Source organism: Macaca nemestrina, chromosome 20, assembly GCF_043159975.1.
Source record: "Macaca nemestrina isolate mMacNem1 chromosome 20, mMacNem.hap1, whole genome shotgun sequence".
Lineage (NCBI taxonomy): Eukaryota > Metazoa > Chordata > Mammalia > Primates > Cercopithecidae > Macaca > Macaca nemestrina.
The window spans coordinates 14,344,418-14,413,577 of NC_092144.1; the positions used below are offsets into that span (position 1 = coordinate 14,344,418).

General features: G+C 46.1%; 1 protein-coding gene and 1 long non-coding RNA gene across 2 annotated transcripts; one reads left to right on the forward strand and one right to left on the reverse strand.

The window, feature by feature from the left end:
* The first annotated feature begins 23,417 nt into the window (after nucleotides 1-23,417).
* Nucleotides 23,418-27,832, forward strand: LOC105496217 (caspase 14). Its single transcript, XM_011766440.3, has 6 exons — nucleotides 23,418-23,444; nucleotides 24,931-25,080; nucleotides 25,182-25,407; nucleotides 26,590-26,706; nucleotides 26,862-26,965; nucleotides 27,728-27,832. Exons 1-6 carry the CDS (start codon nucleotides 23,418-23,420, stop codon nucleotides 27,830-27,832), a joined length of 729 nt encoding a protein of 242 aa, XP_011764742.1.
* Nucleotides 27,833-47,263: 19,431 nt separating this feature from the next.
* Nucleotides 47,264-55,851, reverse strand: LOC105496112 (uncharacterized). Its single transcript, XR_011617457.1, has 3 exons — nucleotides 55,751-55,851; nucleotides 49,754-49,842; nucleotides 47,264-47,435 (listed from the first exon to the last, which is right to left on the reverse strand). It is a non-coding gene; the product is annotated as an uncharacterized lncRNA (long non-coding RNA).
* Between the last annotated feature and the right edge of the window lie 13,309 nt (nucleotides 55,852-69,160).

Here is a 69,160-nt window from a genome sequence, read left to right on the forward strand (position 1 = left end):
CCAGAGGCTCACAGAAATCCAACCCTGTGTTTCCCCATGAGCCATGGTTCAGCATTCCCTGATTGAGGGTGCGTGGTGGCTTTATAGACCATTACTGTAAATGACAGGAATTAGCTGTGTTTGCAAAGGTGCGAGCTGCGAGTAGGGAAACCTCAAAGGATAGCTAGCATGATAGCCACATGGCGGTGATTGCGGGGAGCCTTTCCCACCTGTGGGTCTCAAGGGAAAGGGCTGTTAGCAGATGGGAATATCTAACTGTGATGCTGCAGTGTAGACGCTGGGAAATGCCCCTACCCACCTCTCTGTCCATTGGCCAGTGTCCCCTATGGGCCGAACCATCCTGCTGGCTTTTGACCCTCATGCAGGTCCTTCCTGGGGCCGGGAATTATCCCTTTACCCTCACCTTTATCCATCCTGATGCCCAGAAATCTTGCATAGGATGCAAATACTCCCCTCGCAAGCAATGTCTTGCCCTGGGGTTTACAGCCTGCCACCCTCATCCTTGCTGACACCGCCCCAGTTTGTGACCTCAGCTCACACAATGTCCCCAAACAGCATTTGCACAATTCCCCCCATTGCCTCAGAGCTGAGATTTCAGCAGCTGCCCCAGATGTGAGTCCTGAGTACCCAGCAAGCTTCTCCGTGACACCATGAGGTTTGTGTCATCATCCCAACCTTAGAGATGAAGAAATAGGCTCAAAGCAGCACAAAATGCGTAAATGCCACCACCCAGCAAGTAAGGGGCTAAGTGTGGGCTGTAAAAGCTGTAGGCAGGGCAGGCGTGGTAGCTCACGCCTGTAATCCCAGCACTTTAGGAGGTTGAGACAGGCAGATCATTTGAGGTCAGGAGTTCAAGACCAGCCTAGCCAGCATGGCGAAACCCTGTCTTTACTTTAAAAAATGCAAAAATTAGCCACACATGGTGGCATACCTGTAGTCCCAACTACTCAGGAAGTTGAGGCAGAAGGAGAATCACTTGAACCCAGGAGGCAGAGGTTGCAGTGAGCCGAGATCACACCACTGCACTCCAGCATGGCCAACAGAGCAAGACTCCGTCTCAAAAAATAAATAACATAAAATAAAATAAAAAATAAAATAAAATAAATAAAATAAAATATAATATAATATAATATAAAATAAAATAAATAAAATAAAATAAAATAAAACTGTAGGAACTGTAGGGAGTCCCCTTACCCCCAAAAGTCCTCCTGGCTGGACACAGTGGCTCACACCTGTAACCTCAGCACTTTGGGAGGCTGAGGTGGAAGGATTGCTTGAGCCGGGAAAGTTGAGACAAGCCTGGAAAGCACAGCGAAGCCCTCATCTCTACAAAAAAAAGTTTACAAAATTAGCTGAGCATGGTGGCCCATGCCTATAGTCCCAGCTACTTGGGAGGCTGAGGCAACAGGATTGCTTGAGCCCAGGAGTCTGAAGCTGCAGTGAGCTGTGGTCACACCACTGCACTCCAGCCTGGGTGGCAGAGCAAGACCCTATCTAAAAAAAAAAAAAAAAAAGTCCTCCCATGCCCCTCAAACAATGATCAGGTATCACCTGCATGAGAACACCTACATGCACCGGGTTCCAGGGTCACACTCCTGACTTACGGAATCGGAATCTCAGAAGGCAAAGTACAACAATCCGCATTGCTCATGAGCTTTCTAGGAAAGTCCAATGCACGCCAATGTTTGAAACCGGCATTGCTGTTGCCAGTTTCCCAGGGCTGACTTCCGCATTGGGCCTGGTAAACACTAATGAGAGAGCCCACAAAAAATATTTTTATTGTAATTTCTATTTTTTTTTTTTTTCCTGAGATGGAGTCTCGCTCTGTTGCCCAGGATGGAGTGCAGTGGTGCAATCTCGGCTCATTGCAACCTCCGCCTCCCAGGTTCAAGAGATTCTCCTGCCTCAGCCTCCCGAGTAACTGGGCTTACAGGCACCTGCCACTATGCCCAGTTAATTTTTTGTATTTTTAGTCGAGACGGGATTTCACCATGTTGATCAGGCTGGTCTCAAACCCCTGACCTCAGGTGATCTGCCCACCTCGGCTTCTCCAAGTGCTGGGATTACAGATGTGAGCCAATGTGCCCGACCTGTAATTTTGTTTTAAATCAGAAGAAAAATATGAATGTAATAATAAATACATATTGCATTGTATGTTATTTATGTGATACACAATTTATATTCATCTCTATACCAATGTAGGGGTGTTTTTCACGTTTTGGGAGTTTTGGGGGGTTTTTGAGACAGGATCTCACTCTGACGCCCAGACTGGAATGCAGTGGCATAATCATAGCTTACTGCAGCTTCAAACTCCTGAGCTCTAGTGAGCCTCCTGTCTCGGCCTCCTGAGTAGCTGGGACTACAGGTGCATGCCCCCACACCTGGCTAATTTTTGTGTTTGTTTGTTTGTTTGTTTTGTTTGTTCGTTTGTTTGTTTTTTTTTGTAGAGATGGGGTCTTTCTCTGTTGCCCAGGCTGGTCTCAAACTCCTGGCTTCAAGTGATCCTCTCACCTTGGCCTCCCAGAATGCTGAGATTAGAAGCGTGAGCCACTGCACTTTGCCTTTTCAATTTTTTTTTTCATTGTGGTAAACTACACATAACAAAATTTACCCTCTTCACCATTTTTAAGTGTTCAGTTCAGCAGCATTATGTACATTCACAGTATTGTGCAACCTTGACCACCATCCATCTCCTGAACCCTTTAAATCTTGCAAAACAGAAAGTCTACACCCTTTAAGCAATTACTGCTCCTTCCCTCCTCCTCATCCCCCAACCCCTGGCAACCACTGATACCACAGATACCACCTTCTGTATATGCCTTTGACTATTCCAGGTACCTCATATAAGCTACATCAATAAAGTTTTATCTATTTATTTATTTTTGATGGAAGAAGGAACTCACAAAGGTAAATGTGCCTCAGGCCCATAAAACCCAAAATTTGATCCTACAACTTCCCCTTAAAATATTGGGCACATTCCTCTCATTCTTGTATTTATTTTACTTATTTAATTCTTTTATTTTTTCTTTTTTGAGACATATTTTCAGTCTTGTTGCCCAGGCTGGAGTGCAATGGCGTGATCTCCGCTCACTGAAACCACTGCCTCCTGGGTTCAAGCGATTCTCCTGCCTCAGCCTCCAGAACAGCTGGGATTACAGGCACGCACCACCACACCGAGCTAATTTTTACGTTTTTGTTAGAGACGGGGTTTCGCCATGTTAGTCAAGCTGGTCTCGAACTCCTGACATCAGGTGATCCGCCCGCCTAGGCCTCCCAAAGTGCTGGAATTACAGGTGTGAGCCACTGCTCCCGGCTGACATTAGGTAAATATTTAAGTGAATATATGAACAAATAAACAGATAAAGTTTGCAGAGTGTTACTGTGTGCATTGCCTTATTTAATTTTCCACTTTAGACCTGGAAAGTTCCCTTTGTAATCATCCAGTTCACCATGCTTTGCTGTCTTCCTTATTATCTTTCTAATTTTCCTGGAAGGTGAGAAACTGACATAGGAAGCAAGCAGTACAGTATCCACTGTGGGAGAGATGCAGACCTAGGCTTGACCCTTTAGAGCTGTGTTACCTTGGGCAACTTGCTCAACCTCTCTGACCCTCTGTTTTCGTGACCCATAAAACTGTGAATGGGCTGGGTGTGGTGGCTCAGTGAGCCTGTAATCCCAGCTCTTTGGGAGGCCGAGGCAGGTGGATCACCTGAGGTCAGGAGTTTGAGACCAGCCTGACTAATATAGTGAAACCCCATCTCTAATAAAAATACAAAAGTAGCTGGGTGTGGTGGCGGGCACCTGTAATCTCAGCTACCCGGGAGGCTGAGGTAGGACGATCATTTGAACCTGGTAGGCGGAGGTTACAGTGAGTGGAGACTGCACCACTGCACTCGAGCCTGGGTGACAGAGCGAGACTCCATCTCAAAAAATAAATAAATACATAAAACAAAATAAACTAAAAAATAAAATAAAACTGGATGATAAAAGTACCTCCCTCATCAAGTTGCTGGGAGGATCCATTAAGACAATGGGGTTTTTCATTTAGTTCAGGGCCTGGCATGTGGGGAGGTCTCCACACATGGTTTATGCTCTTTTTGTTTATCAAAATGACATTCACATAAAATGAGCCATCTTAAAGTCAGTGGCATTTGGTGAATTCACAATTGTTGTGCAACCAGCGCCTCTATCTAGTTCCAAGGTATTTATATCCCCCCAAAAAGGAGACCCTGTGCCCATCACCAGTCGCTTCTTATTTCACTCTAAGAAAGACCTTATTGCTTCTAACCATGGAGGCCATGCTTTACAAGGTAGTGAGTTCCCTGGCACAGAAGCAATCAAGCATGGGCTATAATTTTCCAGGGAGCCTCACAAAGGACTAAAACAGTGGGTTTTTTTGTTTTGTTTTGTTTTGTTCTGAGACAGAATCTCACTCTGTCACCCAGACTGGAGTGCAGTGGCACGATTTCACCTCATGCAACCTCTGCCTCCCAAATTCAAGTGGTTCTCCTGCCTCAGCCTCCCAAGTAGCTAGGATTACAGGTGCCCACCACCACACCCAGCTATTTTTTGTATTTTTAGTAGATACAGGGTTTCGCCATGTTGGCCAGGCTGGTCTCAAACTCCTGACCCCAGGTGACCCACCTGCCTTGGCCTCCCAAAGTGCTGGGATTAACCACTGCGCCCAGCCCAGTTACTTATATTCTATAAGACTACCAAACGTATAAGTAATATATGGGGTGGAGGTGAGGATTATTTCTTTCAGTTTCCACATTGTGTTAGTAGAAGTCCAGAGTCCCCTTTGTCTCCCCACCTCCAGAGGCATAACCATGGACCACTAAGCAGTTCTCTCCTCCCAGCTTCCCCAGTTCATCACTGGAGTCATCTATTGACTTAACCATATGTCCCTGCAAAGCATTGTATCTCTGTTTGCTAAGACCCAAAAGGGGGTTTAATGATCCCTGTTTTTTGTTTGTTTGAGACGGAGTCTCGCTCTGTTGCCAGGCTGAGTGCAGTGGCGCGATCTCGGCTCACTGTAACCTCTGCCTCCCAGGTTCAAGCGATTCTCCTGCCTCAGTCTCCTGAGTAGCTGGGACTACAGGCATGCGCCACCACGTCCAGCTAATTTTTGTATTTTTAGTAGAGACGGGGTTTCGCCATGTTGGTCAGGCTGGTCTTGAACTCCTGACCTCATGATCTGCCTGCTTCGACCTCCCAAAGTGCTGGGATTACAGGCATGAGCCACCTCACCTGGCCAATGATCCCTGTTTTACAGGATAAGTTCTGAGTGTCAGAAGGGGCTAGGAAAAGCAGAGCCATCTTGCTCTGAGAAGCCCCTGCATACTTGTCCAGCCTCACCCCTCCTCCCTCTATGCTGCAGGAAGTATTGCACAGTGTGGATTTTGGAGTCAGCTTTCGGTTCAAATTGTGATGCGGGTGATTATTAACTGAGAGACCCTGGCCAAACTATTTAAACTCTCTGTGCCTCAGTTTCCCTGATATATAATGGTCATAATAAAGATTCTTATCTTGCAGGGCTGTCAGAATTAAATGAGATAATGTTCCTTAAAGTGCTCACTATAGCGCCTAGCACACAGTGAGTGAGTGCTCCATCAACAGAGGGGATAAATGTTGACCTGAGTCATTAAAAGGATCAAAGGAGGGCTGGGCGTGGTGGCTCATGCCTGTAATCCCAGCACTTTGGGAGGCCGAGGTGGGTGAATCATGAGGTCAATAGTTCGAGACCAGCCTGGCCAATATGGTAAAACCCTGTCTCTACTAAAAATACAAAAACTAGCCAGGCATGGTGGCGCGTGCCTGTAGTCCCAGCTACTCAGAAGACTGAAGTGGGAGAATCACTGGAACCCGGGAGGCAGAGGCTGCAGTGAGCCGAGATCACACCACTGCACTCCAGCCTGGGCGACGGACCAAGACTCCATCTCAAAAAAAAATTAAAATAAAAAGGATCAAAAGGAAGAGGGCCAGGTGTGACTGATGCATAAAATGAAGGAGATCTTCCCCCCGTGGAAGTGAAAGCAGGTCAGGGAAGTCCCTAAGAAAGCTGACATTAAAGCTGACATCTGAAGTATGAATGGACATCAGTCAGGTAAAAAAGAGAGAGTGAGGACGAAGAGCCAGGAAAGCATCGCAACCTGTGCAATGGTCCTGGGGCAGGAAGGAAAGCATGTGGTGGGTTTGGGAAGGAAAAAAGGAAGGAAAGAAGGGAGGGCGGGAGGGAGGAAGGGAGGAATGGGGAGAGGGAGGGAGAGAGGGAGGGAAGGAGAGGAGGAGACTTTCTCAAGGTCAGTCTTTGGGGGATCTGATTTCACATAGACATTTTCCACTTCTGGCCTTTCAGGTTCTTTCTAGAAAGGCCTCTACATCTTATCAATAGACTCCCTTAGATTCACAACGTCCCATCAGTTGATACATTGTTGACAACAGTGGACTTTCATTTCATCGTTCTGTGTAGAAAGGGCCCGGCGCAGCCAATTCTGTTGAAGCTCCTCTTCTAGCTATCATCTTCTACCCAAGCACCCTTTCACATACTTGCTGCGATTCTCTCAGTCGTTCTTCCCTATCTCTTTCCTCACCCCTTTCTTGAACACAGAAACATGCTTGTGACTCTTCATTGCAAGAGTCACCACCGTTGCCATTTCTGCTTGTTCATGGTACTAATACACAATAATTATCCCTCTATCTTCATCTCCTGCCTCACTAACACCTCAATGATTACAGGCATCATTAATTGCTCTTAGGTCATCTCATCCCATGGGGTGTGAACCAGGTCCTCCCTGAAGACTTGGCCCAGCTCGTGGATAGTATCGGTTATGGCCACCTCCTTTCCTCCACCTTCATCATGAAAAAGACCTGCAACGCACACACCACACGGCCTCCAAAACACCAGCCGGCTAACCAGAGACAACTTCCTTGTGGACACTAAAGAGGCGGTTGTCCTGGGGTGTGGCAGGGGCCTTTCCAGGTCACACAACCAGCTAGTAGGGATTTATTAGGAGTCTACATCTGCTCCCCAGGTCACAGATATTGGACATCTCAACGACGGCACAGGAAGGGATGTTGGAGAGAAAAGGATGAAGTCAGTAAGTATTTGGGGAGTAAAACAGAATGCTTCCTAGATGACAGAAACTCTTCCAAGTGTTTTAGATATATTAACCCCTCACCACACGCCAGTAACGTGGGTATTACTACCGCTTCTTTACAGGTAAGGAAACTCAGTCACCAAAAGGTTACATAACTCGGAATTCGAGTCACTAGGGTCACGAATCCAACCCAGAAAGTCTGATTTCAAAGGATACATTTTTATCATCGTGCTGTTCAACTATCTGCTTGCTACAGAATGAAAATGCCTCACTTGAATTTGCATCTCTTCCACCTGCACCCCTCACACCACACACATACACACACACATCGATAGCAACTTGGTAGGGATAGAAGCAACACATAAATGGTCAAAAGATGCACCACATCAGAGAATGCAGATGTGCAGCCATGCAGGTTAAGGTGAGAGAGACAGAACTGCCTTTGTTATCAAACCTGCTTCAGTTCCCCCAGAGCAGCTTTGACTAACTCATTTATTCTGCCAAACTCATGTGAGCGTCTCAGGATGGTCACAGAGAGTAGCCAAGCATTTCCTTCATTTCTTTTTCATGGAGCCCATCCTTGGGCCATAAAGGAAGGGAAATAAGAAGACCTGGGAATTCCAGAGAGCTGCCTTCAGAGCCCAGCTGCAATACTTGGGAGCCAAGTTATGTAACTGTTCTTAAACCTCAGTTTTCTCCATGCAGTTGCACAGTTGTTGTCGGGATTCGCATTTCTATCCTTAAAATGCTCTAAGTCCTCTCTCTTGTAATCCCAGCTCTCTTTGAAAGGCTGAGGTGGGAGGATCGCTTAAGCCCAGGAGTTCGAGACCAGCCTGGGCAGCACAGCAAGACCCCTTGTCTATGAAAAAGAAAAAAAAATGCTCTAAGTGAATGAGGAGCATCCCTCAATCCTGTGACTCAGATAAGTGAAGGTCAGTAAAAGAATACCTATCGCACCCGAAATATAGGTATTCTGTGTGATTGACAGCTTCCATGTATATTGTATGTAAATTTTGTTTTGAAAAGTGACATGGGTGATATGCATTCCTTGCCTTGATGATAAATCAATCCCCCTTCTTCACAAGGCTGAGTTGCAAGAAGAGTTGCAAAGGCAATCAAGATTTTCATCCTACTACAACAACAGCTACTACTGCTGGTGTGACTGCTACTACTAAACGTGTTTGAATTTTTAAATTGAGAATGCACATGGCAATAGACACCCAGAAGGAACATAAAAAAATGAGATGAAGTAAAAAAACATCAAGAATTCTCTTGGAGATTGCTTGAGAAATTACAGCTGCACAGCTGGGCTCCCCATTGCATCGCTAGCTCAATGCCTTGCAAAACTTTCATCCTTTCAGGGAGGGAAGGAACACCTGGGGTGCTTGGATGTCTTCCCAGATTGTGGAGAACAAAATCCTGCCTGACAAGATGCTGTCTCATCTTGTAGCTGGCCCATGAATTGTTTACCCCCCAAGGAAGGCCAGAATGATGAAAAGTTGCCAAAGATCTTTGCGCAACACCGCCTCCTTTCATCACTGTGATGAGCTCTCACTTCTGCAACTCCCAAAAAAAGTAAAGGGGGGCCCGGAGGTCAGGACCTGAGATTCAGAGAGAAGCACGGGCTGGTGACATAGATGCAAATACGGACTCCAGGCAGAGAAACAGCGCTGTGGCTACAAAGGTGAATTCATGGATGTGCCCAGGGGGCGAGCGTGAACAAGTTAGATACATGGCCATTCTTTGATGGTGTGTGAAGGCAGAACATATCCACCAAGCCTGTGAACTCTTAGGAAAATGATGCCCAGGAAGCATGAGCATGTTCAGTGAAATATATGCACTCGCTCTTCTGCAAAACAACCCAAGAGATCTGGGCTGCTTGGAGATGGGGAGCCCTCACCCACATTGACTTTCAGGCCTAAGATGCCATTGCTGGTTTTTGGTTTTGTTTTTGTCTTTTTTGTTTTTTGGGGTTTTTCTTGTTGTTGTTGTTGTTGTTGTTTGTTTTTTGTTTGAGAAGGAGTCTCGTTCTGTCACCCAGGTTGGAGTGCAATGGCACTATCTCGGCTCACTGCAACCTCCACCTCCCGGGTTCAAGGGATTCTTCTGCCCCAGCCTCTGGAGTAGCTGGGACTACAAGTGCGTGCCACCACGCCTGGCTAATTTTTGTATTTTTAGTAGAGAAGTGGTTTCACCACATTGACCAGGCTGGTCTCAAACTCCTGACCTCGTGATCCACCCGCCTCAGCCTCCCAAAGTGCTGGGATTACAGGCGTGAGCCACTGCGCCCGGCCCATTGCTGCTTTTTTGAATGAATAACAGTACTTTTATTTTAATGAATACTAGTATTTTATTTCATTTTAATTGACAAATAATAATTGTATATATTTATGAGGTACAATGTGGTGTTTTCACATATGTCTATATTATGGAATGAATAAATCAAGCTAATAAACATATCACATCTCCTGCTTATTTTTTCTCTAATAAGAATATTTAGAATCCACTCTTTTTAGAAGTCTAGATATCACCAAAAAAATTTAATGTTTAAAAATTGAAAAAATATAGTCAGGCGTGGTGGCGGGCACAGGTAATCCCAGCTACTTAGGAAACTGAGGCAGGAGAATCACTTGAACCCAAGAGGTGGAGGTTGTAGTGAGCCAAGATCGCGCCATTGCACTCCAGCCTGGGTGACAAGACAAACTCTGTCTCAAAAAAAAAGAAAAAAGAAAATCTACTCTTTTAGCAATTTTGAAATATACAATATTATTAACTATAGTCACCATGCTGCACAAATCTTAGGTCTCAAAAACATATAAGTTCTACTGCTCTAAAGCACTGTGGGGTGATTACAGTTAACAATAATTTATTGTATATTTTCAAATGGCTAAAGGAGAAGATTTTGAATGTCCTCAACACAAAAAAATGATACATGTTTGAGATGATGGATACTCTAATCACCCTGATTTGATCACTGTACATTGTTTATATGCATCAAAATATCACTGTACTCCATAAATATATACAATTATTATGTGTCAATTAAAAATAATAACAACAGGCCGGGCGCGGTGGCTCAAGCCTGTAATCCCAGCACTTTGGGAGGCCGAGACGGGCGGATCATGAGGTCAGGAGATCGAGACCATCCTGGCTAACATGGTGAAACCCCGTCTCTACTAAAAAATACAAAAAACTAGCTGGGCGAGGTGGCGAGCGCCTGTAGTCCCAGCTACTCAGGAGGCTGAGGCAGGAGAATGGCGTAAACCCGGGAGGCGGAGCTTGCAGTGAGCAGAGATCCGGCCACCGCACTCCAGCCTGGGTGACAGAGCGAGACTCCGTCTCAAAAAAAAAAAAAAAAAAACACAACATAGCAAGACCCCTGCCTCTAGTAAAAAATTAAAAAATAAGACTGAAGCAGGCGGATCGCCTGAGGTCAGGAGTTTATGACCAGTCTGGCAAACATGGTGAAACCCCGTCTCTACTAAAAATACAAAAATTAGCCGCAAAAATAACCCCATCTCTACTAAAAATATAAAAATACAAAAAAAAAAGAAAAAAATCCAGCCTGTCACCCACACTGGAATAGCTGGGATTACAGGTCAAATACTATTCAGCCTTTAAAAGGAGGAAATTCTGTCATTTGCCACCTGGATGAAATTTGAGAACATTATGGTAAGTGAAATAATCCAGATACAGAAAAACAAATACTGCATCATCTCACTTATATATGAGATCTAAAAAAATCCGACTCATAAAAGCCGAGAGGTAGAATGGTGGTTGCCAGGGGCTGGGTCAGGTATAGGGAGATATTGATCTGATCAAAGCATACAAAATTTCATATTCTTTTTTTTTTTTTTTTTTTTTTTTGAGAAACAGGATCTTGTTCTGTTGCCCAGGCTGGAGTGCAGTGGTGCAATCACAGCTCATTGCAGCCTCAAACTCCTGGCTTCAAGTAATCCTCCCACCTCAGCCTCCCAAGTAGCTGGGGCTACACCACTCCTGGCTCATACTGCATTCTTAAGGAAGGACGTGGTATTATTTCCAGTTTATATCTGTAGAGCGAAGGAGCAGAAGCACCAGTTCTGACAACTTCAGGCCTTTACTCCCAATGCACATTGACCGAACATTTTCCATGGGTCATGCTGGGTGCTGCGTAAACACAACATGCATGGCTCACACTCACTGGCTGACTGTCTTTGCGAGAAAGAAAATATCAAAAGAGCTTTATAAGAGCAACATGACTGCCCAGGAGAAGTGCAGGCAGCCAAGAGAATTGGGAACCACCTGGTCCATGAAGCATTTAGCAGTAGCTTCCTGCAGAAACTTTGTTTTACTTGAGATCTGATTAATCTTTTAACAACAAGAGTCCTTGTGTCACTCTCCAGCTCTGAATTCCTCAGTGGCTCCCCATTGTCTATTTGGATCAGGGACCAACTTATTCACTTTGCCTAGGACTTCCACCTCTCACCACTAGAATCCAGGTCTCACTGCCTGGACTCATCTACCTGGACTCACTTCTCATCAGCTGGGCTCCCTCTCTCACCACCAGAACTCACATCTCACCACCTGGACTCACCTCTCAACACCTGGACTCACATCTCAACACCTGGACTCACCTCTCACCATCTGAACTCATCTCTCACCACCTGGACTCACCTCTCACCACCTAAACTCATCTCTCACCACCTGGACTCACCTCTCACCATCTGAACTCATCTCTCACCACCTAAACTCATCTCTCACCACCTGGACTCACCTCTCACCATCTGAACTCATCTCTCACCACCTGGACTCACATCTCAACACCTGGACTCACCTCTCACCATCTGAACTCATCTCTCACCACCTGGACTCACCTCTCACCACCTGGACTCACCTCTCACCACCTAAACTCATCTCTCACCACCTGGACTCACCTCTCACCACCTAAACTCATCTCTCACCACCTGGACTCACCTCTCACCACCTAAACTCATCTCTCACCACCTGGACTCACCTCTCACCATCTGAACTCATCTCTCACCACCTGGACTCACCTCTCACCATCTGAACTCATCTCTCACCACCTGGACTCACCTCTCACCATCTGAACTCAACTCTCACCACCTGGACTCACCTCTCACCATCTGAACTCATCTCTCACCACCTGGACTCACCTCTCACCATCTGAACTCATCTCTCACCACCTGGACTCACCTCTCACCATCTGAACTCATCTCTCACAACCTTGACTCACATCTCAACACCTGGACTCACCTCTCACCATCTGAACTCATCTCTCACCACCTGGACTCACCTCTCACCATCTGAACTCATCTCTCACCACCTGGACTCACATCTCACCAACTAGATTCACCTCTCACCAACTGGACTCACCTCTAACCACCTGGACTCACCTCTCAACTACACTCACCTCTCACCATCTGAACTCATCTCTCACCACCTAGACTCATCTCTCACCACCTAAACTCACCTCTCACCACCTAAACTCATCTCTCACCACCTAGACTCACCTCTCACCACCTGGACTCATAGTTCACCATCTGGACTCATCTCTCACCACCTGGACTCATAGCTCACCATCTGGACTCACCTTTCACCTGGACTCACTTCTCACCACCTACACTCATCTCCCATCACCTGAACTCACCTCTCACCACTTGGACTAACTCTCACCACCACTGTCTCTTACACTTTATTCTCTGGCCACACTGAGGCAGACATGGTGTCTTGCACCCACCAAGCTCACTCATTCACCTCTGCTATTTCCCCATGTTGGGACCCCTCTGCATTGGCCACCTCTCCCATATGCCCACCAGAAAAGCACCTACTCATTCCTCAAGTCTCAGGCGACATATACCTCCTCCGTGAAGCCAACTCGTAACCCTGTAACCACTTTGGGAGTCAATGTATGCATGGAGGCATGCATTCCTCCACGGAGTCCTTACACCAGGTTGCCCTTCTTGGACCAGATAACTCTGATGAATATAATTAATAAATTTAATTACTTAGTTAACTCACAGGTACTCCAGCCCATGGTGACGCATTCTCTCACATACTGATACTGTGTAAATATGTGTCTCATCAGAGGAGCCAGGATTTCCTGACATTTCATCATCACTGGACTGAGGAGAAATTCATAAGGAACCATCTCTGCCAACCTCCATTTCAGGAGACAACTGGACATCCTAGTACACTCACCCACCCAGTTCTTCCTTCTTGGGCTCTCACTGTGAGCCTGGTTCCAAACGAAACACTCAAGCACAGCCTTCAACCCAAGAACTGGGCAGTCTAAACCCACCTGCCTCCACATAGGGGCGGGGGCTGCCTCAGAAATGCCCTTTCAATCCTGGGCTAATCCAAGGCTAGTTCTTCCCAACTCTGCGTTCAGTGATGCCATGTTTGTAACTTGAAATCAGCTACAGCAAGTGTATATACACCATGGAAATTGGCAAACATTACAAACGAGGACATTTTTTGCTTTTTATTGTTTGGGAGGTTTTTTTGTTTTGCTTTTTTTTTTTTTTTTTTTTTGAACGGAGTTTTGCTTTCGTCGTCCAGGCTGGAGTGCAGTGGTGCAATCTCGGCTCACTGCAACCTCTGCCTCCCAGGTTCAAGCAATTCTCCTGCCTCAGCCTCCCGATTAGCTGGGATTACAGATGCCCACCCCCACACCCGGCACATTTTTGTATTTTTAGTAGAGATGGGGTTTCACCATGTTGGTCAGGCTGGTGTCGGACTCCTGACCTCCAATGATCCGCCCGCCTTGGCCTCCCAAAGTGCTGGGATTACAGATGTGTGCCACCACGCCCTGCCATCCTCTTTGTTTTGACACATAATAATTGTACACATTCATGGAGTACATAGTGATGTTTTGAGGCATATGACATACAGTAATCAGATCAGGGTAATTGACATGTCCATCATCTCAAACACTTATCATTTCTTTGTGTTGGGAGCATGCAATATCCTCCTTCTAGCTGTTTGAAACTGTGTAATATATTATTGTTTACTGTAGTTACCCTACAGTGCTATAGGACACTAGAACTTATTCTTTCTACCTAGCTGTATTTTTTGGCAGGGAGGTAGGGCGGGGGACAAAGGCAAGTAAAAATGCCATAAAATGTTTCTACCATTTTGAAGTTACCTTTATCTTTTTTTTTCAATTTTTATTTTAAATTCGGTGGTACATGTGCATATTTGTTAAATGAGTTTATTAGTTCATTTTTACACTCTATAAAGAAATACCCAAGATTGGGTAACTTACAAAGGAAAGAGGTTTAATTGACTCACAGTTCTGCATGGCTGGGGAGGCCTCAGGAAACTTACAATCATGGCAGGTGGGGAAGAAGCACGTCTTACATGGTAGCAGGAGAGAGAAATGCAGAGCAAAGTGGGAAAAGCCCCTTATCAAACCATCAGATTTCGGCCAGGCACAGTGACTCACGTCTGTAATCCCAGCACTTTGGGAGGCCGAGGTGGGCTGATCACGAGGTCAGGAGATCAAGACCATCCTGGCTAACACGGTGAAACCCCATCTCTACTAAAAAATACAAACAATTAGCCGGGTGTGGTGGCGGGAGCCTGTGGTCCCAACTACTCGGGAGGCTGAAGCAGGAGAATGGTGTGAACCTGGGAGGCGGAGCTTGCAGTGAGCCGAGATTGTGCCACTGCACTCCAGCCTGCGAGACACAGTGAGACTCCATCTCAAAAAAAAGAAACATCAGATTTCATAACAACTCACTCACTGTAACGAGAACAGCATGGGACAACTGCCCCCATGATCCAATCATCTCCCACGAGGTCCCTCCCCCAATACCTGGGGATTACAATTCGGATTACAATTCAAGATGAGATCTGAGTAGGGACACAGAACCAGACCATATCAGTGGCTGTACTACATGATGCTGAGGTTTGCTGTATGAATGATCCCACCACTCAAGTAACGAGCACAGGACACAGTAGGTAGTTTTTCAACCCTCACCCCCTTTCCTGCCCCCTCCCTCTAGTAGTCACCAGTGTCTATTGTTTGCATCTTTATGTCCACGAGTAGTCAATGTTTCACTCTCACTTATAAGAGAAAACATGTGGTGTTTGCTTTTCTGTTCCTGCATTAATTTGCTTAGGATAATGGCCTCCAGCTGCATCCATGTTGCTGCAAAAGACATGATTTTTGTTGTTTCCTTTCCTTTCCTTTTCTTTTTTTTTTTTTTTTTTTTTTTTTTTTTGAGGCAGAGTGTTGCTCTGTCACCCAGGCTGAGCCAGTCTCACCTCACTGTAACCTCCACCTCCCGGGTTCAAGCAATTCTCCTGCCTCAGTCTCCCCAGTAGCTGGAATTACAGGCATGCACTGCCACGCCTGACTAATTGTTGTATTTTCAGTAGAGCTGGGGTTTCACCATGTTGGCCAGGCTGTTGTCAAACTCCTGACCTCAGGAGATCCACCCACCTTGGTCTCCCAAATTTCTGGGATTACAGGCGTGAGCCATGCACCTGGCCATGATTTTATTTTCTATGGCTGCATAGTATTCCATGGTGTATACACGTAACACGTTTCTTTATCCAATCCACTGTTGATGGGCACCTAGGTTGATTCCATGTTTTTCCTGTTGTGAATAGCACTAGCTGTGATTTTATATCCTTTAACAAATTTCTCCCTATCCTCTCTTCCCCCTACCTTTCCCAGCCTTTAACATCCTCTGTTCCACTTTTTGCTTTTACAAAATCAACTCTTACTTTTTTGGCTTCCACATATGAATGAGAACATGTGCTGTTTAACTTTCTGTTGATAGCTTATTTCACCTAACATAATGTCCTCCAGTTCCATCCATGTTACCACAAATGACAGGATTCCATTCTTTTTATGGTTGCATAGTGTTTGGGGATGTTGGTTTGTTGTGGTTTTTTGGCTTCATTTTGTCTTGTTTTTACAGAGTCAAGTGTCAGGCATCTTCCAACACATCATTGCAAACACTTCGAGTCCCGATTGATTCTCCTAAAATCCAACCTTCTTAACTGACCAGACCCTGTGAAACAATGAGATTTCAAGGAGGAAGAAGACAGCAAAAGCATGCTTTAGCTAAAATTTTGTCATGGGGTAAGAGTAGGATGTTATGCCCAGTTTGATTTGGTGTTTCCCTGGGTTTTGTTTCTCTTTTAGTGAAAAGTGTGTACTTTTTAAGCCATTGCAGAATTGATTGAATGACTCCATTGTATTGTCAGTCACATGGGTATGTTCACTTTGAAACAAATTATCAAGCTGCACATTTAAGAGTTGTGCACTAGGATGGGCGCGGTGGCTCATGCCTGTAATCCCAGCACTTTGGAAGGCCGAGGGGGACGGATCACGAGGTCAGGAGTTTGAGACCAGCCTGACCAACATGGTGAAACCCCGTCTCTACTAAAAATACAAAAATTAGCCAGGTGCGGTGGTGCGTGCCTGTAATCCCAGCTACTCAGGAGGCTGAAGCAGGAGAATCGCTTGAAACAGGGAGGTGGAGGTTGCAGTGAACCAAGATCGTGCCACTGCACTCTAGCCTGGGTGACAGAGTGAGACTCCATTTCAAAAAAAAAAAAAAAAAGAGTCATGCACTTTTCTTCACACAGGTTATTCTCAATAGTTGTTTAAAGAACACAAAAAATTGAGTTTGTTCCATATGTGCTAACATGGAAAGATGACCCAGACCTATAATTCGGTGAACCAGGCAAGTAACAGGACAATTTTGTAGAATGAACCCACCTATGTAACTAACACTGCGAATATGTCTAAGTCAATGCAGAAATAGGAACTGAAGGGAAATTGCTCAGGCTTGTGCCTGGGTTACCTGGAAGCAAAGGGAAGAATTGGAGGGATGAGAATGGGCCAGTTTTGCTAAAAAAAAAAAAAAAAAAAAAAAAAAAAAAAAAAAAAAAAAAACTGTATTGCTTGAAAATTGCACTACTAGGAATGGAATTAAAACCCGCATCAGGCTAAGCATGGTGGCTCATGCCTGTAATCCCAGCACTTTGGGAGGCCCAGGCAGGTGGATCGTTTTGAGCTCAGGAGTTTAAGACCAGCCTGGGCAACATGGCAAAATCCCGTTTCTACAAAAAACACACAAAAAATTAGCCAGGCATGGTGGTGCACGCCTGTAGTCCCAGCTACTGGGGAGGCTGAGGCTGGAGAATTGCCTGAGTCTGGGAAGCAAAGGTTGCAGTGAGTGGAGATCATGTCATTGCACTCCAGCGTGGGCAACTTAGTGAGACACTGTCTCAAAAAAGAAAAAAAATCCACACAAAACTTGTGCATAAATATGTATAACAGCATCCTTCAAAGAGCCAAAAGCCTAAAACAACACAGATGTCCCTCCACGGATGAATAAATAAACGAAATGAGGTATATCTGTACAATGGACTATTATTCAGCCAGAAAAAGGAATGGAGTACTAATATGTGCTACAATGTGGATGCTACCTTCTTCCTCCTTGAAATCTCATTGCTTTATAGGGTCTGGTCAGCTAAGAAGGTTGGATCTTGGCCGGGCGTGGTGGCTCAAGCCTGTAATCCCAGCACTTTGGGAGGCCAAGGCGGGTGGATCACGAGGTCAGGAGATCGAGATCCTGGCTAACTAGGTGAAACCCCGTCTCTACTAAAAATACAAAAAATTAGCCAGGCGAGGTGGCGGGTGCCTGTAGTCCCAGCTACTCTGGAGGATGAGGCAGGAGAATGGCATAAACCCGGGAGGCGGACCTTGCAGTGAGCTGAGATCCAGCCACCGCACTCCAGCTTGGGCGACAGAGCGAGACTCAGTATCAAAATAAAATAAATAAATAAATAAATAAAAAAAGAAGGTTGGATCTTAAGGGAAGGACTTGGAATGGGAGTGTCTGCAATGGTTTGCTGAAAGATATCTAACACTTGGCTCTCTAAAAACCAAAACAAAATGAAACATGAGACAACAAACCAACATCCCCCCAATACTGTTCTTGAAAATATCATGCTGAATGAAAGAAGCCGGACACAAAAATCACATAGCGTATGATTCTATTTCTGTGAAATATCCAGAACAGGGAAACCTACAGAGACAGAAAGTCAGCTAGTGGTTGCCTAAGGCTAGGATGTATGGAGAGATTGGGAGTGATAGCTAAAGGGTACTGGGTGATAAACATGTTCTAAAATGAGCCAGGTGTGGTGGCTCACGCCTATAATCCCACACTTTGGGAGGCCAAGTGGGGAGGATCCCTTGAGGCCAGAAGTTCGAGACCAGCCTGGGCAACATAGCAAGACTTTGTCTCTACAAAAAATCTTAAGGAAAAAAAACTAACCAGGCATGGTGGTGCACACCTGTAGTCCCAGCTGCCCAGGAGGCTGAGGCAGGAGGATCGCATGAGGCCAGGAGTTTTAAGCTGCAGTGAGCTGTGATTGCTCCGCTGCACTCCAGCCTGGGTGACAGATCAAGATCTTGTCTCCAAAAAAAGAAAAAACAAAATGTTCCAAAATGAACTGTGGCAATGGCTGCATCACTGTGAATATACTAAAACCCCACTGGATTGGACACTTTAGGTGGGTGAGTTGTATAATATGTAAATTATATCTTAATATGTAAATCATAATATGTAAATATGTAAATTATATCTCATTTAAGCTGTTGCTATCGAACTAAGTTTGTTCTGCCTCTGTGCAGCAAGCCAATCACTGTAATGACGGATTGTGCAGAAGAGAAAGAGTTCATCGTGAGGCAATTAAGCGAGGAGGTGGGAAAACAGGTCTCAAATTCTCCTCCCCAAAAATAGGGTTTGAGGGTACTTACGGAATAGAAAACAGGGTGGTCTAAAGTACGGAGAAACGTGACTGGCAGGTAGGGAAGGCGAGGTAATCGGGATTTCTGAGCAAGCATGGTTGAGCTACATGGCTTTAGATAGGACATTTGTGCAGAAAATAGCATTTAGCATGATCTGAGGGTGGAGTTTACAGCCCTCTGATGTCTGCTACTCACATAGGTCCAGATGAAGGGTCAGTGATCTCCACTGGCTTAAACAAGAGCTACCTCCTACCTAGTTCCCGAAAAATAACTTTTTAAGCACCCATTACTATAGTGACCCACGGTCAGAGATGTTATCTGTAAGGAAGCTAGTGGGAGTTTAGTTATGCATTATTTGACTACGTGACTTGTGCTTTTAGGATCAACTACAAGTAAGCAATTAAAAGTAAGCAATTAAAAGCACGCGAGCAATTAAAAGCAAGGTAGATTAAGTTTGGAGGGCTTAATCAGGTTCGCCTTTGGTCTCACTGTTAACATAAGTAAAATAAAATTAAATAAAATGACTGAAAAACAATAGAGGAGGGGGAAAAGAGGAATCAACGTGATGCAAAGTTGCCCAGTTAAGGCAACTGGGCAAGAACCTTTTAGGGCTTGTTTGTTTTTATATTTAAGATAGAGTCTCGCTCTGTCACTGAGGCTAGAGTGCAGAGGCACAATCTTAGCTCGCTGCAGCCTCAAACTCCTAGGATCAAGCTAGCCTCCTACCTCAGCCTCCTGAGTAGCGAGGACTATAGGTGCATGCCGTCTTTTAATTTTTTTATTTTTTTAGTGATAGGGTCTCACTACGCCCCAGCTGGTCTCAAATCCCTCACCTCAAGTGATCCTCCTGCCTTGGCCTCCCAAAGAGCTGGGACTACAGACGTGAGCCACCACACCTCACCCCTTATAGGTTTGAATGCCAACTGTGCCAATTACTGATCTTTGAGCAGTCATTTCACCTCTATGAGCCTCAGTTTCCCCATGTGCAAAATAGGAACAACAATACTGATCTCTCCAGACTCTTGAAGACTCCATGAGATAATAAGTAAGTGAAGACGGTGTTATCTACACAGTGGAAGGTGAAATGAATAAACTAGGCACAGTGATGATGATAATAACCAGATGAGCTGGCTATGAGATGGGGGTTGGGAGAGGTTGCGGTTGGGCTGGCACAGACCTCTGGATAATTTAGACGCTCTGCCTAGGCCACCTTTGCCAGAGGGAGTCCACTCAGCCTTGTGATCACTCATCCCATTGGCGGTGGCTCCATTTCCACACCACAGCTGTGCCAAGGGTGTGTCCTGAGGTTTCTTGGGTGATAGAAAACTCACTGGCAATAAAGGGCCAGATGATTGTGCCACCCAATTCATAGACCAGGCCTCTCAGGAGAAACCCCGGGAGATTCCACACTGTCAGCCCCTTCTCCAAGATTAGCACGTGGGCCTGACTCCTCCTCGGTGCCCAGCTCTGTACTGGCAACTAGCAGAGTAGCGAGCTTGAACTTGGCCTTGAGGAACAGCTGCCTCTAGAGTCGGTAAGTGATTTGGTGGACATTAGCCTCTCTCTCTCGCTCTCTCTCTCTCTCTCTCTCAATCTCTCTCGCTCTCTCTCTCTCCCTCACACACACACATACATACACATACACACATACGCTCCCTCTCCCTTCATGAATTAACACTCTGGCCAGTTTTGGCAGAACGGAAGAAATTTCCATCCATCCACTCTTTCTTTCATCTGTTCATCTCTTTCTTCTTTGTTTACTCAGCAAATTCTCTCCAATACCACCTCTGTGCTCCCTGTCGCACTGTTTAGCCGTGATGGAGACAGATCAATGAAGTCGGGCTTTCAGTCCTGAAAGCTGAGCTGCCAGTTCAGCCATGAGAGTAAGAACCAAAAACACTGCTGTAATTCAAGTAGGAACAAGCAGAGCTGGGAGAGTACAGAGAAGGAAGAGGAAAGTTCCAGGAGGTCAAGAGGGATCATAAAATTTACCTGGGTTGCCACTGCTGTTACGCACCTGGAGCTCTCCCCAGGTCCTTTGCGGATGGGAAAATCGAGTCTCAGAGAGGAGAGTGAGATGCCGAAGGGCACACAGCTGGGAAGGGACTGAGGCAGGATTTGGTTCTGATTTGTCTGGCTCCAGGGCTATGCTTCTTCCACTTCCTCCCTCACAATCTTTGGTTCCTCTTTCGTCACAGCACTTGCTGTGTGTGTGTGACAGAGAGAGATATTTAATACTCATTTCTGTCACAGACTAGAAGGACAGAAGGTCGGGGAGCATGTCTGTCTTACTTAATGGATTCTAAGTGCATAACACATAATAGATATCCAGAAAATATTTGCTGGGTAGGTGGGTGGGTGGGTGGTTGGGTGGGTGGATGGATGGATGGATGGATGGATGAGTGGGTGGGTGGGTGGATGGGTAAGTAAACAGGTGGATGGATAGATGGAAGATAAGAGATTATGGATGAAGGAATGGATAAAGGGAGGGCTAGATGGAGGGATGGGTGGAAGATAGAATAGATGGAGGGATGGAAGAAAGAGAGATAATGGATAAATGGATGGATGGATGAATGAATGAGTGGGTGGGTGGATGGATAAGTGAATGGATGGGATGGGTGGAAGATAGAATAGATGGAGGGACTGAAGACAGAGATTATGGATGGATGGATGGATGGATGGATGGATGGATGGATGGATGGATGGATGAATGAGTGGGTGGTTGGATGGGTAAGTGGATGGACAGATAGATGGATAGATGGATGGGTAGATATATGGGTTGATGGAAGAATGAATGGGTAGATGGGATAACTGATTAATAGACGGGTAGATGGACAGATGGATGAATAGATGTGTGAGTGGGTGGATGGATGGATGGATGAGTGGATAGATAGGTAAGTGGAAAGATAAACTGGTGGATGCGTTGATGAATAAATTGATGGATGTAACATTGGATTGATGGATGACTAGATAGATGTGCGGATGGAAGGATGGGTGGATGGGATGACTGATTAATAGGTAAGTAGATGGACAGATGGTTGAATAGATGGCTGGGTGAGTGGGTGAATGGATGGATAGAGGATGAATTAATGGACAGATGGTAGATGGATAGATGAATGAATTGATGGGTGACTGGATAGACAGATGGATAAAAAGATAGATGAGTGGATGGGTGATGGGGGAAGGCATAGCAGATATTATGCCACCCAAATTGTCAAAGAAGGATCTTGATAGGAAAAAAAAAAAAAGCATTCCCGGCCGGGTGCGGTGGCTCACGCCTGTAATCCCAGCACTTTGGGAGGCTGAAGTGGGCAGATCACGAGGTCAGGATATCAAGATCATGCTGGCTAACACAGTGAAACCCCATCTCTACTAAAAACACAAAAAATTAGCCAGGCATAACATGGTGAAACCCCGTCTCTACTAAAAATACAAAAAAAAAAAAAATAGCCGGGCGTGGTGACAGGCGCCTGTAGTCCCAGTGACTCGGGAGGCTGAGGCAGGAGAATGGCGTGAACCTGGGAGGTGGAGCTTGCAGTGAGCTGAGATGGCACCACTGCACTCCAGCCTGGGCGGCAGAGCAAGACTCTGTCTCCAAAAAAAAAAAAAAAAAAAAAAAAATTAGCCAGGCGTGGTGGTGCGTGCCTGTAGTCCCAGCTACTCAGGAGGCTGAGGTAGGAGAATTGCTTGAACCCTGGAGGCAGAGATTGCAGTGAGCCGAGATCATGCCACTACACTCCAGCCTGGGTGACAGAGACTCTGTCTCAAAAAAAAAAAAAAAGAAAGAAAGAAAAGACAAAAAAAGACAAAAAAAGCATTCCCTACTGAGGAGAAAGTGTAGGAAAAGGCAAAGAGATGGGGAAATGCCAAGAGTATGACAAAAGTCTGTCTGTGCAGCCAGAGAACAGAACAGGACTCGGAGATGAGAATAGAGAATGGGGACAGACATTCAGACTCAAGGAAGAGCGAGGGAGGTGGACTGACCCCTTCATGTTGGAGACCCAGTGAGATAATATCAAAGTTGCATTCCCCACTTTGATGACATTCTCCTTTTAAATGCTCCTCCAAGGCATCTCCTTGAGATGGCTTCCCCAGCCCGTCATCTCCTGGGTAGAAGAGGGAAACACACGGGCCACTTGCCCTGCTCCTCATTCCAGTGATTTCAGGGGGAAGTTCGGTCCATCACAAGCTGGTGAATGACCCAAGGGAGACATAGGAAGTTTTCTGGTGGGTTCGGGGGGTGGGATTGTGGGGTAGGCCCAGCAGTCCTGAAGAAGACATCCAGAAATGAAAGACACCATGAAATTGTCGTTCTAGGGGCGATATATTACTACTTCATGGATTATCATCTATTGCCCAGATCTGTCCATAGACGATATCTCCAACACTGGAGTGCTATTTGGTCTCAAAAATCCAGATGCATAAGAGTTTGTCCCCTGAGCCCTTCGACCTCCCTTTAGAAACCTTTAACCTATCTTGTCTTGACCTCCAGGATCAGACAAGGGTGCTGAGAGCTGGGGCTCACAACCAAAGGAGAAATGAGCAATCTGCGGTCTTCGGAGGAGGTAGGCTGGATGCAGGTTGAGGGGAGGGTGATCATACGAGGAGAAGGAAGGTGAGGATCTTAATGTTTTGGAAAGAGTGGAGGGAGTGGAAAAATTCTGACCTGAACTCAGAGGTAGGAGGTACTTTGTAGTTAATCAAACAGCAAAAAAGGACTCAGAGATGGAACCCAAGTTGGGTTGGAGGCTGGGGGCAGTCAAACACAGCTACATCTGTTGCCAAAGATCAAGTTCTTCTCAACACATTAAAGGTTCTGAGAAGTCCTGCAATATACAATTTTATGTTGATTTTTTTTTTTTTTTTTTTTTTTTTTGTGACGGAGTCTCGCTGTGTCCCCCAGGCTGGAGTGCAGTGGCACATCTTGGCTCATTGCAAGCTCTGCCTCCCGGGTTCACACCATTCTCCTGCCTCAGCCTCCCAAGTAGCTGGGACTACAGGCGCCCACCACCATGCCCAGCTAACTTTTTGTGTTTTTAGTAGAGACGGGGTTTCACAGTGTTAGCCAGGATGGTCTCGATCTCCTGACCTCATGATCCGCCCACCTTGGCCTCCCAAAGTGCTTATGTTGATGTTTTAAAAGATGAAGTTCTTATCACTGTGGTCCTCAGTACCCTACTTCTGTTCTGAAAAGAAATGTTGACCCCCAATATTCTTCTTCCTCAGATGGGATCTCAGTATTGGCTTCCGAAACTCTGAGACCTCTGCAAGTGAGGAAGTAATAGAGGAATGCTCAGAACACTCTTGGGGAGGATGAGGAGACTTGCAAAGCCACAAAATATGACAACTGGGAGGGATCTTCAAAATCACACACACACTCATCGTCTGTATTTGGAAACTAAGGCTCAGATGGGGGCAGTTGACTTCCCCCAAGTTCATATCAAGCTAGAACAGAGCTGGACCCCAGGTTGGGTTGCTGTATTTGGGAACTAAAAATAAAGGATACCCAATTCAATTTGAATTTCACATCAACAACAAATAATTGTGTAGTATAAGTATATCCCATGCAATATTTGGGACATACTTCTACTAAAAAGGTACTTGGTTTTTATTTGAAATTTAAATGCACCTGAGCATTTTGTATTATACCTGGCAACCCTAAGTCCAAGCCTCTCTTGTTTTGTTTGTTCGTTTTTGAGACAGGGTCTCACTTGTTGCCCAGGCTAGAATGCAGTGGCAAGATCATGGCTCACTGCAGCCTCAACCTTCCAGGCTCCAGCAATCATCCCACTTCAGCCTCCAAGACAGCTGGGACCACAGGCGCACAGCAGCACACCCAGCTAATTTTTTCATTTTTTTGTAGAGACAGAGTCTCACTATGTTGCCCAGGCTGGTCTTGAACTCCTGGGCTCAAGCAATCCTCCCGCCTCAGCCTCCCAAAGTGCTGGGATCACAGGCATAAGCCACCACACCCAGCCTGCATGCGTCTTTTGACTACATCTGCTTCTCCTCGAACCTCCACATGCTGATTTTCGTCATCTCTTGGCCCAGGAGAAATATGATATGTCAGGTGCCCGCCTGGCCCTAACACTGTGTGTCACCAAAGCCCGGGAAGGTTTCGAAGAAGACCTGGATGCTGTGGAATACATGTTTCGGCAGCTGAGATTCGAAAGCACCATGAAAAGAGACCCCACTGCCCAGGTATTGGGGTGCCTACTCCAGGCCTGGTTGGGGGAGAGGTACTAGGTCGGATGTGTGGGCTATGAGGACCCAGCTGAGTCTGGTTCTTCCTCTCACTCCAGCAATTCCAGGAAGAGCTGGAAAAATTCCAGCAGGCCATCGATTCCCGGGAAGATCCCATCAGTTGTGCCTTCGTGGTACTCATGGCTCACGGGAGGGAAGGCTTCCTCAAGGGAGAAGATGGGGAGATGGTCAAGCTGGACAATCTCTTCGAGGCCCTGAACAACAAGAACTGCCAGGCCCTGCGAGCCAAGCCCAAGGTGTACATCATACAGGCCTGTCGAGGAGGTGGGGACAGATCCAAGAGCACAGAGTCTCTGGTTTGTTGTTTCTGTTTTGTTTTCTAAGACAGCACCCAGGCTGGAGTGCAGTGGTGCAATCTCAACTCACTGCAATCTCCATCTCCCAGGCTCCAGCCATCCTCCTGCCTCAGCCTCCTGAATAGCTGGGACTACAGGCTCCTGCCATTATGTCAGGCTAATTTTTGTAGACAGGGTCTCATTATGTTGCCCAGGCTGGTCTCAAACTCCTGAGCTCAAGCAATCCTCCTGCCTCAGCCTCCCACCATGCCCAACCAAGTCTGTGTTTTTATCCAAGCCAGTCCCAGATCCAAAGCCTCAGCTGAAGCCAGGCACCATGGCTCATGCCTGTAATTCCAGTACTTTGGGAGGCCCAGACGGCAAGATTTTTTGAGGCCAGAAGATCAAGACTGGCTTCTGGGCAATGTAGCAAGAATCCAGCTCTACAAAAAATTTTTAAAATTAGCCAAGGGCATGGTGGCATGGGTCTGTGATCCTAGCTACTCAGGAGGCTGAGGTAGGAGGATCACTTGAGCCCAGGAGTTAGAGGCTGCAGTGAGCTATGATTACACTATTGCACTCCAATCTGGGCAACAAAGCAAGCCCCTGTCTCTAAAAAGTTAAATTAAATTAAAAAGCCCCACTGCACATGGCATACCACCAGACCATCTTTTTTTTTTTTTTTTTTTTTGACAAGAGTCTTGCTCTGTTGCCCAGGCTGGAGTGCAATGGCACGATCTTGGCTCACTGCAACCTCCACCTCCTGGGGTCAAGCAATTCTTCTGCCTCAGCCTCCCAAGTAGCTGGGATTACAGGCACATGCCACCATGCCCGGCTAAATTTTGTATTTTTAGTAGAGATGGGATTTCGCCATGTTAGTCAGGCTGGTCTCAAACTCTTGACCTCAGGAGCCTCCCAAAGTGCTGGGATTACAGGCGTGAGCCACCGTACCCGGCCCTTACCTTCCTTTTTAAGAGGCGACATGTCACTCTGTCACCCAGGCTAGAGTGTAGTGGTGCAATCATGGCTCACTGCAGCCTCAAACTCCCAGGTTCAAGTGATCCTCCTGCCTCAGCCTCCCAAAATGCTGGGAGTACAGGTGTGAGCCACCCTGCCCGGCCCCTTTCCTTACCTTTCTCTCTGACTTTGCCTCCTCCTCTTCTTGTTTCAGAACAAAAGGATCCTGGTGAAACAGTAGGTGGAGATGAGATTGTGATGGTCACCAAAGACAGCCCCCAAACCATCCCAACGTACACAGATGCCCTGCACGTCTACTCCACGGTGGAGGGTATGAGCGCCCAGCTGGCCCCGGGCTCCCTCTGCTATTCCCCGTCACCTGCCACTCCCGACCCCTGAACCTCTCCTCCAGGACCCACCCCCTTCCAGGATCTCCTCTACCTACCCTCTGAAGCTCCCCCGAACTCACCTCTCTGGAATTCCCAGGATACATCGCCTACCGACATGATCAGAAAGGCTCGTGCTTTATCCAGACCCTGGTGGATGTGTTCACGAAGGGCAAAGGACATATCTTGGAGCTCCTGACAGAGGTGAGTTGACACAAGGTAGCTGGGACCACCACCCAGGCCAAGTAGGGTGCAGGCAGAGGAGGCTGAGCCTCCTCCTAACCCCTCTCCATTTCCCTCAGCCCCAAATCCAACCCAGATCTCAATACAGAAACTAAGATGCCCACTTTCCAACAACTTTCCCAAATGCAGGGACTCTTTTTTTTTTTTTTTTTTTTTTTTCTTTTGAGACGGAGTCTCGCTCTGTCGCCCAGGCTGGAGTGCAGTGGCGCGATCTCGGCTCACTGCAAGCTCCGCCTCCCGGGTTCACGCCATTCTCCTGCCTCAGCCTCCCGAGTAGCTGGGACTACAGGCGCCCACAACCGCGCCCGGCTAATTTTTTGTATTTTTAGTAGAGACGGGGTTTCACCGTGGTCTCGATCTCCTGACCTTGTGATCCGCCCGCCTCGGCCTCCCAAAGTGCTGGGATTACAGGCGTGAGCCACCGCGCCCGGCCAGCAGGGACTCTTAAAACCCACAGTATGTGAGATAAATTTCTATAAACAAACCCCCCTTGGATATAAACAATGTTTGGGAAAACTGTTCTCTTCTAATGTTTGTATGTTTTTATTACAAATTAGAAGAAAAAAAAAAAAAAAGCCCAGCCAAGGATTCCATACAAACTATGGTACAGGAGCAGACCATAAAGGTCTCTTATGAAGAATACCCACCTGCCCCGTTCCCTAACCCTCCCCCCATAAGTCCATGACACTGACTCCTCCAAGCTCACCATACCTGTTGCTGCAGGTGACCCGGCGGATGGCAGAAGCAGAGATGGTTCAGGAAGGACAAGCAAAGAAAACGAACCCTGAAATCCAAAGCACCCTCCGGAAACGGCTGTATCTGCAGTAGAAGTAGAAAGACAGGGAGGAGCTTTCCTTCCAGCACTCTTTCTGTCTCACCGAAATTTAGAGGCAGCTCTTACCACCCCATAAGATCTTCTCTTCCTAAGGCTAAATGGCACCCAGTTTCTTTTTCATCACACCCCTCATGCAGGTCCCCCTGTCCTTCTTAGAGCAAGCCAGCCAGAACTTAGCACAAGGCATAGTGGTAACATTGACATCACCTCCCTCAGGCTGGACTTTCTATCTTTATTAATGCAACCTAAGAGACCTAAGAGTGCATTCACTTATCCCACTTTCTGTTCCTGTGGTCTTCTTTCTTCCTCCCAAAGCAGAAACTGGATAGCGCTGAAGATTTTCCACGGACAAACCAATGCCCACTCAATCCCTCCTACCCCAGTCCAACCTCTGCTGGCTCCTGCATCTCACTTGGAGATAAAACCTCCTCCTAAGGCCAGTGCATTCCCAACTTCCAGTTCCCTCCTTTACCCTGGAGAATTAGGAAGGCAAGAACCATTCTTTCTCTCCAAAACCATTCCTCCTTGGCTAGCAAGTTGGTGTCCTAACTCCACTCTCTTCCTAGCTCATGGCCTCTCTAGATAACGAAGTTGTCTCCGCCTTTCTGGATCTCTTCCTCCTAACACCCCTCCCCCTGAAACCCTGGATTCTGCCCTCTCTCCAATGAAATCCACCCATTCAACTATTCTTGCATTCAACTACTCTGAATGAGAGCGTGTTGGAGCTATGGCAAATTCCCTGTTGTCAGCTTGCTATTTTGCAGACAGCATTATATTTAACCTCTCCTAACCAGAGAGGCTAAATAATTTGTCAAATGCAATACAGTAAGACAGAGGCAAGGACAAGGTTTGACTTCCAGCCCAGCCTCCTTTCCACAACCTGCTAAGTCTTGATCCATCTGAAAACTTTTCTAATTAGTGAAGATGCCTAATAAAAATTTTCCCTACCTCCAAGGTAGGAGCTTTCTGGAAGTTTCTAGGAATTCTCAATAACCACCAGCCAAGGTTACCTCCAGGTAACCTTGCAGCACCAGGCTGGAAGTCAGATCGGCTTCACTGTCCTCCAACTCTACAGCCTGTATCTCCCCATCCCCAGCTTTGACCTTTCCTGCTCAAATAAACTATGGGTACATCCAGCATCACTGAAAACTCAGGGCTAAGGATGAACCCTTTCTTCCTGGTTACTCCTCCAAGCGTTCCCTGGTATCCTCAACCTCAGATCCCAGGTTCGATTTCTGCAGTTAATCTATGACCCCTCTCTTTCTGCATCCTTCATATGCCACCAGACACCATGACCAGTCCGGCTTGATTTTCAAACAACTTTCATGCTGGTCTTCTCTTCCCTGACGTGTTACTGTGCAGGCTCGAGTCCTCATCTTCTCGTATCTGCATCTTTGCAACCAACTTCCTCCCTTGCCTCTCTGCTTTTCCATCTCACTTTTCATGTGTCCTTCATACCATCTATAACAGTCATCTCCCTGGAACACTCAAGAAGACACAACATACCCTATGATTTAAAGACCAGGGTACTGGACTCAGTGTCTCACACCTGTAATCCCAACTTTGAGAGTCTAAAGTGGGAGGATCACTTGAGGCCAGGATTTAAGAGACCAGCCTGGGCAATACAGCAAGACCCCATCTCTACCAAAAGTAATAATAATAATAATTAGCTAGGTATGGTGCCACATGCCTGTAGTCCCAGCTACTCAGGAGGCTGAGGTGAGAGGATCACTTGAGTCCAGGAGTTTGAGGCTGCAAGGAGCTATGATCATGCCGCTGCATCCCAGCTCTGGGTGAGAGAGTGAGATCCGGTCTCCAAAATAAATCAATCAATCAAATAAAGACCAAAGTCAAACCACACATCAGGATCTCTCACACCCTTCCAATTTTGCCATCTACCAGCACTTAGCTAAACTCATCTCCCATCTCTTCCACCATGACGTCACTCTTTCAACAAGGCTAATGTCCTCTTACTCACCCTTGCCTCTAAGCCTTTGCTAGCACCATTTCCCACAAACTGGAGGGCCCTCTCTCTCTCTTTACCCCTCTTCCACTACCTCCCACCCCTACTTTTTTCAGAAAGCCATTTCCTCTCTTTTTTCTGATTGGTCCTGCCCTCTCACCCAGGATTATATGCTGGAAATGACCACTTCTGGAGGGCAAGGAACAAGCCCTTGATCTGCATAATGAGTGTTCAATAAACAGTTGTCGAACTTTGAAAGAAAGTGTTGAAATCTTTGTTCTGTGCTGAAACCGTGAGGCTGATACGGAAAGGGGTTATGGATTTACTTTCTTTTTTCCCAGCGGCCGGCTTCCTCCCAGGTGTGTCTAACACGAATGGAGAATCAGGAGCTTCATCCTGTGTCTACTTTCCTTTTTTTTCTTTGAGAGACGAGATCTTGCTCTGCCACCCAGGCTGGAGTACAGTGGCGCCATCATAGCGCACTGCACCCTCTACCTCCTGGGCTCAAGCAATCTTCCCACCTCAGCCTCTCATCTAGCTGGGACTATAGGTGCGCACCACCACATCTGGCTAATTTTCTTATTTTTTTGTAGAGATGGGGTCTCACTATGTTGCTGAGGCTGGTCTCACGCTTCTGGTCTCAAGCAATTCTGTTGCCTTGGCCTCCCAAAGTGCTGAGATTACAGATGTGACCCACCACACCAAGTTCCTGTCTCTTTCATAAAAACAGATGTGTTGGGAATTTGTAAAGTTACCGGTCACATTTTCATGCTGAATGACTATCTTTTACATAATTGTTCCATCTCCAGAATGTTTCCAAGGAAGTATGCAGACACAGAAATGTCGCTTTTCAGAACTATAAGGGACATTGGAGGTGGACGAGTTACAGCCTCAAAGACATTTAGCAAGTGTGCCACTTCTCTCTAGCCTGGTGCCCATGGCAGACATGACTAATCAATCACGTCTATTTTTCCTAATGAAATCAAGTGTAACCTCAGAGTCTTTTTCCTCTGAGCACTCAGGTAGCTGACACCTGTCTATTGGCATGAGTACATCATTCCTGATCCATCTGAACCTCCACCTTAGGGAGTAAATTGTCTATGGTCATCTTATGTGGTACACCCAGGGATCTAGCCATGGCAGTAACTGGGGCTTTATCCACGGAAATGGCAAACCAAGTGGCCAACGTAGAGGTGGGTTTGAAGGGCCAAGAGATTTGGGGAGATGCATGCACTGAGTTCTATACACTCACTTATGTGCCAACCTGCGATCCAAACACCCAATGATTCTGGGAGTCTCCGAATATGAGGGTCAGAAAACTATGTCTCACTCACCTGATCCAGCCTGCAGTTTGTTTTTATCAACAAAGCTTTGCTGGCACACAGGAATGTTTATTCACTTACATACTGGCTACGGCTGCCTTCACCCTACAATGGTAGAGTTGAGTAGTTAGAACAGACAACATATAGCCCACAAAGCTGAAATTATTTACTATTTGGCCCCTTACAGGGAAGGTTTGACAACCTACCCTAATATCTTTCCAAAAATTTTAGTTTTGTTATCAATACTCATCTTGATGTCAATGAGATATCACCTCACACCTGTTGGGATGGCTATTATCAAAAAGATAGGAGATAAGCGCTGGTGAGGGTGTGAAGAAAAGGAAACCTTTGTTGGTGGAAAATAGAATGGTGCAGCCATTATGGAAAACAGTATGGAGATTCCTAAAGAAATTAAAAACAGGTCGGGCACGGTGGCTCATGCCTGTAATCCCACACTTAGGGAGTCTGAGGTGGGCAGATCACTTGAGGGCGGGAGTTCAAGACCAGCCTGGCCAACATGGTGAAACCCCGTCTCTACTAAAAATACAAAAATTAGCCAGGTGTGGTGGTGGGTGCTTGTAATCCCAGCTACTTGGGAGGCTGAGGCAGGAAAATTGCTTGAACCTGGGAGATGGAGGTTGCAGTCAGCTGAGATCGTTCCACTGCACTCCAGCCTGGGAGACAGAGCAAGACTCTGTCTCAAAAAAAAAAAAAAAAAAAAAAAAAAAAAAAAAAGGAAGAAAAGAAAAGAAAGAAAAAAGAAATTAAAAACAGAACTACCAGATAATCAAGTAATCCCACTCCTAGGTATATATGCAAAATAAAGGAAATCAATATATCAAAGAGACATCGACACTGCCATGTTAATTGCAGCACTATTCACAATAGCCAAGATACAGAATCAACCTAAGTGTCCATCAACAGATGAATGGATAAAGAAACTATGGTATATATGTACAATAGAATACTATTCAGCCATAATAAAGAACAAAATTGTGTCATTTGCAGCAACATGGATGAGCTCAGATGACATTATATTAAGTAAAATAAGCCAGCCACAGAAAGACAAACATCACATGATCTCGCTCACTATGTGGAAGCTAAAAAAGTAGATCTGGTGAAGACAGACTGGAATGGTAATTACCAGAGGCAGGGAAGGGAAGCAGGGAGAAGACATGAAGAGAAATGGGCTACTGGGTACACAAGCACAGTTAGGTAGGATGAATAAGTTCTTGCATTCGAGAGCACAGTGGGAAAACTATCATTAACAGTAATTATTTGTGTATTTCAAAATAGCAAGAGGAGAAGAATAACAGTGTTCCCAACACAAGGAAAAGATAAATGTTTAAGGTGATGGATATATAATTACCCTAATTTGATCATTACCCCAAAAATCTGTACAACTATATCAATTAAAAAACAGTACTGTCCAGGCATGGTGACTCACACCTGTAATCTCAGCACTTTGGAAAGCCAAGGCAGGACAACCACTTGAGCCCAGGAGTTTTAAACCAGCCTGGGCAACATAGTGAGGCTTTGTCTCTACTAAAAAAATTTTTTAGATTAACTAGGTGCGGTGGCATGTGCCTGTAGTCCTAGCTACTTGGGAGGCTGAGGCGGGAGGATCGCTTGAGCCCAGGAAGTCGAGACCGCAGTGAACCAAGATTGCACCTCTGCGCACCAGACTGGGTGACAGAACAAGATCCTGTCTTTAAAAAAAAAAAAAAAACAGACCACCATATGACCCAGCAATTAGACGTTTTGAATATATATCCAAAGGAAATGAAATTAGGATCTAGTAAAGATATCTGCACTCCTATGGTCATTGAAGCATTACTCACAATAGCCAAAATGTGAAAAAATCGAAGTGTCCATCTATGGATGAATGAATAAGGAAAACACTGTGCATGTGTGCGTGTGAGAGACAGAAAGAGAATGTGTGTGTGTGTGTGTGTGTGTGTGTGTGTGTGTGTGTGTGTGCGCGCGCGCGCACACACACAATGGAATGTTATTCAGCTTTAAAATAAATAAACAAAGGAGATTCTGCCATTTGCCACCACATAGATGAACCTGAAATATGCTATGGTAGGTGGAATAAGCCAGCATTGAAATCCACCGTTGCATTAGTCTGTTCTCGCACTGCTATAAATACTTGAGTCTGGGTAATGTTTAAAGAAAAAAGGTTTAGGCCAGGCGCGGTGGCTCACTCCGGTAATCCTAACACTTTGCGAGGCCAAGGTGGGCGGATCACTTGAGGTCAGGAGTCAAAACCAGCCTGGCCAACACGGTGAAACCCTGTCTCTACTACAAATACAAAAAAATTAGCCGGGCGTGGTGGCACATGCCTGTAATCCCAGCTACTCGGGAGGCTGAGATGGGAGAATCGCTTAAACCTGGGAGGGAGAGGTTGCAGCAAGCTGAGATCGCACCACTGCACTCTAGCCTGGGCGACAGAGCGAGACTCAGTCTCAAAAAGAAAAAAGGTTTAATTGGCTCAGGGTTCCACAGGCTGTACAGGAAGCATGGCTGGGGAGATCTCGGGAAACTTACCATCATGGCGGAAGGCGAAGGGAAAGCAGACACGCCTTACGTGGCTGGGGCAGGAAGAAAGGAAGTGGGGAGGAGCTACACACTTTTAAAGAACCAGATCTCACGATAACACACTCGACAGCACAAGAACCGCACCAAAGGAGATATCTGCCCACGTGACCCAATCCCCCTCCCTCCAGATCCCACCTCCAACACTGGGGATTACAATCTGACATGAGATTGAGCAGAGACAGACCCAAACCATGTCAATGGCTTTGTTCTTCAAGACCTCCGACTAAAGATTTTCCCCAATTATTAAGCAAGGATGTGTAGGTTTCACCTGGAAGTTTCATATTCAGCATCAGGAACTGATCCAGGCTTTGTAGGACCTGTACAATTGGGCAGAAAAGTCCCTCTTTAAGAAAAGGACAAACAGCAATGCAGAATTTGTACAGCCACATAAGCAGATTGTCAGGGTCTCTCAGACCACGGAGAGTCCCATAAAAGTGGGGATCCTGTAGTTTTTGCCACATCAGCTCCAAGACAAGTGCGGCTTTGTTTATCTGTTCTGCAAGACACTCTCCCATAGCAGCAGAAACAGTCGTTTTAAAATGCAGATCTGAGCCGGGTATGATGGTGCGTGCCTGTAAGTTCCAGCTACTTGGGCTACTTGGGAGGTTGAGGTGGGAGGATCACTTGAGCCCAGGAAGTTGAGACTGCAGTGAGCTATGATTGTGCACTGCAGCCTGAGCAACAGAACTATCTCTAAAATAATAACAATAATAAATGATAAATGTGAAATAAATCTTTGAAAATGCAAATATGACCTGCTGTGCATCTTCTTAAAATCTTTCTGTGACCTCCCACAGCCCTTTGGAAAAGGAAAAAAGTCTTAACTTCTAGATCCCTACATCTTCTTATCTCTACTCCTTCAGTCTTTCTGAAGTCACTTTGGATTTCTTTCTTTCCCAAAATAGGCTATTTCCTATCTCAGTTACCTCTACTTAGATCACTCCTCCAAACCACCTTGTTATCCTTTATACTGTAGCTCAAATACATTTCTGAAGGGAAGTCTCCTTGTCCATCACTTCAGACAAGACCCAAGTTTAGAGTTCTTTGTACATTTTTTCTCCAAACCACAAATCACACTTTAAAATTATGTCTTTGGCGATGTGATCATTTATTCAAAATATGGCTCTTCCACTTGATGGATCCAAGACTAAACATCAATTATTATAAGCCAGTGAGCTTTGGGGATCATTTGTTACTGCAGCATAACTTAATCTGTGCTGACTGATACATGAGGCCAGCCAGGTTAAAACAGCACATTGGAGTGAATGACACTGAGGTTTCTACCAGCTTCTTATGAAATGTACAGAATCCATGAGATAAAAACAAATCCACTTTCTCTACCTATGAGCAGTTTCTATTTAATCATGTTTAAATTTTATTCACTAATAAGGATGGATAAGCAATTTCCAAAGGTTCCAAAGTTCAGCCCCCAGTTCAGCATGAGACACAAGAAAAGGGAAGGGAGTTCTAGCTTTGAGAATTTGGAACATGAACTGGTTCACCTTCATTCTGATTGGTCAGGTTATTTGGGAATAAAATATTTCGGCTGTTTTTGAAGTTGCTCTTGCAGATGATCAATTATAAGAATGAGGTCACCTTCACCCTGGCCAGTTCAGTAAGTCAATTACCCTATTGCTATGTATGCTCACCCACAGTCCACACCCATGACCTCAAGGCGGTCTCCATACACCCAGCTGGCTTGCTGTTAGCTTCTGATAGTACAAGGCACAAGAGAGAGAGAGGAAATGGGAAGAGGGCAAAAAAAGAGGATTCTTCCTCTTTGAGTTGCCGGTAGCATCACATCATTCAAGTTTCCAACATTTTTGCCCCACACACAAAACTGGCATCATTGTACCCCCTGAAATATACATGCATCAGCTGGCCAGCAGCCCCGTCTCACATATATGCACAGATACGCCCACGGCACTGACTTCTTCCTTCTCTAAGATTCTAGAGTCTGATAACCTCAACTCTTCCCAGTGTTTCCCAGGCCTCAGCTTGTCAACTGATTCCACAGGAATTATTTCTGGGTTAACACTAGTGTTAACCAGGTCCTTGTTAACTAGTCTTGCCTTCTTGCTTTTCTGGTCCTTCACTACCTATTTAATTAATTCCTATGTTAAATTCTTTCTGTTAAAAGACATCAGCAGATGATTGGGTAATGAAAATATGGTATATATACAGAATGGACTATGATTCAGCCGTAAAAAAAAAAAGAGTGAAATCAGGTCTTTTGCAGCAACATGGATGGAACTGGAGGGCATTGTCTTAAGTGAAACAACTCAGAAAGTCAAATAGCACATGTGTATTAGTCTGTTCTCATGCTGCTAATAAAGACATACCCAAGACTGGGTAATTTATAAAGAAAAGAGGTTTGATGGACTCACAGTTCCACATGGCTCGAGAGGCCTCACAATCATGGTGGAAGGCGAAGAAGGGAGCAAAGGCACATCTTACACGGTGGCAGGCAAGGGAGCGTGTGCAGGGGAACTGCCCTTTATAAAGCCGTCAGATATCATGAGACTTATTCACTATCACGAGAACAGCATGAGAGTAACTGACCCCATGATTCAATTTCCCCCACCGGGTCTCTCCCATGACACGTGGGGATTATGGGAACTACAATTCAAGATGAGATTTGAGTGAGGACACAGCCAAACCATATCAACATGTTCTCATTGATAAGTGGGAGCCCAATAATGTGTAGACAAGGACATAGAGTGTAGAATTATAGACACTGGAGAGGCAGAAGGGTAAGAGAGTACGAGGAGGTAGAGGATAAGAAATTACTTTGGGAGGGATAGCATTAGGAGATATACTTAATGTAAATGATGAGTTAAAGAGTATAGCGCAGCAACATGGCACATGTATACATATGTAAGAAACCTGCACATTGTGCACATGTACCCTAGAACTTAAAGTATAATAATAAATAAATAAATAAGCAAATAACTTTATGAGTACAATGTACATTATTTGGGTGACAATTATGCTAAAAGCCCAGACTTCACCACTTGGCAACATATCCATGTAACAAAACCGGCCTTGTACCTCTTAAATTTATGCAATTTTTTTTTTTTTGGGGGGGATGGAGTCTTGCTCTGTCGCCCAGGCTGGAGTGCAGTGGCCGGATCAGCTCACTGCAAGCTCTGGGGTTTACGCCATTCTCCTGCCTCAGCCTCCCGAGTAGCTGGGACTACAGGCGCCCACCACCTCTCCCGGCTAATTTTTTGTATTTTTTAGTAGAGACGGGGTTTCACCGTGTTAGCCAGGACAGTCTCAATCTCCTGACCTCGTGATCCGCCCATCTCGGCCTCCCAAAGTGCTGGGATTACAGGCTTGAGCCACCACTCCCGGCATTTTTTTTTTTTTTGAGACGAGTCTTGCTCTGTCACCAGGCTGGAGTGCAGTGGCGTGATCTTGGCTCACTACAATCTCCACCTCCCGGGTTCAAGCAATTCCCCTGCCTCAGCCTCCCAAGTAGCTAGGATTACAGGCGCCCACCACCATGCCTGGCTAATTTTTTGTATTTTAGTAGAGACGGGGTTTCACCATCTTGGCCAGGATGGTCTCTATCTCCTGACCTCGTGATCCACTGGCCTCAGTCTCCCAAAGTGCTGGGATTACAGGTGTGAGTCACTGCACCCGGCCCTATGCAACATTTTTTCAATGATAGCTTCTGGAAAATGTCATCTATAAGAAACTACAAGTAGAGAACAAATAAATGATAGAATATGAGCTTTCAGTGCCTACATTCCGTTAGTCCAGTAAATAATAAATATTAACATACAGGTCAGACGTGGCGGCTCACATCTCTAACCCCAGCACTTTGGGAGGCCGAGGTGAGCAGATAGCTTGAGCTCAGGAGTTTGAGACTGCTTGGGCAACATGGTGAAACCCCATCTCTACTAAAAATGCAAAAATAAATAGCAGGGCATGGTGGTGCATGCCTGTAGCCCCAGCTACTATGGAGGCTGAGGTGGGAGGATCACCTTGATCCTGGGAGGTAGAGGTCACAGTGAGCCTAGACGGCACTACGGCACTCCAGTCTGGGTGGCAGAGTGAGACCTTGTCTCAAAAAATAAATAATTAATTAACATACAAAAAAAATTCTCTCTCTTAAAATATCTTCAGTCCTCCCACACCGTGGATAAACCTGGAAAACATTATGTTAAGTTAAATAAGCCAGAGACACGATTCACAAATATTGTATGATTCCCCTTTAGAAGGTACCCAGAATAGGCAAGTTTATCGAGGTGGAAAGTCCATTAGATGTTTTCAAGCAGGCCGGGCGCGGTGGCTCACGCCTGTAATCCCAGCACTTTGGGAGGCCGAGACGGGCAGATCACGAGGTCGGGAGATCGAGACCATCCTGGCTAACAGTGAAACCCCACTCTACTGAAAATACAAAAATTAGCCGGGCGCGGTAGCGGGCACCTGTAGTCCCAGCTACTCGGGAGGCTGAGGCAGGAGAATGGCGTGAACCCGGGAGGCAGAGCTTGCAGTGAGTGGAGATCACACCACTGCACTCCAGCCTGGGCAACAGAGCAAGACTCAAAAAAACAAAAGAAGTTTTCAAGTGCTGGAGATAAGGAGGAACAGGGAGTGATCGCTTAATGAGTTTGAGTTTTATTTGGGGGGTGATGAAAACGTTTGGAAATAGTGGTGATGGCTGTACAATGCTGTGAGTGTAATTCATGCCACTGAACCGTACACTTTAAAAATGGTTAAAGTGGCCAGGCATAGTGGCTTACACTTGTAATCCCAGCACTTTGGAAGTCCAAGGTAGGTGGATCACTTGAGACCAGGAGTTTGAAACCAGCCTGGACAACATGGTGAAACCTCATCTTTACTAAAAATACAAAAATTAGCCAGGCCTGGTGGCACACACCTGTAATTCCAGCTACTCGGGAGGCTGAGGCAGGAGAATCACTTGAACCTTGAGAGGCAGAGGTTGTGGTGAGCCAAGATTGTGCCACTGCACTCCAGCCTGGGTGACAGAGTGAGATTCTGTCTCAAAAAAAAAGTTAAAATGGCAAATTTTATGTTATATAATCTACTACAATTTTTTTAATTAATGATGTAAAATATCAAAACAATGAATTATACACTTTACATGGGTGAATTGTATGGTGTGTGAATTATATCTCAATAAAGCTGTTCAAAAAAATAACTTGTGTGCTTTACAATGAAGAAAACTGGCAAAAGCTACCTTTACCAAAGAAAGAAGGTTAACATCACCAAGGTCAAGTGGATTTCACATAGCTCCTGATACGATGTGACAAAAGGGCCCTTCCATCTCCACAGTCTTCTTTCCAAAAACCCATCACCCCAATCTAATCATGAGAAAAATATCCGACAAACCTAGATTGGTTCACATTCTAAAGGATACCTGACCAGTCTTCCTCGAGACTATCAAAAACGGCCAGGCATGATGGCTCACACCTGTAATCCCAGCACTTTGGGAGGTCAGGGCAGGAGGATTGCTTGAGCCCGGGAGTTCGAGACCAGCCTCGCAATCTAATGAGAATCCCCCCATCCCTTCCAAAAATCTAGGGGAAAAAAAAGACTGTCAAAAAGTCATGAGAAACAAGGAAAGGCTGAGAAACTGTCACAGACCAAAAGAGACTAAGAAGACAAGAAGACTAAATGCATTGTCAGATCCTGGATAGGATTCTAGAAACAGAAAAAGGACATTTGTGGGAAAATGGGTGAAATATGAATAAAACCTGGAGTTTGGTTAGTAGTACCGTACCAATGTTAGTTTTGACAAATGTATCCCGGTTATGTAAAATGTTAACATTAAAAGAAACCAGATGAAGGAAAGTGTAGGAATTCTCTGTACTGTTCTTGCGACTTTTCTGTAAACTTAGAATTATTTCCTAAAATAAGTTTATTTAGCACTGCAATGAACATGGGAGTTCAGGTATCTCTTTAGTATACAGATTTCAATGATTTAATCATGGCACAATGTAAACATATGTTACAGTGTCACATTATACCCCTTAAGTGTACACAATTGTTATTGTCAATTGGAAATAAACAAAGTTTATCTAAAACAAACAAAAATAATAACTGGGGTAGTTTTCATTAACATTGATTGCAACAGGGTATAATCATCATTGATTATCAAGTAGGAGAAACAAACCTAGAGTATCTCATCCATGTAAATGAATTTGTCAGTTCTTATCTGTTGCTATTAGAATGCAATGTAATATCCAATTGGCAAATCACAAATTTTGATTTACACTTAATTTGAGAAGTGTTTGGATTTTGTACCCGGTGCTGGGGGTTAGAACAGTACTGTGCCATTCAATATCTACAGGATTCTGGGTGGGTTTAGGTTTTTAGCAACATATCTATTCCTTTGGACAGACTCTAGGTGAGAAGTGGGTTGAAAGAGATTAGGGAACAGATATTGAGTATTTCCTGACCATGCCCAACATTTTCCCATTGATTATTCTGTAGAAACCAGCATTGGTAGGAAGACTGAATAAATGACCTGCCCATGCAAACCACAGAATTAAAGAATTGTTTGCATACCCAGAAGGCACACCCCTGGCTGTTCACGTTGACTGTGCATATATCCAAATGGGATTTCTAGACTACAGTTTCTCAAATATTGGTCTTTTACATGCAAACTTCATCCCATATCTGCATATCCCTGTGTGATTGTTCCATTAATATTTTTCTTTCTTTTTTTTTTTTTTTTTTTTGAGACAGAGTCTCGCTCTGTCACCCAGGCTGGAGTGCAGTGGCGCGATCTTGGCTCACTGCAAGCTCCACCTCCCGGGCTCACGCCATTCTCCTGCGTCAGCCTCCGAGTAGCTGGGACTACAGGCACCCGCCACCACGCCTGGCTAATTTTTTGTATTTTTAGTAGAGACGGGGTTTCACCGTGTTAGCCAGGATGGTCTCGATCTCCTGACCTCGTGATCCGCCTGCCTCGGCCTCCCAAAGTGCTGGGATTACAGGCGTGAGCCACCGCGCCCGGCCTGCTTTCTTAATAAACTTGCTTTCACTTTGTATTCACCAAATTCTTTCCTGCACAAGATCCAAGAACCCTCTCTTGGGGTCTGAATTGGGACCTCTTTCCGGTAACAAACAGAAAGAAATGTCTAAGTTAAGGGGGTTGGCCTGGCACGGCCTGGCACGGTGGCTCACACCTGTAATGCCAGCACTTTGGGAGGCTGAGACGGGCAGATCGCTTGAGCTCAGGAGTTCGAGACCAGCCTGGCACCATGGTGAAACCCCATCTCTACCAAAAATATAAAAATTAGCTGGGTGTGGCGGCAGGCACCGGTAATCTCAGCTACTTGGGAGACTGAGGCAGGAGAATCACTTGAACCTGGGAGGTAGAGGTTGCGGTGAGCTGAAATCTCACTGCACTGCAGCCTGGGGACAGCATGAGACCTTGCCACAAAAGAAAGGAAGGGAAGGGGAGGGGAGGGGAGGGGAGGGAAAGGGGAGGGAAAGGGGAAGGGAAAAGAACAGGAAGGGAAGGGAGGGGAGGGGAGGGGAGGGGAGGGAAGGGGAAGGGAAAAGAACAGGAAGGGAAGGGGAGGGGAGGGGAGGGGAGGGAAAGGGGAGGGAAAGGGGAAGGGAAAAGAACAGGAAGGGAAGGAAAGGGAGGGGAGGGGAGGGGAGGGGAGGGAAGGGGAAGGGAAGGGAGGGGAGGGGAGGGGAGGAGAGGGAAGGGGAAGGGAAGGGAGGGGAGGGGAGGGAAGGGAAGGGAAGGGAAGGGAAGGGAAGGGAAGGGAAGGGAAGGGAAGGGAAGGGAAGGGAAGGGGAAGGGGAAGGGAGGGGAAGGGAAGGGAAGGGCTCAGGATAATTGTTTTCTTTGACAGGTCCAGACTTCAGACAGATAAGGAACTTCAGAGAACAACTTAATTCTGTGCTTTGGAAGATACAGAGGATTGAGAGACGGAACAGCAGGGTAAGGTCGGAGAGATATTGAAGCTGCTTCTTCAGTGCAGTAAGTCAAAGTGCCATGTTCTGGGGCATCGGTTTCTGAGCGCCAGTATTACCATGCATCCCACGTTGTGCTAGGTTCTTCACATACACCTTCCTTTTAACTTCATGTTCACAATGACCCTGCTGGCCTTGCACAAAAGATATCATTATCTTATATCTTATTTCTTTTTTTTTTTTTTTTTTTTTTTTTTTTTGAGACGGAGTCTCGCTCTGTAGCCCAGACTGGAGTGCAGTGGCCGGATCTCAGCTCACTGCAAGCTCCGCCTCCCGGGTTCACGCCATTCTCCGGCCTCAGCCTCCAGAGTAGCTGGGACTACAGGCGCCCGCCACCTCGCCCGGCTAGTTTTTTTGTATTTCTTTAGTAGAGACGGGGTTTCACCGTGTTCGCCAGGATGGTCTCGATCTCCTGACCTCGTGATCCACCCGTCTCGGCCTCCCAAAGTGCTGGGATTACAGGCTTGAGCCACCGCGCCCGGCCTCTTATATCTTATTTCTATAGCACCTCGCTATCTCAGTCTTCAGGGAAAAGACGGAAGCTTCAACAGATGAGTGTTTCTGTTCAAAGTTGCAAACCCAAAATGACTCAGGCCAGTCCTATCTGTGCCTACAGCTCTTCCCACATCTGGTTTCCTAAAAGGGGCACCAGAATGAATCGAGCTTTACACCCGAGACAGGGATAGAGACTCTGCAGCAAACCTCTGAGCCACAGTGAATCAGGGAAAACTGATGGAGAGGGAGGAAGGTGAGGCCAGTGTGGAGGTGCGAAAAATCCTGCTCTAGCTTTTAGGAAAGAGTCTGACTTTCCAAATCTGGGAGGTGGCTCACCATGGGGCAGCTCTCGGCCTGCCAGTCATCAGGACATCACAGAGCTAAAGCGCCGTATTTTACCGCATGTTCTCACTTATAAGCAGGAGCTAAAGAATGGGTACAGGCCGGGCACGGTGGCTCACACCTGTAATCCCAGCACTTTGGAAGGCTGAGGCAGGCAGATTTCTTGAGCTCAGGAGTTTGAGCCCAGCCTGGGCAACATGGCAAAACCCCGTCTCTATAAAAAATACAAAAATTAGCTGGGTGTGGTGGCGGGCACCTGTAGTCCCAGCTACTTGAGAGGCTGAGGTGGGAGGATCACTTGAGCCTGGGAGGGGGAGGTTGCAATGAGCTGAGATCACACGACTGCACTCCAGCCTGGTGGCAGAGAAGTACGCTGTCTTTAAAAAAAAAAAAAAAAAGGGATACACATGGCCATACAGAGGGGAAAGGGGGTAGAACGAGAGGGTTGAGGGTTGAAAAACTACCGACTGGGTACAATGTTCACTATTCCAGTGATGGTTACACTAAAAGCCCACACTTCACACCCATGCAATATATCCCAATCACAAAACTACACTTGCACTCCCTGAATCTATAAAAATAAAAAATAAAGACAAAGCACTGTGATTTATCTCACCTTCCCTGTACTCTGTAAAGCCTAAAGGGAAGGGTATGGAAGCTGAGCCTCAGTGACTCCTGACAAATATTGATAGTCAAGAAGGTATTCTGAGACCACGGTAGGCAAAGAACTCCTTAGCACTGTATTTCTTAAGTTACAAAAATCTGTGGCCGGGCGTGGCATCTCACGCCTGTAATCCCAGCACTTTGGGAGGCCGAGGTGAGTGGATCACTTGAGGTCAGGAGTTCGAGATCAACCTGGCCAACATGGCGAAACCCCGTCTCTACTTAAAAATACAAAACAAAAAAAATTAGCCAGACGTGGTGGTGCGCACCTGCAATCCCAGCTACTTATGGGGGCTGAGACAGGAGAATTGCTTGAACCTGGGCGCCAGAGGTTGCAGTGAGCTGAGATGGCGCCACTGCACTCCAGCCTGGGCGACACAGTGAGATTCCATCTCAAAAAAAAAAAAAAAAAGTATGTATATTCATTGGGTACAAGTGCAATTTAGCTACATTGATATATTGCACTGTGGAGAAATCAGACTTGCAGTGAGTCCCTCACTAAAGCAATGCACATTGGACCCGCCAAGCAACCTCCCGTCATCCACCCCTTCCCACCCCTCTGAGATGCCATTGTCCATCATTCGAAGCTCTGCTTCCATATACATTGCTCAGCTCCCAGTTATGAGTGAGAACATGCAGTTTTTGTCTTTCTGTGTCTGACTTGTTTCACTTAAAATAACAGCCTCCAGTTCCATCCATGTTTCATGTTTCTGCAGAAGACATAATTTCATTCTTTTTTTAATTTTTTTTTTTTGAGATGGAGCCTCGCTCTATCGCCCAGGCTGGAGTGCAGTGGCACGATCTTGGCTCACCGCAAGCTCCGCCTCCTGGGTTCACACCATTCTCCTGCCTCAGCCTCTCGAGTAGCTGGGACTACAAGTGCCCACCACCATGCCCGGCTAATTTTTTGTCTTTTTAGTAGAGACGGGGTTTCACCGTGTTACCCAGGATGCTCTCAATCTCCTGAACTCGTGATCCACCCGCCTCAGCCTCCCAAAGTGCTGGGATTACAGGTGTGAGCCACCGCGCCCTGCCAATTTCATTCTTTTTTATGGTTGAATAGTATTCCCTTGTGTATATACACCACATTTTCTTTAACCAATCATCCATTGATGGACACAGGTTAATTCCACATCTTTGCTGTTGTGAATAGTGCTGCAATACACAGACAAGTGTAGGTGTCTTTTTGAAATAACGATTTCTTTTCCTTTGGGGAGATACCCAGTGGTAGAATTGCTGGATCATTTGGTAGTTCAAGTGATCTTGGTTCTTGATCCTGGGTATACACCACAGTCACACTCCTGAGCCCAGAAATTCTCATTCAAGAAGTCTAAAATAAATTATTCCAGGCAATAACATATTTGAAAACTCCTCTAGATGATGCTATGGGAAGCCTGGGTGGGGAACCATGGCCTGAGTACTTTCTTTTCTTATTACTTTTTTGAGATAAGGTCTCACTCTGTCATCCAGGCTGGAGTGCTGTGGTTCGATCATAGCTCACTGCAGCCTTGACCCCCTGGGCTCAAGTAATCCTCCTATCTCAGACTCCCAAGTAGCTGGGACTATAGGCATGTGCCACCAATCCCAGCTAACTAAAAAAAATTTTTTTAAATTAAAAAAATAAAAAGCCGGGCATGGTGGCTCACACCTGTAATCACAGCATTTGGGAGGCTGAGGCAGGCGGATCACAAGGTCAGAAGATCAAGACTATCCTGGCTAACACGGTGAAACCCCGTCTTTACTAAAAATACAAAAAAAATTAGCCAGGCGAGGTGGCAGGCACCTGTAGTCCCAGCTACTCAGGCAGCTGAGGCAGGAGAATGGCATGAACCCAGGAGGCAGAACTTGCAGTGAGCCGAGATCATGCCACTGCACTCCAGCCTGATGACAGAGCGAGACTCCATCTCAAAAAAAAAAAAAAAAAATTAGAGGCCAGGCATGGTGGCTCACTCCTGTAATCCTAGCACTTTGGGAGGCTGAGGTGCACTCCAACCTGGATGACAGAGTGAGACTCTGTCGCAAGAGAAAAAAAATATATTAGTGGAGACAAATTCTTGCTTATTGCCCAAGCTGGTCTCCAACTCCTGGCTTCAAGCGATCCTCTTGCCTCAGCCTCCCAAAACTCTGGGATTACAGGCATGAGCCATTGCTCCTGGCCACTATCCCTTTTCTGATGATATGAAATATACTCACAGTACTTTAGTATCATGATAATAATAACTTATCAAGCCTTATTTAGGAAAAAAGAGCTGATTATTATATTTACTCCTCGATGGAATTTTATGTCAATAGAAATTTACTCCACAGATTATTTTTACTACAAAACATAGTCTGATCTGAAAGTGTTTCAGAGAGAAACTCTGAGGTTTTAGAATAAAGATGTAAACATCTGGACATGGTGGCTCACACCTGTAATCCCAGCACTTTGGGAGGCCAAGGCGGGCAGATCACCTGAGGTGAAGAGTTCCAGATCAGCCTGACCAACATGGTGAAACCCCGTCTCTACTAAAAATACAAAAAAATTAGCCAGGCATAGTGCCTGTAATCCCAGCTATTTAGGAGGCTGAGGCAGGAGAATCCCTTGAACCTGGGAGGTGGAGGTTGCAGTGAGCTGAGGTCACGCCACTGCACTGCAGCCTGGGTGACAAAGTGAGACTCCATCTCAAAAAATAAAATAAAATAATAAAATAAAATAAAGACGTAAACAATCAAAACCCGGGTGTTTTTAAGGCAGGGGTCCCCAACCCGTGGGCCAAAGACCAGTACTAGTCTGTGGCCCGTGAGGAATCAGGTTGCACAGAAGGAGGTGAGCAGCAGATGAATGAGCAAAGCTTCATCTGTATTTACAGCCACTCCACATCGCTCACATTACCTCCTGAGCTCTGCCTTCTGTCAGATCCACAGGAGCATCAGATTCTCATAGGAATATGAACCCTATTGTGAACTGTGCATGTGAGGGATCTAGGTTGCATGCTCCTTATGAAAATCTAATGCCTTATGATCTGTCACTGTCTCCCATCATCCCCAGATGGGACCATCTAGTTCCAGGAAAACAAGCTCAGGGCTGCTACTGCTTCTACATGATGGTGAGTTGTACCATTATTTCATTATATATACAATGTGATAATAATAGAGACAGAATGCACAACAAATGTCATGTGCTTGACTCATCCTGAAACCATAACCCTCAACTCTTGGTCCGTGGAAAACTTGAAACCAGTCCCTGGTACCAAAAAGCCTGGGGGTCCCTGGTCTAGACATGGGGAAGTAATATGAATAAGTCAGAACTTCAGTAATATCACTGATATTTAAGTCTAAACTCAATCACAGATGGAGATTCAGAGAGTTCCACTTCCAGGATAATAATAATGTTACTACATCTTAAATATGTTGTGCCAGGCACTGACCTAAGCACATTCCATATGTTAATTATTTTCACCACAACCCCATAAAGTAGGCATGACCAACCCTGTTTTAAATACAATGAGGCCGGGTGCGGTGGCTCATGCCTGTAATCCCAGCACTTTGAGAGGCCGAGGCCGGTGGATCACCTGAGGTCAGGAGTTCAAGACTAGCATGGACAACATGGTGAAACTCCATCTCTACTAAAAATACAAAAATCAGCTGGGCAAGGCGGCACACGCCTGTAATCCCAACTACTCAAGGGGCTGTGGCAGGAGAGTCGCTTGAAGCCGGGAGGTGGAGGTTGCCGTGAGCCGAGATCGCACCACTGCACTCCAGCCTGGGCGACACAGTGAGACTCTGTCTTAATAAAGAAATAAAGAAATATGCAATGAAACTAATTGCAGGGGAGTGGACCTGCTTGCTTAATATTTCATGGCTGGGAAGTGGCAGAGCAGAAATTTGAACCAAGGACTAAATCCAAATTGTGTGCTTCCTTCAGATTATCATGCTAATCTGTGAATGAACATGTAAGAGAGCAAGAGAGCTTTTCTCGAGTGGGAATAAATAGTAGTAACGAATTCTATTTATTGAGTACATTCTATGCACCGGGCATTTTACGCATGTTATCTCTAATTCCTCTGACTCTGTAGTGTAAGTATTGTCACTTCATTTTATTGATAAGACTGAGACTCAGGCAGATCACATAAGATTTACCCAGGCAGGGCCAGGCACCGTAGCACACGCCTGTAATCCTGGTGCTTTGGGAGGCCGAGGCTGGAGGATGGTTTGAGGCCAGGGGTTTGAGACCAGCCTGGGCAACATTCTGAAACCCCATTTCTACAAAAAAAAAAAAAATTAAGAATTAGCACCATATGGTGGCTTGTGCCTGTGGTCCCAGCTATTCGGGGGGTGCTGAGGCAAGAGGATTCCTTGAGCCCAGGAGGTCGAGCCTGCAGTGAGCCATTATGGCACCACTGTGATCCCAGTCTGGGTGACAGAGAGAAACCCTATGTCTAAATAATAATAAAGTATGATGAGAGTATTCTGTGTAGAATTGTATTGCTTTCAGCTGGGTGCAGTGGCTCACAGCTGTAATCCGAGAACTTTGGGAGGCCGAGGCAGGTGGATTGCTTGAGGCCAGGAGTTTGAAACCAGCCTGGGCAATATAGTGAGACCCCCATCTCTGCAAAAAAAAAAAAAAAAAAGCAAAAATTTAGCCGGGTGGTGGTGTGCACCTGTGGTACCATCTACTCGGGAGGCTGAGGCAGGAGGGTCTCTTAAGCCTGGGAGTCGAGGCTGCAGTGAGCTGTGATTATACCACCACACTTCAGCCTGGAGTACAAAGTGAAATCCTGTCTCAGAAAAAAAAAAAAAATACTGTTTTCTTCTACTCATCATTTCTAAGTTAAATCATTTTTAGTTAATATTTTTAGATTTTGAGTATATCCCATTAGAAATTTATGGTTTCTCCCTGGGGTTCCTCATCCTTGTAGGCCATAAATACTCCCTGATCATACTCCAGTGAGAATAAAAATAAATAAAGAAGGTAGGCCCGGTGTGGTGGCTCATGCCTGTAATCCCAGCACTTTGGGAGGCCAAGGCCAGCAGATCACGAGGTCAGGAGTTCAAGAACAGCCTGGCCAAGATGGTGAAACCCTGTCTCAACTAAAAATACAAAAAGTAGCAAGGTGTGGTGGCGGGCGCCTGTAATCCCAACTACTCGGGAGGCTGAGACAGGAGAATCACTTAAACCCAGGAGGCGGAAGTTGCAGTGAGCCAAGATCACACCACTATACTCCAGCCTGGGCAACAGAGCAAGACTCCATCACAAAAAAATATATAAATAAATAGATTTAAAAAAATAAAGAAGGTAAATAAATCGGTGGCCATGAGATCAAAGTGTTACTACTTGAAAACTGAGTAACACTGGAATGAGCTTCTCCAAGTGCATCCAAATAAGGTTCTGGTTGTAAAATCCCACAGAGGGATTCATTGTTGCTGAAGCAGCCCATTTTTCTTTCATCCTTGATCAATGTTCCCCAAAAAGACTAATGTCTTAATCCAGGACTATAGATCACTGAACCACAGTAGCAGTTTCCCGATGCAGACTCATGCCATGTAAACAGGAGACACTCATAACTGTTCAGCTTCTCTCTGTTGAGCCCCAGAAAGAAACCCCACACCAGGAGTGTAAATTAGTCCAACCATTGTGGAAGACAATGTGGAGAGTCCTCAAAGACCTAGCAGCAGAGATCCCACTTGCCCCAGCAATTCCATTACTGGGTATATATCCAGAGGAATATAAATCATTCTATTATAGCTACATGCATGCATCGTGTTCATTGCAGCACTATTCACAATAGCAAAGACATGGAATCAACCTAAATGCCTGTCAGTGATAGACTAGATAAAGAAACTGTGGTACATACACACCATGGAATACTATGCAGCCATAAAAAAAAGAACAAGATCATGTCCTTTGCAGGACACGGATGGAGCTGGAAGCCGTTATCCTCAGCAAACTAATGCAGGAACAGAAAACCAAACGCTGCAGGTTCTCACTTATACGTGGGAGCTGAATGATGAGAACGCATGAACAAATTGGCAGGGGAGCAACACACACTGGAGCCTGTCGGGGGCTTGCGGGAGGGAGAGCATCAGGAAGGATAGCTAATGGATGCTGGGCTTAATACATAGGTGATGGGATGATCTGTACAGCAAACCACCACGGCACATGCTTACCTGTATGATAAACCTACACATCCTGCACATGTACCCCAGAATTTAAAATAAAAGTTGAAGGAAAAAAAAGAAGCCCCACACATAGTACACTGAGCACCTTTATATCCTCTGTAAAATCCCACTGGCAGTGATTTTTAAATTAGGTGACAGTGATGAAAGATGGGAGCCTCTGCAAAACTAAATGACAGTGCGCCTGTGTCCTCAAGCAAGAGGCATCTAACTAATTGGGATGGCCTCAGTTGGTGCCACGAGGGCACCGCCAGCAGCAGGAATTTTCCTTGATGTTGCCAAATGACTACTGGTGGAAGTCCAAGTTCAAAGACAAGGGTGACCAGGATATTCACCAGTGAATGATAATTGGATGATAAGGTCCTTGGCAAAACGTGGGATGAACTTGAACCCCTAGAACTCACCATTCTGAGTTTCAAAACTGAGTCCTTCTTGCTCTGAGTTAGAGAAGAGGCTGTCAAGATGGGATCAAATTCCAAACCAGAAAATTCCACTAGAACCAAAAATGAGGAGAAAATAAATCAGAGCATCCCCAAGACTCACCCTGGGACTGGGAAATAAGTTTATTTCTTGGTGGGATTATTGATTGATGCTAAGTAAATCCAGAGCTGCCGTATCTCCTTAGGACAAAGGACTTCCTATGAAATCTTAATAAGATTTCCCTGACCCACGGTATCTGTTCAACGAACAGGACTTGGCAAATCTTCAAAAGTACCTGAGTAGCCTCTGGCTTAATAAATAAATGTAAGCCAAACGTGGTGGTGCACACCTGTAGTCCCAGGTACTCAGGAGGCTGAGGTGAGAGAATCCCTTGAGCCCAGGAGTTTGAGGCTGCAGTGAAATATAATCAGGCCACTGTGTTCCAGCCTGGGGGACAGAGTGGGACCCTGTCAAGAGGGAAGGAGGGAAGGAAGGAAGGAAGGAAGGAAGGAAGGAAGGAAGGAAGGAAGGAAGGAAGGAAGGGAGGGAGGGAGGGAGGGAGGGAGGGAGGGAGGGAGGGAGAAGGGAAGGAAGGGGAACAGAAGGGAAGGGAAGGGAAGGGAAGGGAAGGGAAGGGAAGGGAAGGGAAGGGAAGGGAAGGGAAGGGAAGGGAAGGGAAAGGAAGGGAAGGGAAGGGAGGGGAGGGGAGGGGAGCGGAGGGGAGGAAGAAAGGACCAGCCTGGCAACATCAGCGGATCCCATCTCTACAAAAAATTTAAACATTATCTAAGTGTGATGGCTCACACCTGCAGTCCCAGCTACTTGGGAGGCTGAGGCAGGAGGATCACTTGAGCCCAGGAGTTCAAGGCTGCAGTGAGATATGATCGCACCGCTGCACTCCAGCAGTCTAGGCGACAGAGTAAAACCCCAATTCAAAAACAAAACAAAACAAAACAAAACAAACCTCCTGATGTCATGGAAATGTAAAATAGTGTGGCTGCTATGAAAAACAGCTTGGCAGTTCCCCAATGAGCTAAGCATAAAATTAGCATATGATCCAGCCACTTTGCTCCGAGGAATATACCCAAAAGAATCAAAACCAAGTGTTCAAAGAAAAACTTATACTCAAACATTCATCGCAGCATTATTCAAGACAGCCAAAAGGTGGAAACTGTTCAAATGTCTACCAACAGATGAATAGATAAAGAAAATATGGTATATGCATACACTGGAATATTATGCATCCATAAAAAGAATGCAGTACCAGCCAGGTGTGGTGGCTGTAGTCCCAGCACTTTGGGAGGTTAAGGCAGGCGGATCACCTGAGGTCAGGAGTTCAAGATAGCCTGGTCAACATGACGAAACCCTTTCTCTACTAAAAAATACAAAAAAATTAGCCGGGCATGGTGGTGTGTGCCTGTAATCCCAGCTATTCGGGAGGCTGAGGCAAGAGAATCACTTGAACCTGGGAGATGGAGGTTGCAGTGATCCGAGATCGCGCCACTGCTCTCCACCCTGGGCGACAGAGCAGAACTCTGTCTCAAAAAAATAAATAAATAAATAAAAATAAAAAATAATTAGAATGCAGTACCGATTCATGCTACAATGTGGATAAACATTGAAAACAGGCCCAGCTCAGTGGCTCATGCCAGTAATCCCAGCACTTTGGGAGGCTGAGGCAGCAGGATCACTTGAGCTCAGGAGTTCAAGACCAGCCTGGGCAACATGACGAAACCCCATCGCTACAAAACATGCAAAAATTAGCTTAGCGTGATGGTGTGAATCTTAGTCCCAGCTACTCCGGAGGCTGAGGAGGGAGGATTACTTGATGCCTGGAAGTGGAGGCTGCAGTGAGCCGTGATCATACCATTGCACTCTAGCCTGGGCAACAGAGAAAGACCCTGTCTCAAAAAAGAAAAAGAAAAGAAAGAGAAAAGAAAGCATGATGCTGAGTGAAAGAAGCCAGACAAAGAGGGCCTCGTAGTGCATAATTCCATTTACATAAAGTGTCCAGAATAGATAAATCCACAGACATGGAAAGTAGATTAAAGGTAGCCACGGACTAGGGAATGGGAATGGGGAGTGACTGCTCACGGGCATGGGGTCTCCTTTTAAGGGGATGAAAGTGTTCTAGAACCAGATAGAGGTGGGGTTGTACAACCTTGTGAAATGTACTAAATGCCACTGAGTTGTACACTTTAAAATGGTTTAAATGATGACTTTTATATTATGTGAATCTTACTACGACAAAAATATCTTGATTTCTGTGTCCCAAACCATTGAAAGCTAAATCTTGGGGAGTTGCGCCCTGCCACCAGGCTTCAACAATATCAACCCTAGCTGCCCAAGTGATTCCGGTAGGCAGCAAGGGTTGAAGTGCTGGGGTCTAGAGACCAGTTCAAGCATGCAGATGTGTCAGGGTTAATGATATTTTTTACAGGTCTTGAACCAGATAACAGTCGTTACAACTAAAAGGTCAATACACATAAAATATAAAGATCTCCTGCAAATAAGACACAAATAACCTAAATGTGTCCAAATATGCAAATAATCTTTGAAATGGGCAGCCACGGGAGAGAAGCTCTTTAAAAAAATAAAATAAACAGGCCAGACCTGGTGGCTCACGCCTGTAATCCCAGCACTTTGGGAGGCTGAGGGGGATGGATCACTTGAGGTCAGATGTTTGAGACCAGCCTGGCCAACACAGTGAAATCCCATTTCTACTAAAAATACAAAAATTAGTCGGGCCTAGTGGCACGTGCCCTATAATCCCAGCTACTCAGGAGGCTGAGGCAGGAAAATCACCTGAACCTGGGAGGCGGAGGTTGCAGTGAGCCAAAATCGCACCACTGCACTCCAGCCTGGGTGACAGAGTGAGACTCCGTCTTAAAATAAAATAAAATAGGCCGGGCGCGGTGGCTCAAGCCCGTAATCCCAGCACTTTGGGAGGCCGAGACGGGCGGATCACGAGGTCAGGAGATCGAGACCATCCTGGCTAACACGGTGAAACTCCATCTCTACTAAAATATACAAAAAACTAGCCAGGCGAGGTGGCAGGTGCCTATAGTCCCAGCTACTCGGGAGGCTGAGGCAGGAGAATGGCGTAAACCCGGGAGGCGGAGCTTGCAGTGAGCCGAGATCGCGCCCCTGCACTCCAGCCTGGGCGACAGAGTGAGACTCTGTCTCGAAAAAAAATTAAAATAAAATAAAATAATAAAATAAATAAAATAAAATAAAATAAAATAGATCCTTCCTGCTAGTGAAGTTAAAAAAAAAAAAAAAAGAAAGAAAGAAAAAGAGGTCCAACTTCACTATCAGTCAGGGAAATGAAAATGAGAGTAATGAGGACTTGCTACTTTTCACTCATCGGACGGGCGATCATTCAAAAAATAATAAGGCAATGCAATAATAACCCAGTGCTTGCAACTGTGTGTTGAAAAACGCACACTTGTGTGTGGTTCGTGGGAATGTGATTTATGATTGCATTTTTGGGAAGTTACTAGAACAATACCTAGTTGAAATTCCACACTGGGAATCCACCCTATAGAGCGATATTTATCAAGGGATTATTTGTAGTAGCAACAAAAAACAAGCTGTAAATAACCTGTGTGCCCTCAAAGGTGGAAGGGTTGAATAATCAGAGTACGCTCCTATCATGAGCCATTAGGTAGCTATTAAAAATAATGAGTTAGATATCTATCTATTCACCTGGAGGAATTCCATGATGTGCGTGCTGCCAAGTTTTAAAGAAATGGATCACTAAGTAGGTTTTAGAGAAACATATACAGTCTTGTGTCACTTAATGACAGGGATTCTTTCTGAGAAAGGCATCATTAGGCAATTTCATCATTGTGCCAGTAACCTAGAGTGAGCTTACATAAACCTTTTTTTTTTTTTTTTTTTTTTTGAGACGGAGTCTCGCTCTGTCACCCAGGCTGGAGTGCAGTGGCCAGATCTCGGCTCACTGCAAGCTCCGCCTCCCAGGTTCACGCCATTCTCCTGCCTCAGCCTCCCGAGTAGCTGGGACTATAGGCGCCCGCCACCTCGCCCGGCTAGTTTTTTGTATTTTTTAGTAGAGACGGGGTTTCACCGTGTTAGCCAGGATGGTCTCGATCTCCTGACCTCGTGATCCGCCCGTCTCGGCCTCCCAAAGTGCTGGGATTACAGGCGTGAGCCACTGCGCCCGGCCGAGCTTACATAAACCTAAATGGTATAGCCTACTACACACCAGGGCTATACGGTCTAGTCTATTGCTCCTAGACTATGAACCTGTACAGCATGCTACTGTGCTGAATAATGTTGGCAACACAACAGTAACACAACAGTAAGCATTTGTGTGTCTAAACATAGAAAAGGTACACTAGGCCGAGGGTGGTGGCTCACGCCTGTAATCTCAACACTTTGGGAGGTCAAGGTGGGTGGATCATAAGGTCAAGAGTTCAAGACCTGCCTGACGAATATGGTAAAACCCCATTTCTACTAAAAATACAAAAATTAGCTGGTCATGGTGATGCACACCTGTAGTCCCAACTACTTGGGAGGCTGAGGCAGGAGAATCACTTGAACCCAGGAGGCGGAGGTTGCAGTGAGCCAAGATCATGCCACTGCACTCCAGCCTGGGTGACAGAGTGAGACTCCATCTCAAAAAAAAAAAAAAAAGATACAGTAAAAATAAGGTATAAGAGAAAAAATGATATATATGATATATCTATAAGGGGCGCTTACCAGGCTTGCAGCACTGGAAGTTGCCCTGAGTGAGCTAGTGAGAGAGTAATGAGTGAATGCTTAGGATACACGAAATGCATTTTTTAATTCTGTTTATAATCAACACATAATAATTGTACATGTTTATGAGTACCTGTGACGTCTCAATACATATGTACATTGCATAGTGATCAAATCAGGGTAGTGAGCATGTCCGTCACCTCAAATCTTTACCATTTCTTTGTGGTAGTTGCATTCAAGATCCTCCATTTTCTAAGTATCTAAGTATCTCCATTCTCTAAGTAGTTGCATTCAAGATCCTCCATTTTCTAAGTATCTTGAAATGGGCAATACAGGTCGGGCATGGGGGCTCACACCTGCAATCCCAGCACTTTGGGAGGCTGAGGCGGGCAGATCGCCTGAGGTCAGGAGTTCGAGACCAGTCTGACTAACGTGATGAAACCCCGTCTCTACTAAAAATATAAAAATTAGCTGGTCATGGCGGCCGGCACCTGTAGTCCCAGCTACTCGGGAGGCTGAAGCAGGAGAATCACTTAAACCCAGGAGGCAGAGGTTGCGGTGAGCCGAGGTCACACCATTGCACTCCAGCCTGGGTGACAGAGTGAGACGCCATCCCAAAAATACATACATACATACATACATATGAAGCTTTGCTCGTCTGCCCCACTGCTCACCTCCTGCTGTGTGGCCCAGTCCCTAACAGGCCACAGACCAGTACCAGTCCATGGCCTGGGGGTTGGGACCCCTGCCCTGGTTCATGTTATTTTGTTACAGAAGACCTAAGAAAATAATACAGTATCCAGTGAGAGAGCCTTGAAATGGAAAGGATGTTCCTAAAAGAAGCCTAATTGAAATGAGGATGGGAAGAGAGAGGAGGAAACACCCACCCTTTGCAAACCATATAAATGATAAAGAATTAATAACCAAAATATAAAATAAACTCCCACAACTCCATAGCCAAGAGACAACTCGATTGCAAAATCGATTAAAAACTTGAATAGAAATTTATCCAATGACATGCAAAAGGCCAAGAGATATATGAAAAAATGCACATCGCTAATCATCAGGGAAATGCAAATCAAAACCACAACGAGGCTGGGCGCGGTGGCTCACGCCTGTAATCCTAGTACTTTGGGAGGCTGAGGTGGGTGGATCAGTTGAAGTTGAGGTCAGGAGTTCAAGACCAGCCTGGCCAACATGGTGAAACCCCGTCCCTACTAAAAATACAAAAATGAGTCGGGCGTGGTGGTGCGCACCTGTAATCCCAGCTACTCAAGAGGTTGAGACAGGAGGCTTGCTTGAACCTGGGAAGCGGAGGTTGCAGTGAGCGGAGATCACCCCCACTGCACTCCAGCCTGGGAGACAGATCGAAAAATAAATAAATAAATAAACAAACCTCACTCTTTTCCTCACCTAAGAGCGGGTCCCCGAGCAGATACTGAAAATGCCCCAACCCATAGCGCCTTCGCTCACCTCCGATTTCACCTTACTGTAGCAGTGGGCAACTTCACACATGCTGGTGGAAGCCTTGCTGCCTCTGTGTTTGCTGCCTGGACATCTTCTCCAGCACCGCGGGAGTGAGCTCAGCCAGTCTGCAGTGCAGAGCAGCGGGCACAGCAAGGAATTTAACACCCCCACGTACCACCCTCAACAAATAAAGGAGTCAATGGTAAATACCCACATACCTCTTCCCTCAATGGAATAATTCTGAAGGTGCTGTCTATGTGATACCCCAGAGAGTACCCCCAGCAGGATGGAGCCCTGTTTCCTGCAAAGGGAATATAATGTGTTTATTAACATACTTTATTTCCTGCTTCACTTTCCCCACTTCTGGGACCAAATAAAACCATCTGCGCCCAAGTGCTTTATAATTAGAGCCTGTTGGCCGGGCGCGGTGGCTCAAGCCTGTAATCCCAGCACTTTGGGAGGCCGAGATGGGCGGATCACGAGGTCAGGAGATCGAGACCATCCTGGCTAACACGTTGAAACCCCGTCTCTACTCAAAAAAATACAAAAAACTAGCCGGGCGATGTGGCGGGCGCCTGTAGTACCAGCTACTCGGGAGGCTGAGGCAGGAGAATGGCGTAAACCCGGGAGACGGAGCTTGCAGTGAGCTGAGATCCGGCCACTGCACTCCAGCCTGGGCGACAGAGCCAGACTCGGTCTCAAAAAATATAAATAAATAAAAATAATTAGAGCCTGTTTGGACCCAAATCAAGACCATCAGTTCCCCTGGGCACAGTGGCTCATGCCTGTAATCCCAGCAATGTGGGAGGCTGAAACAGGAGGATTGCTTGAGTCCAAGAGGTCGAGACCAGCCTGGACAACATAGCGAGACCTCATTTCTACCAAATTTCAATTAGCCTGTCATGGTGGCAGACACCTGTAGTGCTAGCTACTTGGGAGGCTGAGGTGGGAGGATCACTTGAGTTCAGGAGTTCAAGGCAGTAGTGAGCTATGATGGGACTCACAGCCTGGGTGACAGAGCAAGACCCTGTCTCAAAAATAAATAAACCAAACACCACATGTTCTCACTTATAAGTGGGGGCTGAACAATGAGAACACATGGACACAGGGAGGGGAAGAACACTTACTGGGGCCTGTTGGGGGAGGTCAGGGTGGGGAGAGCATTAAGGAAAAGAGCTAATGTATGCTGGGCTCAATATCTAGGTAATGGGTTGATGGGCGCAGCAAACCACCATGGTACACATTTATCTATGTAACAAATCTGCACATCCTGCACATGTACTCCGGAACATAAAAACAATGATATTTTGTAAAAAAAAAAAAAAAAAAAAAAAAAAAAAAAAAAAACTCTATCAAAAAATAAATAAATGGGATTATAAATCCTTCTACTCTAAAGACACTTGCACACGTATGTTTATTACAGCACTGTTCACAATAGCAAAGACTTAGAACCAACCCAAATGCCCATCAATGATAGGCTGAATAAAGAAAATGTGGCACATAGACACCATGGAATACTATCCAGCCATAAAAAAGAATGAGTTCATGCCCTTTGTGGGGACATAGATGAAGCTGGAAGCCATCATTCTCAGCAAACTAACACAGGAACAGAAAACCAAACACCGCAGGTTCTCACTCATAAGTGGGAGTTGAACAATGAGAACACGTGGACACAGGGAAGGGAACATCACACACCAGGGCCTGTCAGGGGGTGGAAGGGCAAAGGGGAGGGAGAGCATTAAGACAAATACCTAATGCATGCAGGGCTTAAAACCTAGATGATGGGTTGATAGGTGCAGCAAACCACCATGGCACGTGTATACTTATGTAACAAACCTGCACGTTCAACACATGTATCCCAGAACTTAAAGTAAAATAATAAATAAATAAAATAAATAAAAATTTAAAAGACTGTCCATTCTACTTGACCACTGACACATCAGGAGCCCTTGACCCTATAAGAATTCAGGAATCCCCATCTCTTCTAGATTCTAATCAAGGAAGAAAATCAGGGACTATATAAAAAACTTTTAGATGTTGGATTTTTTTTTTAAAAAATCATTTGTGCTTGGAAAAATGGGTGGAGAGTGGCTGAAGCCCAAGATGCTGAGAGAATAAATCTGGACTTCACTTCTAGAGAGGATAGAATGAAGCAGACCACCCCCTTCCTCCTCCCTCCCAGTGTTCATTGATGGTTTCCTGGTACCAGACTTGTTACCACATAAAGACTGTAAGATTTTCCCAACACAGTCAGCCACTGGACTCCAAACCAACATGACTAGAAAGTTGGACTCTGGGAGTGTAGAATTGGTCCCGCCTCATACTAATTTCCCAGGGGGGTAAATGTTATTTTTGATAACATTTTCTATAGAGTCTATCAAAACGAAAGGCTTTTTTCTTCCTGAATGTATCTTTTATTCCTCTTTATCTCTTCACTCTTCTTTCTATAACTGGTTTTGGAATTCCCAGGAGAGTTCGGATGGGAGACACCAATGTCCTACCTAACATGACTTTGGGTGAAATACTTTTTTTCAGGACCATGGACAGTAGCAAAAGTTTGTTCACCCTGTGGGACTTTTTTTTTTTTTTTTTTTTTTGAGATGTAGTTTTGCTCTGTTGCCCAGGCTGGAGTGCAGTGGCACGATCTCGGTTCACTGCAATCTTCATCTCCCGGGTTCAAGCTATTCTCCTGCCTCAGCCTCCCGTGTAGCTAGGATTACATGCCCAGCTAATTTTTGTACTTTTAGTAGAGACTGGGTTTCACCATGTTGCCCAGGCTGGTCTCGAACTCCTGACCTCAAGTGATCCGCCCGCCTCAGCCTCCCAAAGTGCTGGGATTGCAGGCATGAGCCACCATGTCCGGCCACCTTGTGGACTTTTTAGCTGGGTTTTTCCCCAACTTTTGGGCTCAAATTGATTTTTTTTTTTTTTTTTTTTTTTAAGACAAGGTCTCACTCTGTCTGTCACCTAGGCTGGAGTGCAGTTGCGTGATCTCGGCTTGCTGCAAACTTCACCTCCGGGCTCAAGGGATCCTCTCACCTCAGCCTCCTGAGTAGCTGGGACTATAGCCATGCCCAGTTAATTTTGTATTTTTAGTAGAGACAGGGTTTCACCATGTTGGCCAGGCTGGTCTCAAAACAGCTGAGCTAAATCGATCCACCTGCCTTGGCCTTCCAAAGTGCTAGGATTACAGGTGTGAGCCACCGTGTCAAGCCTCTGAAAATAGTTTTAATTCTTTTTTTTTTTTTTTTTTTTTTTTTTTGAGATGGAGTCTTGCTGTGTCTCCCAGGCTGGAGTGCAGTGGCGCGATCTTGGCTCACTGCAAGCTCCGCCTCCCAGGTTCATGCCATTGTCCTGCCTCAGCCTCCCGAGTAGCTGGGACTACAGGCATCCACCACCATGTCCGGCTAATTTTTTTTTTTTTTTGTATTTTTAGTAGAGACGGGGTGTCACCCTATTAGCCAGGATGGTCTCGAAATTCCTGACCTCAAATGATCCACCTGCCTCAACCTCCCAAAGTGCTGGGATTACAGGCATGAGCCACTGCTCCCGGCGAATAGTTCTAATTTTTAAAAAATAATGACAGTAGGGTTGGCATCTACTCATATCTCCACATGTCCAACGTGAAGCTGATCTGCCTTCTTCTTGCTTTGAAGCTGACCTCCCCACACAGTTACAATCCAAGAACCAACAGTCCAACAGCCAATATTGTTAGGGAAAGTAATTATAATATTTACTAAAGCCTGTAGGAGAATTTCAACAAGTATCCTACACACGTTCTCTGTGGCTGATGGGAAGGATTTTTTTTTTAGAGACAGGGTCTCACTCTGTTGTCCAGGCTGGAATGCAGTGGTGCGATCATAGCTCACTGCAGCCTCGACCTCCGGGGATCAAGTGATCCTCCCACCTCAGCCTCCTGCGTAACTGGGACCACGGGGCTGTGCCACCAATCCTGGCTAATTTTTTTAATTTTTTTGTAGATATATGGTCTTGCCATGTTGCCCAAGCTGGTCTCAAACTTCTGGGCTCAAGGGATCCTCCAGCCTCGGCCTCCCAAGTAGCTAGGATTATAGGCATGAGCCGCCATGTCCAACTCCAGTGCCAGGCAGAACACCTGACCTACAGCAGGTGATCAAGAAGCGTTTGATAGGCCGGGCATAGTGGCTCACGCCTGTAATCCCAGCACTTTGGGAGGCCAAGGAGGGCAGATCACTTGAGGTCAGGGGTTTGAGACCAGCCTGTCCAACATGGTGAAACCCTGTCTCTACTAAAAACACAAAGACTGGCTGGGCACGGTGGTGGGCACCTGTAATTCCAGCTACTTGAGAGAATGAGGAGGGAGAATTGCTAGAACCCAGGAGGTGGAGGTTGCAGTGAGCCGAGATTATTCCACTGCACTCCAGCCTGGGTGAGTGAGGCTCTATCTCAAAAAAAAAAAAAAAAAAAAAAAAGTGTTTGATAAATTCATTTATTCAATGTATGTTGATTGATTGATTGATACTCTTCTGGAGCTTTCCTTAATGAACCAAACAGTTTCTTCCATAATGCAATGAATGAAAGAACCTCTCAGATTCAGGCATCTGAGTGCCCGACTGGGGTCTGGGACCCCCCAGACCTCTCTGCCTGGGAGATTCTATGAAGCTCAGCCTGAGCTGGGAGGAGACCCTAGGGAGATGTCCTAGTAAGAGTGAATCCCTAGTGGCTGTTTCCTCTTCTTACTCACCCCGTGATCCCAAAGCACACCCATCTCCAAAAGAAGAGGTCACATGTGGCAAAGGGGAGAAAAAAAATAATTAGCATCCTCTTCCTTAACAAGGAGCCATGGGGATGAAGTCTCCTAGAGTCCCCAGATTATAAATACCCTGTTGTTCCCCTGGCTCCCCCACTCACCTGCCCCAGTCTCGGCGGGGATGCATATATGAATCCTTCCTCCCATAGACATCAGGCTCACGCCAGCAATCACAGGTGAGTAACCCCCCATTCCCTTCCTGGGGGTTTAGTGCTGACCTCGGGATCCTCTAGCAGTTGGTGGAGAAGGAGGCTTCCTGGGACCCTCCCCTTGGTGATGCCATCCTGGTAAGTAAGTGAGGGATGGGGAAAGGATTGAGCTGGGGGAGGCCTCGGTGGAGGGTCTGTGGGAGAGGAATCTGTCTCCTTCCCAGATGCCGGGAGAGAAAGAGGAAACTGAGATCAAGTCTAGACTCTCTGAGTGTACAAAGCACACAGACAGCAGACCTTTGTGGTAGGACATGTGGAGGAAAAGCACTGAGGGTCTGCAGCTGCAGGACACCTGCACAGATAGGAGAGGTCTTGAGAAACAGGTTTCTCCAATGCAGCAGCTCCCCAAGTATGGTCCCTGGGCTAGAAGCACCAGCATCCTCTGGGAACTGTCTAGAAGTGCTAGTTTTTACACCAGACACTTCAGGGAAAGTGCTTAGCTTTTTGTGTGTGATGAGTTTGGGAGCAGTGGCGGGGGTGGGGGGAGCATTATTTTGTTTGTTCATTTGTTTGTTCTTTTTGTTTTTGAGACAGGGTCTCGCTCTGTCGCCCAGCCTGGAGTGCAGTGACATAATCATAGCTCATTGCAGCATCGACCTCCCAAGCTCAAGTGATCCTCCCACCTCAGCCTCCCGAGTACCTGGGATAACAGGCACATACCACCCTGCCTGGCTAATTTTATTTCTGTAGAGGCAGGGATATCCCTATGTTGCCCAAAATGATCTCCCACTCCTGGGCTCAAGAGACCCTCCTGCCTTGGCCCCCCCAAGAGCTGGGACTAACAGGTGTGTGTCACCATGCCCAGCTAATTTTTTATTTTGTAGAGATAGGGTCTCACTGTGTTGCCCAGGTTGGTCTCGAACTCCTGGACTCAAGGAATTCTCCCACCTCAGACTTCTGAGTAGCTGGGACTATGGATGCATGCCACCATGCCCAGCAAATTGTTTTTATTTTTTGTAGATCCGGGGCAGGATGGAGGATGGCCTCAGTTTCTTGACCAGGCTGGTCTTGAACTCCTGGCCTCAAGCAATACTCCCACTTCAGCCTCCCAAAGTGCTGGGATTACAGGTGTGAGCCACCATGCCCAGTCAGCTTTTTGTGTTTTAACAAGCCCTCCAGGTGACCCTGAAGCACGCTCAAGGTTGAGAACCGCTTGCTCTATGCAACCCAAGTCAACAACTGAGAACTGTTACAAATACGTTGCCAGGAAGGGAATCGCAGTATTCTATCCAGCCTAGGGAAAACCAAGCATCGCACTGCAAAAACCTCAAATCCAACACGAAAAACCTCAAAAAGTAACATAGGGCTTTGCTGAAGGTCTCTTGGGGTTACCAAGGAGATTATGCTGCTAACCTTCCTTAAAAACCCCTTTCATTGGCCGGGCGCAATGGCTCACACCTGTAATCTCAGCACTTTGGGAGGCCAAGGCGGGCAGATCACTAGGTCAGGAGTTCAAGACCAGCCTGGCCAACATGGCGAAACCCCGTCTCTACTAAAAATACAAAAATTAGTCAGGCATGGTGGTGTGCACCTGTAATCCCAGCTATTCGGGTGGCTGAGGCACAAGAATCACTTGAGCCCAGGAGACAGAGGTTGCAGTGAGCCGAGATGGTGCCACTGTACTCTAGCCTGGGTGACAGAGTGAGACTCTGTCTCAAAAAGAAACACGTGTAAATGCTTGTAGTTGAATATTTTTCCCTTGCACGTGTTGATAGCACAGAGTTTAGCTTCGAAATGCCTCATAAAGAGGTGAGAGTGGCCATTCTTAGGGAGGAAAGGGAGTATGAGAGAGTGAAAATAAATCTAAATTCAAAGGTGAGATCAGGCACTTGCAAGCTGAGTGCCCCTGGCAGCTCGCTCAGCCCCAGTCTGCTCACTATAAACTGTAGCTAACACAGTCTCCCTGTGGCAGTTATTGTGAGACCTATGCATTAAGAAACTGGCTCCTGGCCGGCCGCGGTGGCTCGCACCTGTAATCCTAGCACTTTGAGAGGCCAAGCCGGGCAGAACACGAGGTCAGGAGTTCAAGACCAGTCTGGCCAATATGATGAAACCCCATCTCTACTAAAAATACAAAAATTAGCCAGGCGTGGTGGCACACACCTGTCGTCCCAGCTACTCAGGAGGCTGAGGCAAGAGAATCGCTTGAACCCAGGAGGCGGAGGTTGCAGTGAGCCAAGATCACGCCACTGCACTCCAGCCTGAGTGACAGAGTGAGACTTCATCTCAAAAAAAAAGAAAGAAAGAAAGAGAGGCCGGGCGCGGTGGCTCAAGCCTGTAATCCTAGCACTTTGGGAGGCCGAGACGGGCGGATCACGAGGTCAGGAGATCGAGACCATCCTGGCTAAAACGGTGAAACCCCTTCTCTACTAAAAAATACAAAAAACTAGCCGGATGAGGCGGCGGGCGCCTGTAGTCCCAGCTACTCGGGAGGCTGAGGCAGGAGAATGGCCTGAACCCGGGAGGCGGAGCTTGCAGTGAGCTGAGATCCGGCCACTGCACTCCAGCCTGGGCAACAGAGCAAGACTCCGTCTCAAAAAAAAAAAAAAAAAAAAGAAAGAAAGAGAGAGAGAGAAAAGGAAAGGAAAGGAAAGGAAAGGGAAAGGGAAAGGGAAAAGGAAAGGGAAAGGGAAAGGGAAAGGAAAGAAAAGAAAAAGAAAGAAACTGGCTCCTCATCAGGATAAATAGCTAATGCGTGCTGGGCTTAATACCAGGTGATGGGTTGACGGGTGCAGCAAACCACCATGGCACACATTTACCTATGTAACAAACCTGCATGTCCTGCATATGTATCCTGGAACTTAAAATAAAATTATAAAATGAAATAAAATAAAAATCATGCTGAGCAGCCAATAGCGGGGGAAAAAAAGAAAGAAACTGGCTCCTAAGAAGGTTTAACCCATTACAGATACCATCATTGCTGAGAGCAAAATAAAAACACCTGTCCCAGCTACTAGGCAGGCTGAGGTGGGAGAAACACCTAAGCCCACAAGGTATAGGCTGCAGTGAGCTGTGATTGTGCCACTGCACTGCAGCCTGGGTGACAGAGTGAGACCCTCTCTCAAAATAAATTAAATTAAATTAAATAGATCTTGTATTAGACGATTTTGCCTAACTGTAGGCTAATGTAAGTGTTCTGAGCACATTTAAGGTGGGCTAGGCTAAGCTGTGATGTTTGGTAGGTTAGGTATGTTCAGTGCATTTTTGACTTATGATATATATATATGTATGTATGTATGTATTTCTTTTTTTTTTTTTTTTTTGAGACAGAGTTTCACTCTCGTTGCCAAGGCTGGAGTGCAGTGGCACAATCTCAGCCCACTGCAACCTCTGCCTCCCAAGTTCAAGCGAGTCTCCTGCTTCGGCCCCCCAAGTAGCTGGGATTACAGGCATGAACCACAACACCTACATAATTTTGTATTTTCAGTAGAGACGGGATTTCACCATGTTAGCCAGGCTGTTCTCGAACTCCTGATCTCAGGTGATCCACCTGCCTCAGCCTCCCAAAGTGCTGGGATTACAGGCGTGAGCCACCATGCCAGAACTGACTTATGACATTTTCAACGTATGACCCCATTATCAGCCTCAGAACATCTGTTACTTATCACTTCTTGGTAGTGAGAACACATAAAATCGACTCTTAGAGTTTCTCAAGTATACAATGCATTGTTATTAACTATAGTCACTATGCTGTAAAATAGATCTCTTGAATTTATGCCTCCCATCTAATTGAAATTTTGTATCCTTTGATCTATATCTCCCTAACACCCACCTCCCTCCCCCAGCCCCTGGTAACCACCATTCTACTCTACTTCTATGAGATTCACCATTTTAAATTCCACATATAAGTGAGACCATGTGGAATCTGTCTTTCTGTACCTGGCTATTTCACGTAACATAATGTCCTCCAACTTCATCTATATAGTCGTAAATGACAGAATTTCCTCTTTTTCTCATGGTTGAATAAATAGTATTCCATTGTATATTCCTACCACATTTTACTTATCCATTCATCGGTTTTTAACACAAAACTGATGTTAAAATTATATATCGTTGCTGGAAGTATGAAAGGGAAGGAGAGTGGGAGAGAGGAAAGAAAAGAAGGAGATGGCCAAGTGCGGTGACTCACGCCTGTAATCCCAGCACTTTGAGAGCCCACGGCGGGCAGATCACTTGAGGTTGGGAGTTGAGACCAGTCTGGCCAACATGGTGAAACCCCGTCTCTACTAAAAATACAAAAAATTAGCCGGGCGTGGTGGCGGGCGCCTGTAGTCCCAGCTACTCGGGAGGCTGAGGCAGGAGAATGGTGTGAACCAGGGAGGCGGAGCCTGCAGTGAGCTGAGATGGCGCCACTGCACTCCAGCCTGGGTGACAGAGCGAGACTCCGTCTCAAAAAAGAAAAAAAGAAAAATGTAATTTAAAAGTTCGAGCATCACTGGGCTAGATGGGGGTCTCCTGTAGATAACCGGGATCCAAATAGGCTTTAGGTTCAGAGATACAGGAGAACCAGATCTGGGGTGACGCTCTAGCCACTATGTCCAGGAGGGAACCTTCCCAACACCCCTAAAATCTCTGAAAACTACAGTTACAGAAGTGGCCACTAGGTGGCAATAATGCCATTTCACAAATTGGATTTAAAACCTTCCCCCCCCAACCCCCAGAAACTTGTATTCTAACTGTGAACTGGCCCAGTTCCATGGCCCTTAGGTTTACTCTCCCCCTGGAAGGGAACAACAGGCGGAACGTTTCCATGATGAGAAGGATCCTGTGTCGTTCAAAGAAATCATGGAGACTGGTGTGGCCTGAGCCCAGAGTGACAGGGGAGCTGGGTTTGCAGGGGGCCCGTGGAGGGCACTGGGAGTCACACGGTCTGTGGACCAAGGCGAGTGGGACCATGACAAGGTTTAAGGAGGATGGGGGAGGGGGGGCTGTGCTTCAGCACGAACCCGACAGTGATCCACGCCATAGATCTAGAATCAACAAACTTTTTCTATCAAGGTCCAGGTCGTCAATATCGTCAGCTTTAGGGACCTTACCATCTCCGTTGCAATGACTGAACTCTGCTGCTGTCTGGTGAAAGCAGCCATAGATGAGACATCAAGGAATGGGCTTGGCTGTGTTCCAATAAAACTTTATTTATACAGAAGCTTCCATTTCATATCCTAGTACATGTCATACAATGTAGCCTTTGGGCTTGTTTTCAACCACTTTTAAAATGTTAAAACTACTCTAGGCCAGGTGCATTCACTCATGCCTGTAATCCCAGCACTTTGAGAGGTCAAAGAAGGAGGACTGCTTGAAGCCAAGAGTTCGAGGCCAGACTGGGCAACATAGTGAGACCCCCATCTCTACAAAAATTTTAAAATTAGCTGGACGTGGTGGTGCATGCCTGTAGTCTCAGCTACTCAGGAGGCTGAGGAAGGAGGATCACTTAAGCCCAGGAGATCAAGGCTGCAGTGAGCTATGATTGCACCACTGCACTCCAGCCTGGGGGACAGAGTAAGACCACTGTCTCTAAAACACTAGCAAATACAATAAAATAAAAATAAATGCAAAACTATTATTATCTCAAGGGCTGAATTTAGCCTATGGGTCATAGGTTGCCAACCCTGGTATAGATGGATGGAAGTGACAAGAGTTAAGGGGACAAACAAAGACCAAAAAGTGAGAGGTGAAGTGGGCTGAAAACCATCAGAAGATGAGGTGCCACAGGACCTTTGCAAATGCTGTTCCCTTTTCCCAACTCCTCCGAGTAAATTCCTGCTTGGCATTGAGATTTCAGCACAAACTTCACTTCCTTAAGGAAGCCTCCCCTAACCCCCATCGCTTGTCCAGCTACATCAGTTGCCCTAATGTTACACTCACTATCCCCTCTCTCAACGTCACTCTCATCATCAGTGATCTCTTTATCACTGCAGTGGTTTCTTGGGGTGTTTTGTTTTGTTTTGAGACAGAGTCTTGCTCTGTGTCCCAGTCTGGAGTGCAGCGGGGTGCTCTCGGCTCACTGTAACCCCCACCTCCTGGGTTCAAATGATTCTCCTGCCTCAGCCTCCCGAGTAGCTGGGATTACAGGCACGCACCACCACGCCCGGCTGATTTTTTGTATTTTTAGTAGAAACGGGGTTCATCATGTTTGCCAGGCTGGTCTCAAATTCCTGGCCTCAAGTGATCCACCTGCCTCAGCCTCCCAAAGTGCTGGGATTATAGGTGTTAGCTGCCACACCCAGCCTCATCACTGCAGTGGTTTTATATTAGTTTATGTAATCCTTTGATTAATGTCTGTTTCACCCATTTGACTGAGCTGGGAGCTGGGGGCTGAAACTGTGTTATCTTGTTTATCTTTGCACCTCTGTGCCCCTGTAATTAGTACGGTAGTCAATCAACGTATATTTTCTGGCTGGGCACAGTGCCTCACGCCTGTAATCCCAGCACTTCAGGAGGCCAAAGCGGGCAATCACCTGAAGTCAGGAGTTCAAGACCAGCCTGGCCAACATGGTGAAACCCCATCCCTACTAAAAATACAAAAATCAGCCAGGCGTGGTGGCACGCGCCTGCAATCCCAGCTACTCAGGAGGCTGAGGCAGGAGAATCGCTTGAACCTGGGAGGCAAAGGTTGCAATGACCCAAAATCGTGACACTGCACTCCAGCCTGGTTGACAGAGCAAAACTCTGTCTCAGAAAAAAAAAAAAAAAAAAAAAAAAAACTTTTTTATTCTATTTTATTTTATTTTATTTTTTGAGACGAAGTCTCACTGTGTCGCCCAGACTAAAGTGCAGTAGTGGGATCTCGATTCACTGCAACCTCCGCCTCCCGGGTTCAAGTGATTCTCCTGCCCCAGCCTCCCAAGTGGCTGGGACTACAGGCGCCCGCCACCACGCCTGGTTAATTTTTCTATTTTTTAGTAGAGGCGGGGTTTTGCCATGTTGGCCAGGCTGGTCTCTAACTTTTTTTTTTTTTTTTTTTGAGATGGAGTCATGCTCTGTTGCCCAGGCTGGAGTGCAGTGGCCGGATCTTAGCTCACTGCAAGTTCTGCCTCCCAGGTTTACACCATTCTCCTGCCTCCGCCTCCTGAGTAGCTGGGACTACAGGTGCCTACCACCTCTCCCGGCTAGTTTTTTGTATGTTTTTTAGTAGAAACGGGGTTTCACTGTTTTAGCCAGGATGGTCTCGATCTCCTGACCTTGTGATCCACCCGTCTTGGCCTCCCAAAGTGCTGGGATTACAGGCTTGAGCCACCGCGCCCAGCTGCTGGTCTCGAACTCTTGACCTCAAATAATCCACCCACCTCGGCCTCCCAAATTGCTGGGATTATAGGCATGAGCCACCGCACCCAGCCACAAAATATATTTTCTGAATGAATGAATGAGGAGGCAGTGTGATGGAAAGGCTTTAGGAATACCGGATGGGGCAGCCGAAGTAGACTGGGTTGGAACAAAGATACCTACAGTCAAGATTAAGTGAGAGGTGCCCTCCTCCTTTGACACCTCCAGCCTTCAGTTATGCCTGTCCCACACTCAGGTGCCTGTGGGACTGGGGACTCTGCTGAAATCAAAGAAGCCAGGTGCCTCATCCCACAGAGCAAAGCCAGCAAGATGGTGGGACTCCTTAATTTAGCAACAACAAGAGACAGAAAATAATCTGGAGATTCTCTGAAATCATACCAAGTTTGCTAGAAGAGGCTTGAGCCAATCTTATCATATATATATATATATTTTTTTTTTTTTTTTTTTTTTTGAGACAGGGTCTCGCTCTGTCGCCCAGGCTGGAGTGCAGTGGTGTGACCATGGCTCATTACAGCCTCGACCTCCTGGGCTCAAGCAATCCTCCCACCTCACCCCCCTGAGTAGCTGGGATTATAGGCACACATCACCACACATGACTGATTTTTTTATTTTTTTATACAGACGAGGGTTCACTATGTGGCCTATGCTGGTCTTGAACTCCTGGCCTCAAGCTATCCTCTCACCTTCGCTCCCAAAGCGCTGGGATTACAGGTGTGAGCCACTGTACCCGGCCCTGGCCTGTATTAAGAGTACAAGAACAGACTGAGAGCAGTGGCTCACGCCTGTAATCCCAGCACTACGGGAGGCCAAGGTGGGTAGATTACCTGAGGTCAGGAGTTCGAGACCAGCCTGACCAACATGGTGAAACCCCATCTCTACTAAAAATACAAAAAGTAGCCAGGGGTGATGGCACATAC

Bases quoted from the DNA above. Each gene is read 5' to 3' on its own strand.
- LOC105496217 (XM_011766440.3), top strand. From the start codon at position 23,418: ATGAGCAATCTGCGGTCTTCGGAGGAG. The intron at 23,445-24,930 runs GTAGGCTGGATG...CTCTTGGCCCAG, and splicing joins ATCTGCGGTCTTCGGAGGAG to GAGAAATATGATATGTCAGG. The intron at 26,966-27,727 runs GTGAGTTGACAC...CTGTTGCTGCAG, and splicing joins TCTTGGAGCTCCTGACAGAG to GTGACCCGGCGGATGGCAGA.